The 72,089-nt window shown below is 37.7% G+C and overlaps 1 protein-coding gene across 1 annotated transcript; it reads left to right on the top strand.

Moving 5' to 3' along the window:
• Window positions 1–26,237: 26,237 nt before the first annotated feature.
• ACRALDRAFT_2016335 (uncharacterized protein) lies at window positions 26,238–36,499 on the top strand (the record flags this gene model as incomplete). Its single annotated transcript, XM_071019838.1, has 3 exons — window positions 26,238–26,246; window positions 30,669–30,881; window positions 36,485–36,499. The coding sequence occupies 3 exons, from the start codon at window positions 26,238–26,240 to the stop codon at window positions 36,497–36,499; spliced, it is 237 nt and encodes a 78-aa protein (XP_070880262.1).
• Between the last annotated feature and the right edge of the window lie 35,590 nt (window positions 36,500–72,089).

The raw sequence follows: 72,089 nt of genomic DNA, 5'->3' as shown, positions 1-72,089 counted from the left end.
ACCTATACCCCCTATACCCCCTAACCCGATCTAACTAGATAAAGGGATCCTAGAATATCTTAATCCCGGGCTATATTAGGAGTTCCTAGATAAGGATAAGTTAGGGAACGTTATTCCCGAGCATTATTAAGAGTTTTTAGACGTTTTCGATATTATAAAGGCCGGCTATCTACCCGCCTACTAGCGATAGGATTATATAATCGAAATAAAGGAAGGTAAGTTACCCTTATTTAGCCCTATTCACCCCCTAGCTAAATAATAGCTAACCGTCCTATAAGACTATGTTAAGGAGGCTATAGCTAAACAGTAGATTTACTTATCGATAAGCTTTATAGGCGCCCTAATCCTATTTATACTAAAGAAGGGTAGATAGCTACGCCTATATACAGACTATTAAGGTCTTAATAAGGTTACCCGTAAAGACTATACCCCGCTCCCCCTAATACACGAAATCCTTAACCACTTTATATCCTCCACGGTTTATACTAAGTTAGATCTTAAAGACGCCTACTATCGCTTAAGAATTTAAGAAGGGGATAAGTAGAAAACAGCTTTCCGAACTAAGTACGGACACTTTAAGTACTTAGTAATACCCTTTAGTCTATATAATACCCCAGCTAGTTTCTAGCATTATATTAATAAAGCCTTAAAGGGTCTTATTAATACTATCTATATTATATACCTAGATAATATCCTAATCTATAATAAGGACCTTAATACCCACCGCGTATATATAAAGGAGATCCTTATACGCCTAAGGGAATAGTCCTTATCCGTAAACCCCTAGAAGTGCGTGTTTAAGATATAAGAGGTCGAGTTCTTAGGCTTTATATATAGCCCTAAAGGTGTCTTTATAGACCCTAAGAGGGTTAAGGCTATTAAGGATTAGGAGGAACCTAGTTCTATTAAAAAGATTCAGGTTTTCCTGGGTTTTACCGGTTTTTACTAACGTTTTATCGAAGGCTACTCTAAGGTCGCTACCCCTCTTATAGACCTATTAAGGTTAGGGGGCAGACTAGGTATATTCCAGTCAGGGAATATAAAAAGGGCCGCTTTTAAGAAGTTACGATTATTATTTTAGTCGGTACCTATACGATAGCATTTTAACCTAACCTTACCTATTCGTATAGAACTAACGCGTCTAACTTTATACTAGGCGCTATAATCAGCTAGTATAAGGACTAAACCTAGTAACCCGTGGCATTCCTATCTAGGAAGCTAAGAGGACCTAAACTAAATTATCCGATACTACACACCTAGTTAATAGCGATTATCGAAGCGTTCTGGTAATAGCGCCACTATTTAGCGTATAGTTAGACCCTAGTAAAGGTGCTAACTAACTATTTAAACCACCGGTATCTACTAAATAAGCCTTAAATTAAACCTTAATACGCCCGTTAGCTAGAGGAGCCATTAAGCTTTAATTTTAAGATTTATTATTATCCGGGCATTTATAACCTCGTAGATAGGCTTTTATAGAAGCCGTAGCTTACTATAGATTAGGCGGATCTTAAAGCGGAGTGGTAGAAGCCTGTTAAGGGATTTACTAAGAAGTTTGTTATTAGCCTTATAAGGGCCTAAGGTATACTTAAGCCCTCGGGTCTACCTAGCCTAAAGGATAAGATTATCTTAGCCTAGAAGGACGATCCCTTTTATATATCCTTAGTATCGAAGGATAACTTAGCGGACCTATAGTCCTATAATAGTCAGGGTGCGGTCTACTTTAGGGACTATCTCTTTATACCGAACTAGTTAGGTTTACGTGATAAGGTTCTTTAGGTATTTCATAAGGCGCCTATTATAGGCCACCCTAGGTTAGGTCGGACTACTAAGAGGATTTCTAAGTTCTACTACTAGGAGTACCTCTTATAAGATATTAAGAAGTTCGTGCCTATATATATTATCTATTAGAGGACTAAGCTATATTAGTATAAGCCCTTTAGGTACCTAGCACCTCTGCCTATACCCGAATAGCTATTTTAAGGGAACTTAATAAACTTCGTGATAGGCCTACCCCCTATACCTTTATAAGGAAAGAAAAGGGACTCTATCCTGGTCATAGTATATCGATACACTAAGTACGCAATCTATATCCCCTATAACAGCTCTTTAATAGCTAAAGGTCTCGCTAATATCCTATAGGTATATACTTTTAGTATCTATAGCCTACCTAATAGTATTATTTCAGACTAAGGCCCCGTTCGACAATTTCAACAACTTATGAAAGAATTTCAATAACTTTATACAAGGTACATCGTAGCCAAGACGCTAATTTAACGCCGGTCCTTTTCCACGATATACCCCTTTTATATAGAAATACGTAGAAATACAGAAGTACGTATTTTATATACAGAAACCACCACCTTTACCTAGTATAGAACATCGTGACTACTCCTATATACATCGATAGCAGGCCTAGGTTCTGTATTTCACGTAGAGGTGGTCGCGGAAAGGTCCTGGTTAATTTATAGGAAACATAGTTATAACTAGGTACCTTACGAATCTTAATTATTATTATAGCTACGAATCTCAATTATTATCATACCTACGAATCTCAATTATTATCATAGCTACGAATCTTGATTATTATCATAGCTACGAATCTTAATTATTATCGTGGCTACGAATCGCTTTAAATTATAACGTTAGCTTCGTAAAAGAGCGCTGCTAAAAAGTTATTAAAGATCTTTAATAACTTATTCGCGGCTTGGCGTGGTACTTCGAAAACAGGGGTGTGACAGGGGTATGGCAGAGGTTAGCATAAAAAATGCGATTATTACGAAAATATCATATAAAAGGGGGCCCTTATACATCGGTGGGTCAGGAGTTTTGCATTTTTTAGTCATATTGACGTTTTTCAATAAGTTGTTGAAATTATTGAACGGGGCCTAAGGGTCCCTATTCACTAATAAGTTCTAGACTACCCTATACGGCCTCCTAAGCGTTAAGCGGCGGTTATTAACCGCGTTCCACTCCTAGACGGATAGCTAAACGGAACGATAAAACCAGAACTTAAAGCATTTCCTACGGGTATTCGGTGCCCTATAACAGGACGACTAGGTTAACTAGCTACCCCTAGCCTAGTTTCTTTATAATACCGTATAGTATTTAGCTATCCGGTAAACCCCTTCTATTACGCTAATAGGTTTTAACCTACACAGACTATATAATATATAGATACGTAAGTCGGGTAAGGTTCGCGCCGCTATAGCCGAGTAAAGGGTAAAGCACCTTATATCGAATTATAGGGCTATAAAGGTCCTTATTAGGAAAAGTCTAAACTATATATAAACGGTACTATAACGCCGGCTAGGCGGCCTAGCTCTTTAAAATTAGCGACTATATACTATTATCCTTAAAGAATATTAAATAGCGTCGCCTTAATAAGAAACTATTAGATAAGTTCCTTAGCCCCTATAAGATTACCTCTATAATAGGCTAGTATAGGCTCGCCTATAAGCTATAGCTCCTAGAGACGTTTTCCTGATCCTACTCCTCGAACCATAGAAGTCTTAGGACGGTAGGTCGCCTATACCCGTAGACGTTAAGGTCGAACTATAAGAGTCGGATAAATACGAGATAGAGGAAGTCCTGGCTTATCGCTATAACGGGAATAGGCGCGAATAGCTTATTAAGTAGGCCGGGTATAAATATAAATATAATACTTAAGAACTATAGAGATACCTCCCCGATACGCTTATTAAGGAATATTATATGCGGAAGAGTGAAACTAGTTAATAGTATCGCCGGTGCCCCGTAGGGACTTTTCTTATTTAGGTCTAGGGAAGAAAAATAAAAAAAATAGAAAAAAAGAAAAAGAAAATTGAAAGAAAAAACTAACGCCCCCCTACCCCCTTAACTCCCCCTAGCCTAGCCCTAACGACCACTATAAGTAATCCTTATTTACTTTTTATAGCCAGGTTTTTTATAAAGACCGACTAACTTCGAATTTTATTTAACTAACTAGCCTTGACAGCGGGTAATAATAGCTATATAGCGCTCTATACGAATAGGAGTATCGCGCCTTTTACCCTTAGCCTCCTCTTCCTCCTCTTAGCGATAACACGCCACGGGGTCGAACCCCTTATTATCCCGGGCGTATTTTTTTATAGCCTTAAGGGCCCGACGTAACTTAGTTTAGACCCGGAAGGCACGGCGATTATATATATTAGCAGTGCTCTTTATAAAGATACTAGGCTGACTTATAAACGTCTAGTCGTCTAGACTATTACCGCCCCGTGCAGCCACTATTAATATCTTTTATAGCTTTTTAGCTACCCGCTCCGCCTATAACGAAACCTATATATCTAGTTAGTAACCTTAGGAGCGGTTAAAGTAAAAGGGACTATAGCTATATAAATATACTAACTCGTAGTCGCGGCTATTATTATTATAGTAGTAATAGTATTTGTTAGACACCTTACTACTATAGCAGGGCCGTATAGTAATAGGACCGGTAGCGCTATCGCCACGTAGCACTAGGGAACCTAGTATACGGGCGCACCGCCTATAAGGAGCACGTAGCTTTAGGCCTGACCAAACTAAAATAACGGGATATACCGATATTTCGACGCCGCCGCTATCGCTAAAGTCTAAGGGTCTATCGCTAGACCCGGTTATAGATAGAGAAAACTCCGACAATAACGACCTATCGGAGTTAGCTTTCTTATTATTAAAAATAATGGCTTTATCGGCAACTGTCACGCATTTGTGCCCAAATGCCCTGATAGCCTGTTAGGTATATTCGCAGAGCCACGTCACACACTGCTCCGAATACGGCGGTACTTCTATTAGATGTATCATAGTGCTTTTTCCCCTCTTTTAGGTATATATTTAACATCATGGACTAGTACTCTTTTATAGTCTATAATAAACACAAGTCACACTTTGTACGATATTAGTGTCCTAACAGTTATAAGCCCGGCGCTTTAGTAATACGCCTCTATTCCGGTCGATCTAACAGTTATAGGCGTTATGGCCTCTCCCTCTTCTACCTCTTTTTAAAGCCCTCTTTTTAAAGCTCTTGATTAACTAGAGCCTTATTTTAAGTCCCTGCTCTGTTACGGATAGAGTCGTCCACTAGCCCGTCCGCCTACCCATTATCACCAACCCCTTTAACCGCCTCTATCTATTCCTCCATTTTCCTTCTCCTTCTCGTCCACGCCGTTATAATAACTTCGGTTATACTAACCTCTTCTAAGGACTAGCACTAGTAATATCTACGTATAATAGAAGTCGCTTTATCTAATAAGGTTATAAAGCTCGTGGATCCGGATCTTAACGATACGAAACGCCAGGAACGCCTCTAAAAGGTTAACCCTCCTACCGTAAGCAAAGACGAAGATAATTAGGATTAAAGATATAAGCTATGGCTCTTCGCCTATAACGAATATAAGCAGGAAGAAGCCGTGATTAAGGCGGTACTAGATTATATCACCACCACTATAGACCGGAGCCTCGCGGAGTCCTTCGCCGGTAAAAACGACCTAAAAAAGATCCTACGAATCCTAAAGGCACGCCTTAAGCCCACTAACGCCGCCTAGAGATCACTTATTAAGCGCTGTTAGGACGATTATATATAATCTATTAGGAAGATGCCTTACTAACGCTGGCTTAACGACTTCCGTAAGTTATACGAAAAGGCAAAGACGTATTAGGTTCGCGCGATCGATTCGAAGATAGATTAACTTAACGGATTCTTTAACGCGATCGGATCGATTTCCCGGGAGTAGTCGGAAGCCCGGTTTTCTATGATATTAACGGAAGAAGACGAGGCCAAATTACCAGATATTAAGAGCGTTATTAACGAATATACCACCTGGTTATGTTATAGGTACCCCTTACGTTTAGATCGGAAGCCGGGATTGTTATCGTTCTATATAGCCACGTTCCTAGGAAAGGATAAAGAAGGTTAGTAACCGGATCGTTAATCGGATCGTTAAAAGGATTGTTAATAGGGTCAGGGTACTAAAAGGGAATTTATCTACGACTACCGTATAGCCCGGAAGACCCGAAGCTACTATAAGCTAATTTAGACCTGCCCGAATATTAACCCGGCCCGAAGAGGGAAGAACTTTAAGCTATCTAAGGAAACGGAAGAACGTTATAACCGGATTATCGCTAGCTAGGATAACGATCGCCGAAAAAGGTTCCAGAGTAACCTTAAAAAGGACGCCGAAAGTAAGGGAAATAAGGGTTAACAGAAGTCACCCTCGAAAAACCCTTCTAAGGATTCATCTAATTTCGTGGCCACCAGGGGCGCTGCTTCGGACTCGGATTCGGATAATAGAACCGGATCGTATAGCATATACAGCTTTTTATCAACCGGAGCCGCTAATAGACCCCTTAAAAACAAGCTATTAGTTAATTCCGGCACTATAAGGCATATCACTAATAAGCGCCACCTTCTAGAAGACTACCGGCCCGCGGACAAGTATATAACGTTTAATACCGGCGGAGGAGAGTCGGATCCGGTTACCGGATTCGGAACTATAAGGCTGGAAGTTAAAGATCGGGATCGTTAGCCGTATACGCTGATTTTAAAGGATATAGCGTATATCGAGGGATATCCTATAACCCTTATATTAGCCCTCTAATTACTTCTAACAGGATCGCTTATTACCGGTAGATAGGCGTTAGAAATTAAGCAAAAAGGCAGGACCGTTACCCTGCCTTTAAAGAACGTGAGAGGTTAGTTTACCCTTTAACCCACGGAATAATAACAAAGCTTTTTTAATAGCTCGAGAGCCCCGATTATAAGCATCGCCGACGCTTATTTATAGTATAAGCGGCTAGGCCACGTAAGCGCCGAAGCCCTTAAATATATCACGACCGCCTGTATAGGCGGTACCGTCTCTAGAGGGGACGATTTTCCCCTTATAATAAAGTATAAGAGCTGCTCTGGTAGTAAGGCCCGGAGACTAATATTATGGCGCACTCCTCACCACCGGCCTATACGCCCTTAGTAGCGTGTAGATATCGATATCTTCTTTAATAACGAGTCCTTTAATAGCCTTATAAAGCTAATACTATACCACTACTCTTATACGCACTTTATCGTGGGGGACTTCCTAAAGGACCTTAAGTCAGCTTTTCTATCGGTGACGTCCTTTAAGCTACGTACGGTAAGGCAGTATCACTGCCCTATTATAGTGATACGCCTAGATAATAAACAAGCCCTATAAAGTAATCTTAATAACTAGGCTTACTAAAGAGGGATCCTAATTAAGAGGTCGTTACCTAATACGGCCGTATAGAACGCTGGAGCGGAACGCCACGGGGCCGTTATATACGCTATCGCCTAGGCCCTCGCTATCGCCTCCGGCTTCTAGTAGGATATATAGCCGGAGATCGTGGCCGCCGTGATATACCTATATAACCTGATTCCACGCCGTGACCTCGGGTAGAAGTCGCCGAAGGGTTATACAGATAAGTGGGTTAATAAGATAGGTATCGAACGTAATACTAGCACCCCTTTAATCGGTCACTTAAAAAGGTACGGTTACCGTGCCTATCCATTAACTACTAACTATTAATATAGGCGCCGGAAGAACAAGAAGCTCACGGAGAGGGCTTATATTAGTTATCTAATCGGTTACGAGAGCACTAATATTTATCGGATTTAGGTACTAAAGCTCGGAAGGGTCCTGCGCATAAGAGACGTTAGCTTTAACGAAAAGATTCTACATAAGGATCGCGATATGGATCCACTTATTCTAATAGAGCTTTTTAAAGAGCTTAATCTGCCTAACGACGCCGAAAAGGACGCCCTGGTATCCGTTAGCGTGATACCGATATACGATCAGTTTATAGTAATATAGCAGAATACGATGATAGAATCGTTCTAGGATATTAGAAGGCCGGAATAGCTTAAAGCAATTAAAAGAGCTGCAGCTATTAAAGCAGTTAAAGCAGTTAAACAGGTTAAAGAAAAAGAGGTTAAAGTAGCAGCTATTAAAGTAACAGAAAATTCGACTCCCTCGCCTAATTCTAGGGGGGTGGATAAGTCATAGCGATCGCAGCCGCCTAAAACGGCAGCTATAGTGGCTACCCGGGTTACACCTTCCACTATAGCAGCCACTGCCGCCCGAGCTTAGGGCTCTGCTATAACGCCGGCCACAATTACTGCTATAATTACCTCTAAAACCTCTCCTATAATAACCTCTCCTAAAGTAACGCCCTCTTCTTTAACGCCCTCTTCTTTTTCCCCTCCTATAACTACGCCTCTAGCTTCATGTCAATTAACATCTATAGCAGCTATTCCAGATATAGCTATAAGCTAATTACCACCTCCAGCTCCTATAACGTCGGCAGCAACCGCCGCTGCCTCTAACGACGATGACTCCGATAACGATAACTCGGATAATAATTCCTCCGATTCCGATGACTCTAACGATACTATTACGCCTACCGCCGGCACCACCATGGCCACAGGTTTGTTATCCCCTGATCAGTCAGTTCTAGAGGATAAAATAACGGCTGCTGCTATGGCTGCCGTAACGGCAGCCCCGGGGCCCTCCACCACTCCTACGGTAGCTGCTTAATAGCTGCCTTTACCGGCTACCCCTTTAACGCCGGCTAGTCCCCTATCTTCGGAGCCTTTAGCGCCGGCTGCTACGCCGGCAGCCTTTACTCGGCCGTAACGTAACCGCCGGCCACCGTAACGATACGCTGACTCTACCTTCCTTTATCTTAACCGCTTCGATATACTAAAGAAGCCGCTGCTACGCCGTGATATACCCGAAGAGCCCTTTAATTAGAGCCAGATAATACGGTCACTATATAGAACACAGTGGGTTATAGCCGCCTCTAAAGAGGTATAGGCTCTTGTTAAGATAGGCACGTTTAAAGCAGTAAAACAGTATACTGCCGTTCTAAGCCGCCCTTTAGATCTAATATAGGTATTTAAATATAAGGTTAATCTATCCGGCTACGTTACTAAATTCAAGGCACGCCTCTGTATTTATGGTAATTAATAGCCTTAAAATCACCTTAACGCCTACGCCTCCACCCTGGCCGGCAGGACCTTTAAAACGCTTATAGCTATTACTACGCACTTTGATTTAGAGACCCGTTAACTTAATGCCGTTAACGCGTTCATAAACGCCCGCCTTAACGAAGAGGTCTACGTTAGAGACCCGCCGGGATAGAATATCTTATAAGCCGCCGTATATATCACTAATAAGGCCGGATTAGAACCGTCTTTAAGCTTCCCACGCCCTTCGAACCGTGGGATCAACCGACTACGCCGGGCCCTATATAGGCTACGCCGATCGCCTAAGCTATAGCACCAGGAGCTCTCTTCTATTTTAGGCAAGTATAGCCTCACGCAGTTAAAGGAGGACGATTACGTCTTCCGAAGTAATAAGCTGCTTATATACTTCTACGTTAACGATATCGTACTATTATACCGTAAGGATCACGTTAACGACGCCGAAGACCTGATTAAGTAGCTGCAGGAACGCTTCTAGATCCGGGATTTAGGTCCTATTAAATGGTTCCTTAGTATCAGGGTTATAAGGGATTATAAACGCCGAAAGCTATGGTTATCACTTAATAAATATATTAACGAGAAGATAAAGGTATTGAATATCATGACTAGTAGACGGGTCACCACGCCGCTCGCGTTTCCGGACACGCTAGAACCGAACAGCTCTTAGGCTTTAGAAGACTCTATCCACCTATATCTATAAAAGGTTAGATCGATTAACTACGCCGCCTATTAAATAAGGCCGGATATCGTAAAGGCTAGTTCCAGATTAGCCGAATTCGCTACTAATCTATCCGGTCAGTATCACGAAGCCGCTAATAGGTGCCTTAAGTACCTCGACTTAATAAGGTCCCTCTGCCTATCCTTTAGGCCACGGGATTCCAAAGAAGCCCTAGCTAAATACGCCCTCTTTTATATAAGCGACGCCGCCTTTAGAGATAATCGTGAGACTCGGTATAGCTCCCAGGGTTATATAACCATGCTTTTTAGAGGTCCTATCGACTAGAAGGCGAATAAGTAAACGAGCGTTATCACCTCTAGCACTAAGGCAGAGCTTATGGCTTTAAGTGCCGCCGCCGGTAGTATATCGCGACGCTACGATTAATAAAGGACCTAACGTTAACCTTTAAAGTTAACCCTATTACTATCTATTACGATAATAATCAGACCCGTCAGCTATTAGAGAGCCCTTAGCCGTAGGTTACCTCTAAGTTAAAGTATCTGGATATGCAGGCCCTATAGATCCGGCAGATTATATAACGCCGGGAGATTGTGATTAATTAAATCGCCATTAATAAGATAGTCAGCTATAGGATAATAAAGGCGTTACCTCCGCAAAAGCACGCTACGTTCGTTAAGATACTTAGGATAGAAAAGAGCCCTGCCGGCTCCGGCTTAGTTTAAGCGGATCGATTACCACCGCCTTAACGGCGGTTTGAGTCGACTACCATTAACTTAACGGTGGTTTGGATTAGATTACGATCGCGACGATCGTCAGATTAACTATAATTATATAACAATTATCACGTTATTTTTAGGGTTAATTTAACCACTGTTTTAGGATTATAACAAGGCACGAGCTATTTAATAAGCCGTTGACCTTTGGATTAATATCTAGGCTTAAATACCCTAGATTTTAAGCTTTAATTCGATCAGAACCGTCAGGATTAATCCTGCGGCTCTAGGGGGGTATATTAGGCATTTATGCCTAAATGCCCCGATAGCCTATTAGGTATATTCGCAGAGCCACGTCACACACTGCTCCGATTACGGCGGTACTTCTATTAGATGTATCACAGTGCTTTTTCCCCTCTTTTAGGTATATATTTAACATCGTGGACTGGTACTCTTTCATAGTCTATAATAAACACAAGTCACACTTCGTACGATATTAGTGTCCTGATAGCACCACCGCTTATAATAACGTCCTAACTAGTATAGTTAAGGACGCCCTCTAGGTTACTAAGGGGCTTAAGAGTACCCTATAGCGAGTTATTATACCCTAAAAGGAGAGGGCCGGTCGATTTAGTAACCGGAGCAGCTATAATAGCCGGCTTCTTAACGGTCCTAACCGGTATAGCTTATTTAGCTAGAGTAGCCGCTATACCTAGCTACTTAATAGCTTTATCCTCCGAGGAGGAAAAGGATAATAAATCTAAGGACGAATCCGACGATAAGTCTAATAAAGAGTTAGACTACTACTACTGCTATTACTACTACTATTATTTAAGAGTAGCCGCTATAACCGCGCCCTTAGCCTTAGCCTAAGCCTTCTTAGCCGCCCGCCGTGCCTTCTTCCTAGTAGTCTTAGTTATCCTCTTATCGATAACCTTAGGTGCCACCTTAGTGGACTTAGTGCCGACCGTATCGGACTTTTTGTTAATATCTGCTATTAATAACTATTATATAGTTATAGGCAGAAGAATAAGGAGCATAAAGATATATATATCTTTATACTCACCTATATATATATTAATAATATTAATAAAGCATTTATAGCTTGATTATTAATATATAAGGTTAGTAATATGAAATACGAGAAGAGAAGAAATCTATTGCGTAAGGTAGAAAGCTTATATTAAGTCTACTGCGTAATACAGTATCCTTCTCCTCTTTATTCCTTCGTCTATATATATCTGCTTCTTCCCTCTCTCTCTTTCTCTCTTTCTCCTTTCTAAGCTAGTAACTATATTCTTAATATATATACTAAAGTTACCTATAATAACTAGTATATCTTATTGGATTATCTCGAAATCATTCACAGGTTATGAGCCCGGGAAGCTCTCCTTTCTTCCGCTCCTCTCGACGATAATCCTCTCTTAAAGCTTCTCTCGAAGAGGATTCTTTTCCCGGATAGCTTCCTGCTTTTCTAGCTAAGTTACTCTTCCAGCCACTCTTCCAGCTACTCTTCTAGCTACTCGACGATTCCTAGGTTCAAGGAAGAACCGAAGGCGTTTCCCTTTTTCCTAGAACTTCCTATGACTCGGCCTCTCCTTTTCAGGACTTCCTGGAACTCCCGGCTTTCCTAGAACTTCCTAGGGCCCAGGCTCTCTTTTCAGGACTTCCTAGAACTCGCTGGCTTTCCCAGAACTTCCTAGGACCAGTCAGGACTTTATTTCTCTTCGGGGAATTTTCTAGGAATTTTCCTAGATTTTCTAGGATTTCTTCTAGAATTCCTCTCGTTTACTAGAATTCCCGGCCTTCCAGGGTTCCCCCTGCCTTCAGGGAATTCCCCTTTTCCCGGGGATATTCACTATCTTCGAGATTTCCCTTCTTTTCGAGCAAAAAGCTTATTTTCGTACCAGAAAACTTAAATCCGTTCGGATTTACCACCGCGGTTCGGCCCGCTTTTTCTAACCAATAATACCTCTTTCCGACCGATAAAGGTTCCGCCCGTTATCTCCTGCCTTTTAGCACCTCTTCCCGACCGACAGAGGTTATCCTTTTCCTTTACTTTTGGCCATAAACGATCGATTCGAACGACCGATATAAAATAAGGAAAAAGAAATAAAGCAAAAATAAGACCAGGGATTAAACGGGTAAAAAGAGCTATAAGTATACCGTTACGCCACTCACGTTATATCTTCCTACGTGGCTATTTAAAGTGGCTTACAAAAGTGGTTTAAATACTTAGCTATGGTTAAGTAGAAGTCTTTACTTAGATATTATCTATAATAACCAACCGTTTTACAAACCGTTTTCAGTTCCGGATCCAGTATCTATTACTCTATTCATAGAGTATATAAGAGGTCTTCCTTCTCCTAAATCTATTAGGAAATAATAAGGAATAACGAAGATATAAAAGAGCTTTCTTATCTCTTAGAACTTCGTGGTTATTAAGATTATTTAAGACACTTCTCTCTATTAAAGAAAGCTTTTAAGGGAACTATAACTTTGAGTTATTTCCTTTATTATAAAAGCAAAAAGAAAAGTCTTAATACTTAAGGCATACTTCCCTTTATTAAGAAAAGCTTTTAAGAGAAATCATAACTTTAAGCTATTTTATTTATTATAAAAGCATAAGAAAATAAAGAAGAGTCTTTATACTATAGTAGATTATTATCTACGTTTATAGTAAAAGTCTTAAAGCTATAAACATAGCTAAACCTCTAAAAGATATTAAGTATAGGCTACTCTATTATTATAAAAGAGTAATATAAAGGTTAAGACCTTTATATTTCTTTATAAAACCTAGGAGCTAAGACTTATTCTTAACTGGATATCTTTCTGTATAAAGGTAAAGGAAATAATCGTGTAACTACACGAGCTCTTTAGTATATTATTCTAAGAGTACTAAGAGTACTCTTAATAGGTCTATGACTTTATATATCGATATTAATCGATAAGTGGCACTAAGTCCGGTTCTTACTATACTTCTTAATAAAAAGAAGTAGTTAACGATTAACACCTTTTTTTACTTCTTAATCTAAAGAAGTTATTAAAATAAATCCTTAAAATTCTTAAAAAAAAAAAAGAAAAAAGGATATAATAATAACTGTTTTAAAGCAAGATACCTCTGCTTTATGATATACGCGAAATAATACCCTAATACCTATTAGGTTAAGGGGGGTTAAGTTATAAACAGTTTAAAGGAAAAGTCCTTCAAAGGAGTATTAAGGCTTTAAGTCTCGCTCCTATTTTTCTTAATGAAGAAAAGAGGTAATAAAGACTTTATATCTTTAAGCCTCGCTCCTATTTTTTCTTAATAAAGAAAAGGGGTAATAAAGACTTTATAAATACCTCTTACTAAAAGAAGATAAATAAGGTTCTATATCTTTATCTAAAAAGAAATTTAATATCTAAAGGAGATAAAAAGATTATAAATCTCGTCTCTATAAATTCAGAGTATAATATGACTTTACTATCTTAAAAACTATAATATTTAGATAGTCCTGGTAATATTACCAGTGATTCTAATATTAGGATATTTATCCTATTTACTATACCTACCTAAAAAGCTATGGATATTACGGAAGAAATAGAAGAAGTAAAATCTTCTATTATTTATAATAAACTGCTTATAAAATCAGTTAATGAATTAAATAATACAAAGTATTATCTTCGTGGCCTTATAATATCAAACAGAGTTACTGCTTCGATAGTGAAGTTACTTTACTTCTATCTAAAAAGGCATTATTTATATCTGTTATATCCTATTAAGAGCACCAGGGAGTACTAGGCTTATAGTATCAGAATATCTATAAAGAGCATATAGCCTTAAAGAACTAAGAACATAGTCCTTTTTACAGGACTACTTAAATCTATTCCTTTCTATGGCTAAGAAGTCTTCCCACCTTTTATGAGGAACAAAAAGACTTAATAATAATATTGTTATTATATAACTCTTTAGATATATACTATATTTATATCTATAACGGTTTCATTAAGCCTTATAACTATCTACGTTAAAAGTCGAAGATTTCTATATCCTAAAAGGAACAAAGCAAAGAACGCATCGAAGATCTAGGATTTATATATCCATAAATGGATCTTATTCTACCTTTAAAAAAAATAAAGGTCTAGGACTTATATATCCAATAATAGACCGGGTAGAAAAGCTTTTATTTAAAGAATTTATGTTCCTAAAGCATAAAAGGTTAGGTTATTTAACCTAAGGCCTTAGCAGAAGCAATTCGGGGCAGCGAAGTACTCTCTTCACTAAGAGGTCTTATTATAGACGTTCTACCTATAAAAGTCCCTTATACGCATAAACCATATAGCTTAAGTTATAAGCTATAGTTAGTATAGTTATAAAGGTTAAGACCTAGCTTTCTATACAGGTTTTAAAATACCTTTAGGATAAAAGCTACTAAGCTTATCCTCTTAATTTAATCATAGCACAATAAAAGTGCTATTTAAATTAAAAAACCTGATATTTCGAAGGAAAAGATTTTACTAGTCCATAATAGATTATATTATACGGACCTTAATCTTAGAAAATCAGAACTACGATTCTTACGTGGTCTATAAACAGGCTTATATAACTATACGGAGTTCGGTTTCTATAAGAAATAATAACGAACTTAAAAGTGTATATATATATATAATAATCGGTTTATATTTTATTATATAAATAACCGAAAGTCTTAAATACAGCGCGAGGAGTCCAATTAAATTATTCTAAATTAGGAATAACAGACTATAACTTCCCCTCAAAAGCGATCCTGCAAAAGAGAATTCCTCTATCCGAAGAAAAAACAAATAACATTAAAAGTTATTCAAAGGGCTACGACCTATAGCGGCATTAGGGCTCTAACTAAGACTTAGTCTCTTATTAAAAGACCCGCCGTATTAATAGAATCGTTAAAATTCCTCTATATATTTGAATATAAGAGGTAAAAGGGCATTTCTAAATTCTAGAAACCCTCCAGTTAATCCAGGAGTGGTGCTTCTATCTTTTTTCAAAAAAGGGAAGCTATAAGGACTTTATCTCTGAGTCCTAAGATCAGATTACGATCTAAAAGTAAGGCCTTACTATATTAATCAGAAGATACCCTTTAAGGAAGTCTTTAGCAGTTTATTATAGAGTATTTACTCTTAACTATAAATTATTTACGAACCAGCTATCTAAAGCAAAGCATATAAAAGCCCGAATAAATTATAAAGGATAGAGGCTATAGAAGCTGAGATTTGAAGAAAAATCCGGAACACCTCGTATATTATATATATATACAATCTCCTAAAGAGGATATAACGCAGCCTATACACCTAAAGGGGGGTGGTAGGTCTAAAAGATATATTAAATGCGTTTATACCAGAACGCCAATATAAAGGCCCGGTGGGTTATATATGGTTTTGAAAACGGGCACTTTAATGCCTTAAAACTATAATGAATCACCTATAAAGCATAAAGCTATAGGTTAACCTATATTCTTAGAGTTTATCTCGGTTGGATACTATACAGCTATAATCTACTATAAACTCAAACAGCGAGTATACGCAAAGCAGCTAAAGCCATTATTACAGGCTAAGAAATAAGGCATTATTGGGGCTATAAAAGCTTATATCACTGGCATTAACTCCTAATAGAATTTCTCATATTCTAGGGAGTATAATATCGCCTAAAGTGAAGCTGCCCAAAATCTTATAAATCCTGCTATAAAAAGACTTAGGTAATAAGTTATATACTTATTAAAGGTTCTATCCCTATTTCTTTACGGGGAGTTTCAAAAGACCAGTTCAGGCTATTAAACTACTTTTAATTCCGAAAGGAAGGTATAAGCCTATACTACCTAAAAGTTATAGTAGTATATAACTGAAGTCTTTAACGGCATATACCCCTATTACTACTCAAGGAATACTTTATTCCTTTTATAAAAGGAAGTATATAAGGCCGATATAAAACATAGTAATAAGCCATAGGTGCCTTACTTTACCTAGTACTATAAAATAGACTAGTATCAGTCTATACGGTATCTATATACTAGGTATTAAAGTAACCCGTTAAAAGACCATTTTATGGCTTTAAAAGAAGGGCTAAGGCAAAATCCTATCCTGATACAGTCTATATAAGACGTATATATATATTCGGTTACTGCCCAAGAGTTCTTAATATCTATACTTAAGAGGATCTTGTTTTAGATTCCGGTATAGAAAAGCTAATTAAGCCTTTATTATCTTATAGGATCACGTGGGGGCTAACAGATTTACTCAATCCCTAAAAATCATAAAGATATTAACAGATAATCCAATCGCTGTTAGTATTTATACCATAATAGGAATATAATAACCGTATCTTTAATACGGTATTATTATTATAACCAGGGCTGTTAACTATATAACATAAGACCATAACTGGTACATGAGTATTTCCAACTAAACTCGCAGAGTTACAAGCTTTTATTAATGACTTATATCATTAAATCAAAAAGGCTAGTAAATCAGGGGGGTAGTGGGTTTTTCACCTTTCTAGGTTTTCCCACTATATGGGTTTCAACCTTTTTCCTATGATAAAAGGCTTAGTGGGTTTTTCACTATATTGCTGTCCCACATTTTAACCTAGAAGGTTTTTACCCAAAATTATAGGGTTTTTACCTAGGTATAAGGATTTTTAAACTTTTTGCCTATCTTAAAAAGTCCTAGGATCTCTTATTTAGATTATAAGAGATCTGCCTCGGAAGTAGGTTTTTTACCTATATAGGGTTTCCCTATAGGTTTTCCTACTATTATACTTATGGTATTTTCTCCCTATTATAAGGATTTTTGCCTAAGTTAAAGAATTATCCGCCTTTTAAGGCGATTTTCTTAAATCAAAGAGGGGTTTTTAAAATACTTTTTTGCCCTATAGTATGCATGAAATGCTACGGACTTATTCTTTGTATAAAAGAAAGAAAGTCGAAAAGAAGAGCCCTAATACCTTTTTAAGCAGCTATTAATTTAGTAATAAATGCTATCTAAGCTAGATTGTCTAGCTTACGAGGGGGTGTTAATATCTGCTTTTAATAACTATTATATAGTTATCGACAGAAGAATAAGAAGCATAAAGATATATATATCTTTATACTAATCTATATATATATTAATAATATTAATAAAGCATTTATAGCTTGATTATTAATATATAAGGTTAGTAATATGAAATGCCAGAAGAGAAGAAGTCTATTGCGTAATGCAACGCAGTCTACTACGTAATAGTAAACTATTGCGTAAGGTAGAAAGCTTATATTAAGTCTACTGCGTAATACAGTATCCTTCTCCTCTTTATTCCTTCGTCTATATATATCTGCTTCTTCCCTCTCTCTCTCTTCCTCTCTTTCTTCTTTCTAAGCTAGTAACTATATTCTTAATATATATACTAAAGTTACCTATAATAACTAATATACCTTATTGGATTATCTCGAAATCATTCACCCTTTTTACCGGTCTTACCGGACTTCTTAGAGGACTTACCGGCCGCGCCGGACTTTTTATGCTTATTAGCCAAAGCTAGGGGCGCTATTATATAATAGTAGTCTGCTCTAATACTATAAGTTAGCTTAAGGTCTACGCGAAGGGGATATAATACCTATATAATAGTAATAGTAATAGTAATAATAATAATAATAATCTACTATAATATTAGCCGACCCCTAAACCGCCCGCGATCCTATACACGACTAAAATAATATATAGAACCGCGTAAGAGATAACATATACCCTAATAAGGAGTTTGTAGGATAAGTTAATACTCTTAATATAAACAGAGATAGATAACTTACTATTAATAGCGATACTATTATTATTATTATAGATAGGCAAATAAGAAAGGGTAAGGAAGAGGAAAAATAATAAGATAAGTTAGGTAGATAAAAAAGTCCTATATCAGAATAGCCGTATAACCTAATATAGGCCCTTCTTATACTATTCCTTCCCCTTTCACCCAGATACGACTACCTATCACGGGATTCTACGATACGGTTATTTAGTTAATAAAGGACGCGCCTAGGGTGCTATTATAATATATGCGTCTACGAATAGGCTTTATTATTATTAATATTATAATGGATATTACGCCTTATTATTACCAGGCCTTAAGCTAGATAAGCCGCGAGAGGGCGACGAAGGAAGTAAGGCCAGTTCTTTTAATATTTAGGACAGTGTTATAACAAGCCTTATTATAGGAGTATCCTTTATATAGGCTTTTCCGGTCGCCTTAATAATAGTAGCAGTATAAGAGGAGTAGATACAAGGACCCTTAGAGAATTATAAAAGCAAAAAGGGCTACGATTCACTGCCTATAAGTACTATCACTACCGACCCGATATCTACTTTTAGACTTACGGTTCATTCTAACTAAAGTCTTTATTAGATAGGGCCCTAGTTAGAGCATTCAGGGCTTTATTATAGTATAGTCGTAGTAAGGAAAGGTGGATAAAGGAGTCCTAGGGGAGTTATGCTTTATCTAAAGATAACTAGGCCTCGCGATTTATAAAGACTACGGTTATACTATATAAGATAAGCGGGATTAATTGAAAGGAGGTTAGGTCGAAAGGATTAGTCTAGTTTAGTTCGGAAGGCTAAGAAGGGAGTTAGTAGCCCCGATAAGTGGAGTTAGGGCCGGCCTGCCTATCCCCGGGTCGGGATAGGTTAATAGACGGGCCGGACTAATAACGGTCACCGGCTCCCGTAGACAAGAGCCTTAGAAGGAGGGGCGTGATGTCAGAGACATTCCATTTAAGGGATTCGGGTGGAACTTAGAGGCGTTAAGGAATCTGTTAAGAGCCCGGAACCGGCCCTAAGGTTAACCCTAGGGATATTTAGGACCGACTTATATTTTATGATTATTAAGCTAGCGTAAGACCTATAGTCTTAGAGCCTTAGGTTATTATAAATAGATCCTAGGGAGGATAGTTACTAGTCCTTTAGTAGGGTGTTTCCCGTTAAGTCCTGAGTTAAAGGGGCTTAACGAATAATCTTATAATTATTCCCCCCTAAGGTTAGCTTCTTAACCTATTCTTATTATAATCTTAACGACTCTCTTCACTCCTCACCTAAAACCTATAATACCTAGGTAGTTTTATAACGGAGGCGAAGAAAGTCTATTTTACTGCTAGTTATCTTAAGAAGAGTACGAAGTCCTATTGGCGTGCCTACTAAAGGAAGACCTATAGTTCTTTAATAGAAGTAATATAGGCTAAGGTAAAGGCCTTTTTAACTAAGTAATTAGTCGATAATAAGACTCGCGAGCTATTAGTTACGGAATAGATCCTTTTAGAATAAACCTTTTAATAACCCGGTTAGACCTATAATTAATTTCTCGATAAGTTAGATTCGTTATTTAATAAGGTATTTATCCCCCTTTCAGATAAATAGCGTATATAGTTTATTATAACTAAGCTAAGTAGACCTCTACGCGACTAAATTATGACTACAATTTTACCTAAGACCTTTTAGGAGTTAAACATCGCGGCTTATTAAGCTAAGGTTATATTAATATATAAAGGCGAACTGTTCGATTAGGATCACAGCTATTACTTATGTGTATTCTGTAATAAGAGTTATAAAAGGAAGCGCGGAACCGGTAGTAAACCCTTATTATCCTAAGCTAATGGTTCCCGCGAAGATATACCTATGTCTCCTGCTATTATAGCCGCGGCTACTACCCCTATTTAATAGCGGGATAACCTTAGTATAACCTCGGGACCCTTAGGCCCTCGGAAATATTATAAATATAAAGAGGAGGGCTATATTCGATCTTTTTACCCTCCCTTACGGAATAGGCGGGCTAGCTAAAGTTTTACCTCGGCTAGTAACCCTAATCAGGAGGCTATAGGCCCTAGTCGACCCATTATAAGTTAGGTATAGGCCCTACCCTAAGCCTTATTCGGTTAAGCCTAGGATAATATATTATTAGAGTCGTCCCCTCCCCTTAGTCTTGTAAGGGTAAAGCTTAATATACGAATAAATAATAGATAGGACTATCGAGTTATAATTTTAGATAGCGCCGCCAATTTTAATATTATTAATAAACGCGTAGTGTCCCCTAGTAAAGTAATTACCGGACTCCCTAAGGAGGTTAGGTGGTAAAATAAGGAATATATAACCTAGATACTCGGATCGAATTTACTTATAGTTCGAATTATAGATAATTAGAATTATACGCGGATATAGTATATAGAGTTATATGTTATAGATTTAAATAAAGATAGGTCAGGGGTTACCTCGGGATCCCCTAGTTAACTAAGTATAACTTAATAGTTAACTAGGCAGAAGAGAGTTAGATATTTTAGATTTAGAAGGAAAAGTCGAAGTTTATAGGTTTATAGGAGGAGTTAAAGAGGGCTACGAATAGGGCAAAAGTGACTATCAGGCTCATTAGGGCCTAGGTGGCGCGGGTTAGCCGTGTCTAAGCGTATATCTTAGAGGATACGATTATACCTACTCCCTTACCTAAACTATTACCCGAACCCCCGGAGGACCCTTTACCTACGAGTCGAGAAGATTTATTTATAGCTATACCAGAGTAATATTATAAGTTCTTAGATATATTTAATATAAAGAAGGCCGGTAAATTACCCGGATATTATTAATAGGACTACGGGATTAAGTTAGAGGAAGGGAAGACGCCCCCGTTTAGGCCGATTTATCCGTTAGCGGAGGAGGAGTTAATAGTGTTATAGGAGTACCTTTAGGGCGCCCTGGCTAAAGGTTAGATTTATTATTCTACTAGCCTATAAGTGCTCTTATCCTTTTTATACCGAAGAAAGGTAGGAAGGTACGATTATGTATAGATTACCGGGGTTAAATAAGGTTACTTATAAAGACCGTAAACCGCTCCTATTAATATATAAGATTATAAACCGGCCTTTATCGTCGAAGGGTTTTACTAAGCGAGACCTTAAGGACGCCTCTTATCGACTTTATATACGGTCCGGCGATAAGTAGAACATAGCTTTTAGGACCCGCTATAATTACTTTAAGTATATAATTAAACTTTTTTAGGCTTATTAATACTCTAACTAGCTTTTAACGCTATATTAACTAGGCTTTAAGTGGGTTAGTCGATATAATTTATATAGCTTATTTAAACGATGTCTTAATTTATAATAAGGACCTTAAGATTTATTACGTATACGTTAAGAAGGTTTTAGGGAGGTTAAGGGAGTAGGTATTATACGCGAATCCCGAAAAACGTATATTCAAGACTTAAAAGGTGGAATTCCTAGGGTTTATTGTTAAAGTAGATAGGGTTCGTATACATTTATCTAGGGTTAAAGCTATCCGTAATTAACGAGAGCCGAACTCGGTAAAGATTATCTAAGTTTTCCTGGGTTTTACTGGTTTCTATTAGCGTTTTATTAAGAATTATCTAAAGATTACGGCGCCGCTCTTAGACTTAACGAAGAAGTATAGAGTAAAGGGGTGTTTATATTATCTATAAGGGAGAAGGGGGCTTTTAACGAGTTATATTAGAAGTTCTGGGAGGCTCCGGTTCTATAGTATTTTGATCCTAAATTACCTATTCGAGTAGAGCCGGACGCTTCGGGGTTTACTATAGGAGTAGTAATTAGTTAATATATAAATCGGGTATAATACCCTATTATGTTCTTTTTAAGGAAGTATAGGAGTATAGAGTTAAACTATCCGACTCTAGATATAGAGCTAATAGCTATTATTAAGGTATTCTGTTCTTAAAGATATTACCTAGCCTATAACTAAACCCCCGTAGAAGTTCTAACGGACTACCTTAGTTATCGGTACCTAATAGATAAGCCGAAGATTAAGCTATAGTATACGCGATAGCTAAAGGAGCTATTAGTATTCAGTTTTAAGATTAAGTATTAGCTAGGGGGTTAGAATCTAGCTTATAGTCTATCGCGGAAGCCGTAGTATACTTTTAGTTAGGCGGACCTAGACGCGGAGCGTTAAAAGCCTATTAAGAGGTTTACCCGTAAATTTGTTTTAAGGGTAGTAAAGAAAGTGGGCGGAGCACCTAGGGTTTCCGAGGACTTATTACTAAGTTTAAAGGAAGAGGTAGCCGATACCTAAAAGGATAATCCCTTTTATATCTCCTTATCTAAGAAGGACTGGTTATCCGACCCGTGGTTAAGGGATAAGGAGGGCCTAATCTTTTTTAGAGGTCACCTTTTTATCCTGAATATATAGGGTTAAGGAAGAAGATCCTATAGGCTTTCTATAATAAACTCACCGCTAGATATTATAGTTCCGGCAGAATAATTAAAAGGATTTCTGACTTATTCTATTAGGAGTATATATTCTAGGATACAAAAGAAGTTCGTGCTTATTTATAGGGCTTACTAAAGGACTAAGGGGAGGTAGTATAAGCCCTATAGCCTATTAGCTAGTCTTCCAGTTCCGTTTTATCCGTTCTAAGAGATATTAATCGATTTTATTCCGGGTCTTCCTCCTATTGATTAGGGTAAAAAGAAAAAGGATACGATTCTTATAACAGTTTACCGTTATATAAAGCATTCCCTTTATATGTTTTATAGTAGTGTATTAACCGCTAAAGGTTTAGCTAATATTCTATAGTTAAGAGTTTTTAATATTAACGGGTTACTAGATAGTATTATTTCGGATTAGGGTTCTTTATTTATAAGTAAATTTTAAAGGACCTTATATAGTCTTTTAGGTATTTATTATAGGATATCCACTATATTCTATCCCTAGACCGATAAGTAGACTAAGCGTTAGAATTAGAGTATTAAGTATTACCTTTATAGCTATTACTCGCGGGAGTAGACCGACTAAGTGGATAGGCTATCCCTTATATATTTTACTTATAATACCGCGTAGTACTCGGTAATTAAATAAACGCCCTCCGTGGCGTTAATAGGCTATAACCCTTATAGCCCCGATAATATCCGGTTACCTAAGTCGTTAAAAGTTAGGGCGGTATCCGCTAAATAACGGGTAAAGCACCCAATCACTAACCGTTAAGTAATAAAGACTTTTATTCGGAGGGCTTACGAGTCCTATAAAGGGTTCTATAATATTGGACGGACTTAATGGCGGTTTAAGGTAAGGGACTACGTCTTAGTCTCCTCGAAAGACATTAAACAGAAACGGCCTAATAAGAAAGTCTCGGATAAGTACCTTAGGCCGTACCGTATCACCTTAGTTATTATATATTATAGTCTCGCTTATAAGCTAGACCTCCCGGGGTTAATAAAGATTTATAATATTTTCCTGATTTCTTTATTAAAGCCTTAGCGGTCTCGCGATAGTTAGCCCCCTGAGCTAATAAAAGTGGATATAGAGGTATAGGAGTCGGAAGAGTACGAGGTAGAAGAGATCTTAGCTTATCGGTTGAATAGGGAGAGGAGGTAGGACTTAGTTAAGTGGGCGGATTACGGGTATAAGGATAATACCTAGGAATTAGGGCGTTATATCCCGGAGGGTCTCCTTTAAGAATATTATAATTAGTAAGAGGAGAGGGCTCGAAAAGTATAGAAACTATTATAACCCTATAGGGTCCTTTATTATTATTAAGTTATTATACTATAACCCCGGAGGGTCCCGTTATTATCTTTATTAATTTAGTATATTATATCCTAAACGCTAAAATAAAAAATAAAAAAAAGTAGTAATTATACTATATATATATAATACCCGCCCGCGTTAGATTATTAGATCCACTTCTTACTATATACCTCTAGACTAACGAGATAGTCTTTATTATTACTGTTATTACCCTCACCCTTCGTATTATCTCCGACCTTTAGAAGATCGCGAATTTAACAAAGGGCTTTTATATATTTATAATCCTCCCGGGCTTAAATATCATACGTGGCGATTTAAGCATTTATAACCATGTTAGCGCGACAATATTTATACTAAGCTATATTAAACTCTCGGGAGTTATAGTACTGGTTATTATCGGGGGTATAACGTAGCTCTCTTTAGAGCTTATGAGCGGCACGCTAATAAAAAGAAGTTAATACGAGGACACGAAAGAAATATAGGAGGGATAATTATAAGTTTCTTATCAGTGAAACCTCTATACTTCACCGTTTTAATAAGCGCCTTTTATATATCGATAATAGTATAAGTAGCGAGAAGATTTATCTACGATTTAATTAGTACCCTGGGGCGGTCTATAGCGGACAGGGAGTATAACTATACCTCCTTATACTTCTTATTATTCTAATCCTCCTAATAGTAGTGGTATTTAAAGGATTATTAGCCTAAGTTACGACACGAATAAAAGATAATAGGGCCTTACCTATCTAAGATAATATTGAGGAACCCGGAGTAATACCGCTAGTAAGGAGGATTATAGAGGTCTCCCCCTATAATCGCCTCCTAGAGTAGGTAAAGGCCCGGGGGATTACTATTATTAGGAGGTGTAGTATTATTATCGCCCCCTTAGCCCCCAGACCTTTATCAGTAATATTAGTTATAGCACTTTTAACTAAATTTTTTACTGGTAATTCGATCAGTATATAGTCGATATATAACTGCCTTAGGACGGCCGGGGGAGTAGTAAGGTCCTCGCTAGCGCTTAGACGGAGAAGGCGAAGGTTATTACCGGAGAGTTAGTAGGATACTCGCCGCTAAGATAGAAGAAGCGCTATATATGTTATTATTATTATTTAGGCGTTTACCCGAGGTTGCTATTATAATAAGGGCTCCTTCGGCGACTAACTTAATATTTATAGCCCGATTATCAGCCTTACTAAGAGGCAGGGGGGTAGGGGCAGCGACCTCGTGGTTAGAGGGAGCAAAATATTATTTACCTTTACGGGTATAACGATTACTATGATAAGGAGAAGCTATCTACGCTTATAAAGTTAGCTGACGCGCGCTAGCAGCGAATTATTAACGATCACGGACCTATATTAATAAACTTTAACGTAAAAACAAAGTAATTTAACGGATAACGTAAAAGAAAAAATCGACTAAGATAAAAAGCGATTAAGAAAACACTAAAAAAATAAGTCGCCCCGCGGCGAGTTAGCACGATACTGGCCTATATATAGCCCGAAGGGAATAAGAAGACGTATAACTAAATAACGTTATAGGCTTATAGGAGGGAAAAAATAAATCTATATTACGAGCCTAGGGGATCTACGCTTATACTATAATTATAGGCATGGAAATTAATAGAAACCCCCGGAATCGTCTAAAACCGTAGTTTATAAAGAAAGAGGAAGGCATAATAGGGCTATTATTTAATACTCTAGCTAGGTATACTAAGGGGAACGAGGAACTAGTAAGGAGTATACCCAGGTTGCTATAAGCTCGGTATAACCTAAATGTATAAGCTATATGTAAGGAGATGTTATAGCTAACCGACTCTAAGGCACTCCTCCCCTACTTCCGTTTTAGGAACACCTATCGGCCCTCGGTTTACTAGGGCCGAGGAGGGGGAGGGAGCGGGGGTAATACTATAAGTTAACTCTATTTAATATAGTTCCGGTCTATAGCCAGAACCACTAATCCGTAGATAACTTCTACGCTTAGGCTATACCGCGCCCTTATAGGGAACTCGTATAAACCTAGAAAATCCTATAACCCTTTCTACCCTTTCCTTCTTTCTTCTTTAATTCTAGCTAATATAATTATTCGGCCTTACTTAGTGTGATTAACCTATAACTAGGCGCTTATACTAAAACCACGATCTATCCGCTAGTAGTCCTCCCTATTATACTATACTAAGTTAGTCGGGATAGTACTAGTCCCGGGGCCGACTCGGCTATTTATTTCCTAACATAGTAACCGTATTAAATCTCTTTAAGTCTATTATTATTATATACTCAGGCTATCCCTGACTCTAGTAAATTATATCTATAATAATAATTCTATTATGGATATTGTTGATATTATATATATAATAAGCAATAATTATAATAATTATAAGTATAATATCTAAGTCCAAATAACCAGTATATAGCTATAGCTATATAACTAGACGCCTACTTTATAACCAGCTTAACCTATGCTATAATACTATGCGTATTATACGTGTATATATACTTGGCTCACGATATATATTATATAAATATACTAGGTACCGTAAATACGATAACTTAGTTATTACGTAAGCTAATAACGTGGCGTGATAACCGTCGCGTAGGCTATTTACGTAACAGTCGCCACCCAATCTATCAGGGTCTTTTGACAGCCGCGGATCCAGGAAGAAATCCCAGAAGTTAACTCTTTACACATAATTAATAATAATACACAAGCTCGTATAATAAGCAGTAATCCTATAGTTCTACGAATTTAATAGCGTTTTGCTTGATTTTCCTCTCTTCCACGCGTATAGCCTACTACTCGTAGCCTAATTTACTAAAAGGCTATAAGCCCGGGTTAGTAAAGAAGGAAATCTACTCTTTTCCACCCTTTTATTCTATTCGAAATACTAAAAAAGACTCCCGCCTTTTTAGGCCACGTAAAATACTAAACAGACTCCTACCTGCCTTTTTAGGCTATCCCTTTATCCTCCCCCGGTCGTAGATCTTTATCTCCGACTGTATAAAATTCCTTCATCTCCCGAAAATAGCTAATCGAATCGAACCGTTCGTACCGATACCACGGTTTAAAGCTCTTTATTTTTCCTAATACGGTCGCTAAGATCTATACTAAGCTCTCCTTAATCGGGAAGAACCACACGATTAGAATGAGACTCTTTATTACGATCGGATATACTATTCCTTTATTTTATAAGGGACTTTTTAAAAAAGAAAAAGAATAACGAATACTTGGATTAAATATAAGAGTTATTATATATCCACGAATAATAGCTATACTAAATAGGCCACTTAACCTACCGCGCTGCCTATAATAATAGGATATCGTAATATAGTATATAAGCTTTTAGTAAAAGTTCCGACTATAGAAATCCTATTCTTCGCTTAGTATAAGTATCGCTTTTCTTTATACCGCGAGATCTCTAAATAGCTTTTCTGTTGGGGCCCACTGTTAGACCCACTTTTTAAAGCTAGGCTAATTAGAATTAAATCTTCATCTTAGTATTGTTTATATCTATTCTTTATGGATAACATAATAAAGAAAAAGTAATAAAGAAAATTATAAAAGTAAATCGTTAAATAACGTAGTTAATTCTAACTTAAATAAATAACTAAAAATATCGTTCTACTACTTAAAAATAGCTTAATAAAAGACTATTAAAGAACTCTTCATAGGGAAGCTTTAGAGTAGCATAGACTATTAAAACTAGACTATAGGAATATACGCTTACTTTGTTTATAAGGGAAAATATCTAGATAACGTTATAAAGCCCCTTCTAGTAAATCGTAGTATAAAACAGAAGGAGGTGTCTCTAAAGGCAGCTAAACATATACTTTCTGCTCTTTTAGATAGTCCCTTAACCCCAGTTTAAGGAATAAACGAAGCTTCTAAAGTATAGGATAAACTAAAGGATTTATATAAAGTAAAGGGATTCTAGGCCCATTATATCGTCCTAACTTCCTTTTTTAACCTCTTGCGTTTAGAATTCTTTAATCTTAAGGCGGATTTATATAAAATATAAAAGAGACTACTTACCTTAAATTAGAGAGGTATATCCTTTTCGAATAAGGTAGTCTTTGCCTGAATTCTTAATAGTCTTAATAAAAGGTACAAATGAATAATAGGGTAAATAACTTAAGCTCTCTATCACGATATAACTAGTTATACTCTGGATAAATTAATGGCGGAATCAATAGACGCTTTAAGAAAGGTCGATTACTCGTCGGATACCCGCCTTATATAAGGTTTAAGATTATACAAAAATAATAAAAACCCTAGAAAAAAACGAAGGGTTTATTCTATAAGAACTATAAGAAGCCTGGCCATATGCCAACTAAGTATTACTTTTTTTATCCTGAAAAAGCACCTAAGAACTAGGTAATAAAGGCTAATTCAAGATTAAGGAAAAATACCTAAAATAGGGCAAATAAATCCTAATCCTCTCGAAAGGATAAGGAAAAGAAAAGAGGAGGAAAGACGAGTCTCACTTGAAGAGAGAAGCGTATAATAAACCTTATACCAAAGGCAAAGGAATAGCATGCCTTAGATATATCTTTAGAAGAAGAAAATAACGATAAGTCGGCTACGGTTAATATAATTTTAGATAAGCAGAATTAATCACAGGATTAGCCACAGGAAAAAGAAAAAGAATAGGAAGACAATAATAAAGATAAAGAGACCGGCGTTATTTTTAAAGACGTCCTCCCTCCTCCTTTTCCTTTTCTAAACCGTCAGAATCCTTTTATAAATAATCTAATAGATATAGATCAGGTATTTATTATCTTTTCTAAAGTTAACAATAAAGATACTAATAATACTAACCTTAATATAGATTAGTAAGTAGAAAAGATTTATAAACTATCAGCAGAAAAAAATATTATATTAGATCTGAATTTCTATATAAATAGCGGGGCTATAGCGTATATTATTAGAAATAAAAGACTCTTTTCTACTTATAATACTAGAAAAAGAACTATTTATTAGGGTTAGGTAAAAGAAATAGAGATATAAGGTGAAGGAGACTATATAATAAAATTCAGGGATACTAGAAAGCTTCTGCCTTTAAATAAGTGTCTTTATATACTGGAAATAGGCACGAATATCATTGGTCTCCTTTATCTTAATAGTAAAGCTCCCGGTCCTACTAGAAACAAAAAGCTCTTATTATTTAATAATAAAGAGCCCCTCTTTGTTTATATAACAGCTCTGCTTTATAACAGGCTATACTAGGCTATAGCACGGGCATTATCGTATAGGGGGGTTAAGTCTTAGAAAATAAATATTATAAGTACTAAAGAAAATATAAAGAAACTATTATAAAGAGGTTTTTATTTATTTATTATCTCTTACTCCGCTATCCTTATCCTACCTTAAGTAGCTAGGAGTCAGAATTCTAACTATACGGTCCTTCTCTAATACCCATAAAAAGGAAAACCGTAGTATAAGACTTAGGAAACTAGTATATAACTTAGATAAAAACCCCTATACTCTCCTCCTCTAGGATTACTCCCTTATACGGGTACCGCGGGGGCCCCGTTACTAACTCGCTATTAGTACGAAACTCGTGGGTTTTTATACTAAGAAGCCGATAGCGTTTTACCCGTAATAGCTTTAACGCTAACTACGTGCTTAATTAACAGCGCGCGTATAATTATCTCGGTTAGTTTTATACGCCTCTATATATCCTAGGGCTAACCCTACGGGCCTATTATAGGCGACTTATATATACGCTTCCTAGGGTTTAAAGCTCCTAAGCTTCCCTTACTCTTTAGATAGCTATAGGTAAAGCTAATATAGGCTATAAGCCTACGCAGAACGCTTACGTAATAGCGTAAAAGGCTACTTCCGTATCGTGGAAGAGACACCGCGTATTTTACCCACGCGCTTAGGGACAGCGCGATACCGTCTTCTCGTTTCCACGGTAAGGCGACTAAATCCCCCGTGGCACCTATTAACGACTAGCGAAGCCGGGCGGAAGGTGGGTCTAACAGGCCCCTTATTTAACCCTTATCGTATATGCTAAGGCAGATAAGCGCCCCCTAGAATAGAATCCAAGTAGCGTAAAAAAGGAAAAGGGGTTCCTCTTTTACGTGCGCCTCTAGCCGGATTCGAACCGACCCGGTCACCTTAACCGTATACTAGGTATACCACTATTATAAAGAGGTATTTTACTTAAAGAAGAGTCTTAAGACTTAACTAGAATAAAGAGGTTTTAAGAGTTTAAAGAATAGTTTTTAAAGAAACTAAATAAACAAAGAAATATAATAAAAGGGTTAGTTAAACCTTAATAAAGAAATAATATAATAAAGAAACTTTAACCTGTTTAACCTTAAAAAGAGCTTTATAAACAAAGCGACCGTAATAACCGTCGAAGGACTACTTATATGACTAAAACCATAAGCTATAGCATAACAGGATAGGTTATATTAACCCAGTTACCCTAAAAAGTCCCTATACTAATACTCTTTAAAAAGACTATAATATAAATAAGAAAGAGTTAACTGAAATATAGAGTTATAATGCCTAGAAAAGAAGTAAGTCTATTATACTTACGAATAAAGATTCAGTTAAGAAATATAAAGACTTTTCTTATTTAGAAAAGGTTTATATGGATCTTTACGGACCGATCGAACCTCTTTCTGATAATAAAAAGCGTTAGATTTTATTTATACTAGACCGTTCTACCCGGTTTCTATAGACATAACTGCTCTTAGATAAGTCTGAAACTACGGTTATAATAGGTATAAAAGAGTGGAAAGCTTAGGTAGAACATAATAATAATAATAATAATAATAATAATAATAATAATAATAATAATAATAATAATAATAATAATAATAATAATAATAATAATAATAATAATAATAATAATAATAATAATAATAATAATAATAATAATAATAATAATAATAATAATAATAATAATAATAATAATAATAATAATAATAATAATAATAATACTCTCGAGATTCCTACTGTCTTAACAGATAGTAAGAGTATAAAGAGCCTCGCCGAAAACCCTGAATTTTATAAACGAGTAAAGCATATCGACAGGCAGTATCACTACTACAGGCAATAGCTATATAATAATAATATAAAAATCGTATATATAAATACAAAACTTAATATAGCTGATATAATAACTTAGGGTTTAGCAAAAGAGACTTATAATACTCTTTGCGGTTATATAAACCTAGGTTATAAGGATAATACGTTACCTGAGTATGATTTGCCGCCTTATAATAATATTAAAGAATTAAAATACTAGGTTTAAATACTTAGTATTCTTAGTTCTTTATAAGGGGGTATAACTAGGTCTTTTACCTTCGGGTCTTCCTAGATATTAAAGGTTTTTCTGAATTTTCCTTTGCATAATAAACTATAATAATAACAAGGGTTTTTGAATTTGCCCTTGAATTAAAAAGAAGAGGTTTTTTAAATTTTTCCTCTATGCATGCTAGTCTTAGATAGACTAGCATTACTGCGCTATAATATAACCATAGCTATAACCTGACTACGCTGCACTTATTATATAAGAGTTAGCTTACGGGGGGGTGTTGATATTATACTCATAATAACTAATAATTATAATAATTATAAGTATAATATCTAAGTTAAAATAAATAGTATATAGTTATAGCTATATAACTAGACGTCTGCTTTATAGCCAGATTAACCTATACTATATTACTATACGTATTATACGAGTATATATACTTAGCTAATAATATATATTATATAAATATACTATGTATCGTAAATACGATATCTTGGTTATTACTTAAGCTAATAACGTGGCGTGATAAGCGTCGCGTAGGCTGTTAACGTAATAGTCGCCACTCAATCTTCCAGGGTCGTCTGCTGGCCCCGGTGACATGCACTAACTGTATATCTCTGGCCAGCCAGTACTATAGGACCTACGAGAGGATTTGAATAAGGTAACCTTAGGGTGTAGTAAATAATATCTAAAATAGGATGATTCTTTGAAGAGGAGGGCGAGGTTCCTGCTTTGTATATCTACTAGGGAACCTCGGACTATCTAAGGCTGGGCGCTATACTGGGTATAGTGCTAGGACCGGTCTAGCGCTCTACTGGTTTAGTGCTAGTATACGGCTAGCACTAATCCAGCGCTATACAGGTTTAGTGCCTAAATAGTCCTAGCACTAATCCGGAGTTATATAGTTTTAGGTCCTAGTATAGTGCCAGATAGTAATACGTAGTATATGCCCTAGGAGAGATAAAGCCCTGCGTCCCGCGGGCTTCCCCTTAGCGTATAGTCTATATTATCTAACTTATACTCGGTATAGCCGGTTATTATACTAGTAATAAGTTATAGGCGTTATTAGAAATCTTTATTTTGGCCGAGGCTATATATATAAAAAAAAAACTATAGTATATAATAGCGCCCTATAGCGCGATTCCTAACTCTAGTAGGCTCCGTCTATAGCGCTAATAACTGTACCTGGCTGCCCGTCCCTCTGTTATATAATTACCAACCCAGGACTTAGTGTAAATAAGATAAAGAAAGAAAACTTAAAAAGGAGCGGGCTATATTTCTCCGGTATTATCCTATTATAAAATCTCGATCTCGGGAGCCTTAGGCTTTATACTAGGTGATCCCTATTCCTTAATAGGTAGGTCGAGGATAGTCGCGGCGTTTTTAGGTTAGATACTATCTTAGTATTCCATAAGCTCGTTGCCGAGTAGGTCGTAGGACGCTACAAGCCCTTTACGGCGGTTATTTATATAGTGGCTATCGATAACTATAGTATAGTGGATAAGTTCTATAACTAGGTTGGCGTTACTAGTTAACCTGTTCGCTATTATTTCTTATTGACTAGCGTCTAATTGGCCGTTATCTTTTAGCTTAGCTACCTAAATAAGGGCTTTTATTCGCTATATTATAACGAGGAATAGTATATTAGCGGCCTGCTATACGTCGTTAGTTACCACGTGGTCCCTAATAATATCTATTATAAATTTAGCTATTAGTAACGGTGCGATGATAGTATATTACCGCTAGGCGACGCTAGCTCATTACTTCCTATTACTATCGAAGTTTATTTACTATGCGCGAGCGTTAGTATCCTTAAGACGGCCCGTGAAGGCCTTAGTGGCTTATATCTAAATACGCTCCTTACCCTATAGGGTGAATAGCAGGTATTTAGCCGCCGGGGCCGACCCTGTATCCTCCTAGGTACGCTTATTGGTGTTAGTGGTAGCTAGTATAACTAGTCTACTAGCCCTAGTTAGTGGGTTTCAGCTTATTTAGTTTAGGATATCCGTTACTAAATAAATAGCTAGCACGGGGCGTTCCCTAAGTGCTTATATATGGTTCTTAATAGCCGCCGCGTACTACTAGATATATTCTCGGTGCTTTTTAGTAGCTATAAGGAATAAATCTAGATTAATATTCTTATCGCTAAGCCCATTAATAGCGTTTATTAACGCGAGGCTAATACTATTAGTTTTATTGATTTTATTGATTATCTTAGCTAATAGATTAGCGCTATGAGGCGCGGGGCTTAGGCGGGTAGCTAGTGTGTTAGTAACGCGTATAGGTAAGCTAGTCTCGGTGACTATGATTCGACTAGCCTTATAGGCTGACCCGTGCAGGAATTAGCTATTAAGGCCGCGGGGGGTATTATATCTGACTATTATAAGGTATTACTTAAATAACTGGTTATACTACAGCTACTAGGCGATAGCTAGGTTATTATCTAATAAGAATTACGGCTATTGGTATTCTAGTATATTTTATTTAGCTTTAGCGGTAGTAACGCACTTATTAGTAATTAGTTCTGGTGCGAAAATAGTACGCTCTAGCCGCTTATTCTAAGGATTATTATAACCCCTCTTAGTTACCTAATAGCGGTAATACGCTATAATATTTTTATATTTAACGATCCACTACTTAAAAGCTAGGCCGGCTATAATAAAATAGTGAACGACTCTATTCTTATCTTTAAATATACTAATAGCTCTAAAGTATCTGTTAAATATTAACCCGGACCCGTCCCGTCTATTCTTACATTAATAAGTAAACTCCTCCCAGAGTTCTTAGTCTTTAGGATAGTGAATATCCGTGAAGTAAGTAACTATATAAAAAGTTATATTAGGGGGTATAGAGTTAGAACAATATCGTGTAACGGTTTATAAGGGAATTAACTAAGGGCGATAGTGTATTTATAATAGGGAATAGTGCTTAGAATAACGCCGGAACGTGATAAGTAAGATAGGACTTAATGGCGTTATACAACTCGTTAATAGTAAGGAATAATTAGATTATATAATATGCACTAACCGTATATATCTCTGGCCAGCCAGTACTATAGGACCTACGAGAGGATTTAAGTTAGGTAACCTTAGGGTGTAGTAAATAATATGTATATAGGATATATTCCTTAAAGGGGAGGGCGAGGTTTCCGCTCTATATAGCCACGGGGAAACCTCGGTCTATCTAGGACTTAGCTAGTGCTAGCACCAGTCTAGCGCTATACGGGCTTTAGTGCTAGTATAGGGCTATAGTGCTAGCATTAATCTAGCGCTATATAGGCTTTAGTGCTAGTATAGTGCTAGCACTAATCCAGCGCTATACGGGCTTTAGTGCCGGTATAGTACTAGCATTAGTCTAGCGCTATACGGGCTTTAGTGCCGGTATAGTGTTAGATAGTGGTGCGTAGCATATACCCCGGGAAGGATAAAGCCCTACGTCCCGCGGGCTTCTAACTATACTTTAAGTCTACGTAGTCTAGCTCGGACTTGGCTATGCCGATTATCATACTAGTAATATATCATAGATATAGGCACTCTCTTTCTTTATTATTTAAAAAAAAATTTACTATATAAGATAGCGCCATTATAACATAATTTCCTAACTCTATAGGTTCCGTGTATAGCACTAAGAAGTATATCCGGCCGGCTAGTCCTCCCGTCTTGGAATTACTAACTAAGGACGCGAAAGTAGATCGTAAATAATAAGATAAAAGGAAATAGAAATAAAGGGAGTGCTTAGGGCGATATTAGGGATAATAGGGAGCTTGGTTTATATTATCCTAAGCGGACTAAATAATAATACGGGTCTTATAAACGGCCTATACCAGGCAGGCGACCTTAACTTCTATAGGCCAGTACTTCTCTTCGGCGGCGTTAAGCCCTTTACTAATATAAAGCACTAATTGAATATCGGTTTTCTTAAAGGTTCCTTTAATAAGCTATTTAGTCTTATCGACTAGTTAAAAGAGTATAGCGGAGAACCCGTGCTCTTTAAAGGCGGCTAGCTAGATAAAGAGGATCTTAGTAGGGATATAATAGAATAGGTAAGTGTTTAAGGTAAGAGCGCCGGTAATATTATAGAACGTAGCTAACGCTTTAGTACTGGCCTTAAACGTCGTGTATTTAGTATACGCCTTATAGGCCTATCCCTTATCCTTCCTAATTTAACGAGCCTTAGCTAAAAGGGTTATTTTCCGTTACTAAAGGGGAGCGATTTAATAGGTGAATCGGGGAATAAGATAGCGGAGCCACCCTATTATCCCGATCTAATATTCTAAGGACTAAAAAGAAGTCGGAGGGCGAATCTTTTATAGCGCCTTAGTATATTTTTTAGTATTAGAGAGCCGGAGGGCGTTAACCCTAAATCCTAGTAGTTAGACTAACGGGTATTTAATAAAGGACTTATCAGGAGAGATACTAATCCTCTTTATACTAAACAGGGAGAGTACTATATTTAAGTGCTTAGTATAGTTATCCTTAGTATCCGATATAATAACGATATTATTAATAAAGGCGGAGATAAAGTCCTAGTATAGGTAAATGAGCTAGTCTATATAGTATTAGATATACACGGGCGAGTTATAGAAGCCTATTAGGGCGACCTTTAGTTATTCCTATCCCTATTAGAAAATAATAATAAACCGCTTATAGTGCGGTTCGTATATAAGGAATTAGTAGAAGAAAGCCTGGGCGTTAATAACGGAGATAAACTTCTTCCCTTAGAGTCGCTTAATAACCTGATCCTAAGGCGGTATCGGGTACGTATCTAGGATAATAACCTTATTTAAGGCGCGAAGGTCGATTACTATACGGCCTTTACGTTTACCTTTTACGTCTCGCTATATAATAAAAACCGGAGCGCTAAAGGGCGTTAATACTAATATCTATTCTATACGGTCCTAGTTATAGAGTCTATTTAGGGTTTAGTCTAGGAAGGCTTAGTCCTCGCGGCTAAGTGGGTATAGCTCCTAGCTAATCCTCTAGGTATACTACCCGTTAATTAGGGGAACACGTATATAATCCTTTTTATCTATATTAATAACGCCTTAGTCCGTCTAAACCTTAGGGTAGTTACCGATAATTCTAGTAAAGCGCCGTATAAAGCGGGGTCCGTGGTTATAAATAGTCACGCCTTCTAGAGTCGCTATAGTTAGGGTATCTAGGCTCTTAGCCATTCTAAGCTTCCTATTAATAGGTAAATACCCTTTAAAGATATCGCCTTATCCTTACGGACTTAGGGACTTCTTAGTGGCCTTTAGCCGTTTTATTAGAATATCGCGGGTATCGTCCTGCTTTATATTGAAGTATCCGTCCGCGTAGAAGGGATCTATATACCCTAGCTTACTACCCCGGGAAATAAATAATAGCCGGTTACTAGTATTATGGATTAGAATAGATATCCCTTCGCTAAGGATATAGCTTAGTAAACCCTTAATATCCGGTTAGAATTCTATAGAGTCTAAGGTTATATTCCGTTCCTTAAATAGGATAAATCCGTACTAATACGGCGGAATAGTAATCTTCTTAGCGGTTTTTAATCGGCGTCTAACTAATAAATATTTAGTAAAGATACACGCCGGGATAATAAGACCTTTATAGGACCTAATCTGGATAGCGTCCCGCGAGTTAAGGATATCGACTTTATTCGGATAGTTAAATTCCTATCCGAGGAGTAAACCGGCTTCTAGCTTAGGGACCACCTAAGCCTTTATATATAGCTATCCGACTCGGGGCTAGCCGTCTCCTATACCTTATACTAGCAGGGTAAATAACGCTTATCCGATAATATCCGAAGTACCTACGCTATAAAGCGTAGATCTCTTAGACGTATTAATTTCCGTGTCGGGGAGGTAAAGGAGAAGGTATTAGCTTACGATATATCGCGAGGCACCTAAATTAATATAAGCTTTAAAGGGAGCGCTATCTAGGGTTACTCGGACTTAGACCCTTACGTATATATAACCGCACGGGCCGGCTACGGGGTCTATTACTTCCTATAAAGCGCCTTTAATTGGCGGGGAGTCCTAACCGCCCTATTCCTTTATTAGGAATAGGTAGGAATAGGACTTTATATAGCGGAGGGCCTTATTATTAGATCTTATTAGCTATCTATACCTAGTATATTATTATTATACCTAATAAAGATTATAGTACTTAGGTATAAATCCGGGTTTATCGGCGACCTAGTATAGTTAATTACTGCCTTTATCGGTCTTAGCTTTTTTGTTTATAAAGTCCTCGGAACTATTAGACTCCTCCTTAAAATAGTATAGGTCCTTTAGTTCCTTATTATTCTTATATCCTTTATCAGAGACCTTATCGTCTATAGCGGTATTTACTAGATCCCTGGATCGTTCCCGGCGAAAGTTCCGGTTACTACGCGCTAGTTATTTAGACGTATTATTAGCTAAGAGCTATTAGCCGTGTTCGTTTATATAGCGGTTTAGCGTTCTTAGGGCTAATAGGGCGCGGTTATTCCGGCGGAATTATCCTAGTCCTAGTAAGCGATATTCCGGGAATAATAAACGATAATCCGGCGCTAAGGAATATTATTCGGGCTATAGCGAGTAGTATAAAGCCGGGCTACCGCGTTAACCCGGGTACCGGGGAAAGGGCGAATATACCTAGGAGGATTAGTTCGATATCGATATCCGTTTAATCCGTGACAGGGTTTATCGGGTAATAAGTATTTTCTAGGCTTTATTAATATAATTCCGGTATTATCCTAGTATTATACTAGCTAGGCTATTTATAAAGTTAGTTACTATAGTTTCCGGTCCGGGACAGGGAATGGTATTTACTAGGTTAGTGCCTAAACGGTCCTATATAAAAGCTAAATACTTACTTTTAGATTCGTTAGCCGCTTTTACTAATCGGATTACTTTATCTATAAAAATATAGATATTATAGCGGGTAACTATATCGTCTAAGGTATATCGCTCGCGTCTTAGCTTATACTCGGCTTCCTCTTAAGGTAGTCGGAACCTTTCCTATAAGGCGGTGTTTTATTCCGTAACGGTTACTATTATAGTAAGGTATAAATATCGTCCCTTATTAAGGCTTATAAACTATACGGATACCTCGCCTAATAGATAATAGGCTAGTCCGCGGCGAAGGGACTCGTAATACTAGGCACTTAGGCCGGTATACTAGTTTATTATATCGGTAAAGCGGAAAACGTCTATATAGATTAGTTTAGTTCCTTTAGTCTTAAGATCTTAGTCGGCGGCGAAGTATAAGGGAGGCTTAAAATAACCTAGGTTATCGGCCTTAAATCGGTATATCCGATTATCGCGTTGGCTAAGAATAGTAAGTAAATCCGACTATTATACGTATAGGTATAGTTCCGGGTAGTTAGCGTCCGGTATATTCCCTAAGGGAGGGCCTATACCGGGAGGGCCTTATCCGGGGGGACTATTACCCGGAGGGGCTGCCCGGTACTATTAGCGTTCCGGATTTCTACTATTCCCGGTTCCGATATCCTTTATCTAGTCGCGAGGGTAATATATAATATCGGAGGGCATAGGGCTTATATAATCGTCGCGGTGGCTTATAGTATCGGCTTAATAACTTTCCTAGTTAGAGAATAGTATACGGTTATTAGGCGTTAGGGTATAGTCGGGCGTTCCTTTAAAAGGTTTAGCGTACTTTAAAGAAGGGCTTTCTGCTATATCTTCGGGGATACTTCCGACTAGCTATTCGACTATACTTATAACGGAGCGGATTAAAAGCGATTCCGATCTCTTAACCTTAATCTTTAGTTTTATTAGCGGAAAATCGTGGCTAGCGGTAAAAGGGGCTAACTCCTTTCCCTTTACTATTCTACGGGGTATAACCATAGACTTATAAAGGTTAATATACTCGGGCTCCTTCTTTAGCTAATTATAGAATACCTTTATAAAAGACTCATGATAAGTAACCCACTTAGTAGGATAGGTTAGCTAAGGAGGCAGGATAGCTTTAGAGACTCTTGCTCTAGAGGTTATAGTATAGCTAGCTTTATTAGTGCTAGGGAGGTTCCCTGCTCGCTTAGCTATAAAGAGGAGTAGCTAATATTTAGGCGTAAAAATCTTTTCGGCTATATCTGGATAGGCGTTTATTAATACGGCAAGGGGATATACGCCTTTTAGATCCCTTAGTATAGGGGGAGAGTCTAAAAGAACGGGGTAAGGAGCGTCGGTTATTATTAAGCGGGTTCTATAATAATACTATTTAGTGTTTAATAAGTCGTTTTAGATATAGGCCCGTCGGATAACTAGTACTCGTAGACTCTTATACTTATCGCTTACTCGCCTAGTCCTAATAAAGGGGACGCCCTTTACTTAGTGTACTACGGGTAACCGGTACCGCTTTAGCTACGTGTCCGCTTAGGGCGCTATATATAGCTATTTAACTAAATAGGGGCTTAATACGTAGACCTCTACGTATTACGCTAAAGGGCTAGTGAATATAGTAATAGGCATATATATAAGCCGTTCCTTATCGGCGCTATTAGGCTATAGCTCGATAATCGCTATTTATTACCTAGTCCTATTTAAGGGGAGGCCTTTTATTAACGACGGATAGTTATTTACCCTAGGATTATGTAACTAAAATAGTCTATATAATCGTTTAATAGGATCGGTATACGAACCTTACTAAGATCGAATAATCTTATTTTAGTTACTACTATTTAATATATACTAACCGTATATATCTCTGGCTAGCTAGTACTATAGGACCTATAAGAGGATTTAAGTTAGGTAACCTTAGGGTGTAGTAAATAATATATAAATAGGATATATTCCTTAAAGGGGAGGGCGAGGTTTCCGCTCTATATAGCCACAGGGAAACCTCGGTCTATCTAGGACTTAGCTAGTACTAGCACTAGTCCAGCGCTATACGGACTTTAGCGCTAGTATAGTACTAGCGCTAATCCAGCGCTATACAGGCTTTAGTGCTAGTATAGTGCTAGCACTAATCTAGCGCTATACAGGCTGTAGAGCCGGTATAGTGCTAGCACTAGTCCAGTACTATACGAGCTTTAGTGCCGGTATAGTGTCGGATAGTAGTGCGTAGCATTATAAAGGATTATAATAGGAATTATAATAGGGGAGTATTAAGCGGATTAGTGGTTAAGATAATTATTATCATCGCCTAATTCTAAGTAAAGGATAATAGAAATAGTAAAGCTATAGGCGTTTAGGCTAGTTATACTAATTTACGTATAGGCTAGGGCTATACGGCCGGTAAGGCTTCTTCTCTTACTAGTTCGAGATTAGATAGTGTTATTTTTACTATATTAGTTCTAAAGGGGTTTCCGTTGTTAAGGGGGGCGGTACTTTAGCTCTAGCCTGGCTCTGCCGCGAGGCTAAATAGGTCCCTTTAGTTCTTTAGAGCTTGCCTGGCTTAGGTCTTTTAACCTTTTTTACTGTTTTTAATACTAAACAAAGCACCTCTAAAGCTCTTTAACATTCTGCTAATTCCTTAACTAAATCCGGAGCTTCTATTATATTTACCCGCATCTAGACGTTCTACTAGTCCGGCTAGTCCTTTTATCGAATAAGGTACTTAGTACGTGGCCTGCCTTTTCCTTTACGAGTAATCCGTTTATCTAGGATAGCTTTAATCTTATAGTGCTTATATAGGTCCCGCTATTACTCTTAATCCTTATCCTATACGTCGACGGGTCCTATAGCGTTTAGTATCTCGGCGAACCTAACTATTTAGAGTTAAGTAATATTACTAACAGGGTGTATATTAAGAGTCTTAGGCAGATCTAATCGGTACGCTAATAGCGATACTTATTTAAGAACCTTAAAGGGGCCTATCCGTTAAGCAATAATCTTATAGCTACCCTTACCTAGGAGCGAGTATCCGCGGCTAAGGCGGATATATACGCGGTTACCGGGCCGGAACCGAATATTACGCCGTTTCTTATTATATAGGCGCTTTATATATATCTAAGCTATTACTATAATAAGTTTTTTATCCTTTTAGAATATCTTATATACGAACTTAGGGTTAACGTCGCGGATTAGGTTAAGCGGACCGTTTATTTTAGTACCGTATAGTATCTTATTTAGTATATAGCTAATCGTCTTATTAAAGGCGTTATTTAGGTTATACTATAAAGGTATAATCACCCTTAGCTATAAGGCGTTGAGGTTATCCACTAGGTATATACGTATCCTAATCTTAACGGTTTAGTTCTTCCCCTCGGAAATACTATCGGTTTAGGGATACCAGGCCGTTAAGAACTTTAGCTTAATTCCGGCTACTTTCTATAAAGTTATCTAGAAGTCTAATAAGAACTTAGGGTTATAATCTAAGATGATAGCGCGGGAGATACTCTAATTACCTATCTAAAGAGCTTAAAAGAGTATAGACGCCTAGTCCTTTACGGTATAGGTGCTATAGCCAGGGATAAGCAGGGAGGCCTTTAAGAACTTATCTATAACGGTTAGGAGGGTATCGAATAAAGGGAAGCCTTCGCGCTACTAAGGTATCCCTATAAAGGGCACTTCGGGTAGTCTAATAATAAAGTCTATAGCGATAGTATAGAGAGGGATTAGGGGTGTTAGGATAGGCTATATCTCGCTAAGGGGAGCTTACCGATCCGTTTAGTAGGTACGATATATCTTATATTAAGCGATATATAAGGTAACCCCCTTACGGAGTTATACGATTACGAAACGGCTAACTAGATTATATTATATCCGTTTAGCCCCGAAATAATACTAGTTATTATAAGCGGCTTAGAGGAATTCCTTATATAAGGAGAAGGGAATATAAAGACGTTTTCTTTTATTTAAATCTACCTAGTATAGGAGACTATTATTTACCTCGAAAAGGATCTTAACTAATAAGTTATAGTTAGTAGTTTAGGTAAGGATAACTGCCTACTTCGAATTATTAGCGTATCCTTCGATAATCCTTTATTATATATTATCCTTTATATAGATTTCGCTAATATAGTATATAGCCTAGTCTTCCTAAATCCGGTCTAATTCCCCTAGGCCTTTAGCCAGGGGGCTATCGGTGGTAGGCAGCTAAGATAAAGCGTCGGCTATTATATTAGTCATACCGGGGATATATCGATAATCTAACTAGAATAAGCTAAGAAAGTCGGAGGAGAGGGTAAGCTTTATATTCAATTTTATCTTATCGGTGCTAGATAGGATAATCGACTTTATAATACCGATAATAGCGGCGTGATTTATAAGGACTATAGTCGGGTTATAATAAACGGACTAAATAATAGTACTGGTCTTATAAATAGCCTATACTGGATAGGCGACCTCGAGTTCTATAGGCTAGTACTTCTCTTTGGCGGCGTTAAGCCCCTTATTAGTATAGAGTACTAGTCGAATATCGGTTTTCTTAAAGGTTCCTTTAGTAACCTATTTAGTCTTATTACTTAATTAAAAGAGTATAGCAGAGAACCCGTGCTTATTAGACGCGTCTAGCTAGATAAAGAGGATTTTAGTAGGGATATAGTAAAATAAGTAAGTATCCGAGGTAAAAGCGCTAGTAATATTTTAGAATATAGCTAACTCTTTAGTAGTGGCCTTAAATATTATACGTTTAGTATACGCTTTACGGGCCTATCCTTTATCTTTCCCGATCTAATAAGCCTTAGCGAGAAGGGTCGTTTTCCGTTATTAGAGGGGAGCGATTTAATAGGAGAATTAAAGCGAAGCCACCCTAGTATCCTAATCTAATATTCGAAAGACTAAAAAGAAGTCGGAGAGCGAATCTTTTATAGAGCCTTAGTATATTCTTTAGTATTTAATAGCCCGAGCGCGTTAACCTTAAATCCTAGTAGTTAGACGAACGGGTATTTAATAAAGGACTTATTAGAAGAGATACTAATCCTTTATTTACTAAATAGGGCGAGCACCGTATTTAAGTGCTTAGTATAATTATCCTCGGTATCTAATATAAGAATAATATTATCGATAAAGGCGGAGATAAAGTCCTACTATAGGCGAAGGAGCTAGTCTATATAGCGTTAGATATACGCGGGCGAGTTACGGAAGCCTATTAGGGCGACCTTTAGTTATTCCTATCCCCGTTAAGAAATAATAATAAACCGCTCGCGGTACGGTTCGTATATAGGGAACTAGTAAAAGAAGGCCCGGGCGTCGATAATAGAGATAAACTTCTTCCCTCGGAGTCGCTTAATAACCTTATCCTAGAGCGGTATCGGGTATATATCTAGGATAATAACCTTATTTAAGGTATAAAGGTCGACTACTATACGGCCTTTATATTTACTTTTTACCTCTTACTATATAATAAAAACCGGAGCGCTAAAGGGTATTAGCGCTAATATCTATTTTATACTATCCTAGTTATAGAGTCCGTCTAGGGTCTGGTCTAAAAAGGCTTAGTTTTTACGACTAAGCGGATATAGCTTTTAGCTAATCCTTTAAGTATACTGCCCGTTAATTAGGGGAACAAGTATATAGTCCTTTTTATTTATATTAATAACGCCTTAGTCCGTCTAAACCATAGGATAATTACCGATAATCCTAGTAAAGCGTTATATAAAGCAGGGTCCGTGGTTATAGATAGCCACGCCTTCTAGAGTCGTTTTAGTTAGGGTATCTAGGCTCTTAGCGATTCCGAGCTTCCCGCTAATAGGTAAATGCCTCTTAAAGATATCGCCTTATCTTTCCGGACTTAGGGACTTTTTAGTAGCCTTTAGTTATTTTATTAGAATATCACGGGTATCGTCCTGCTTTATATTAAAATATTTATCCGCGTAAAAGGGACCTGTATACCCTAGCTTACTACCCGGGGAAATTAATAGCGGCCGGTTATTAGCGTTATAGATTAGGACGGATATCCTTTTATTAAGGATATAGTTTAGTAAACCCTTAATATTCGGTTAGAATTCTATAGAGTCTAAGGTTATATTTTATTCCCTAAATAGGACGAATCTATACTAATATAATAGAATAGTAACCTTCTTAGCGGCTTTTAATTAGTGCCTAACTAATAAACGTTTAGTAAAGATACGCGCCGGGACGATAAGACCTTTATAGGACCTAATCTAAATAGTATCCCGCGAGTTAAGGATATAATCTTATTCGGATAGTTAAATTCCTGTCTAAGGAGTAAACCGGCTTTTAGCTTAGGGACCCCCTAAGCCTTTATATATAGCTATCCGACTTAAGGCTAGCTATTTACCGTGCCTTATACTAATAGGGTAAATAAAGCCTATCTAATAGTATCCGAGGTACCTATGCCACGAAGCGTAGATCTTTTAGACGTATCGACTTCCGTGTTAAGGAGGTAAGGGAGAAGGTGCTAGCTTATAATATACTATAAGGCACCTAAATTAATATAAGCTTCGAAGGGAGCGCTATCTAGGGTTACTCGGACTTAGACCCTTATGTATATATAACCGTATAGGCCGGCTACGGGGTCTATTACTTCCTATAAAGCGCCTTCGATAAGCGGAGAGTCGTAACCGCCTTATTCCTTTATTAGGAATAGGTAGGAATAGGACTTCTTATAACAGAGGGCCTTATTATTAGATCTTATAAGCTATCTATACCTAGTATATTATTATCGTACCTAGTAAAGATCACGGTACTTAGGTATAACTCCGCGTTTATTAGCGACTTAGTATAGTTAATTATTACCTTTATCGGTCTAAGCTTTATTATCTACGAGATCCTTAGAATTATTAGACTCCTCCTCGAAATAGTATGGGTCCTCTAGTTCTTTATTATTCCTATATCCTTTATCGGAGACCTTATTATCGATAATAATATTCACGGGGTCCCAGGGTCGCTCTTAATAAAAGTTCCTGTTTCCGTGTATTAGTTAATCGGACGCGTTATTAGCTAAGAGCCGTTAGCCCCGTTTATTTATATAACGGTTTAGCGTTCCTAAGGCTAATAGGGCGTGGTTATTTAGCGGAATTATACTAGTCCTGGTAAGCGATATTCCGGTAATACGAAATAATAATCCGGCGCTAGGGAATATTATTTAGGCTACGGCGATTAGCGTGGAGCCAGGCTACTATATCGATCCGGGTACCGGGGAAGGGCGAATATACCTAGGAGGGCTAGTTTAATATTAATATCTATTCGATCCGTGGTAAGGTTTATCGGGTAATAAATACCTTCTAGGCTCTATTAATATAGTTCCGGTATTATCCTAGTATTATACTAGCCAGGCTATTTATAAAGTTAGTCGCCGTGGTTTCCGGTCCGGGATAAGGAATAGTATTAACTAGGTTAGCGTTTAAGCGAGTGTATAGTTTGCAAGGGCCTCGGGCTAGTTCGCAGGGGCCTCGAAAAAGTACCCACTTTAAGTTTGCAAGGGCCTCGAACTCGAAATGCCAAGGAAAAGTGACTTAGGTACATCATTACAAAAATCTTACACATGTATCTATCGTAGCAATACAGTATATTATAATATTACATTTAAAATATACATAACATATGCCTAGCATATGCCCTTATCTTTAATTATATAAATCTATTAATATATCCTTAGTATAATATATAGTATATACCTAGTATATATTCTATGCTTTAAATATAGATATCTATTAATATATCTTAAGTATAAATATATAGCATATGCCTAGCATATGGCCTACCCTTAAAGTATATAAATCTAGTAATATATCTTAAGTGTTATTATATAGCATATGCCTAGTATATGTTCTACACTTAAAGCACATAAATCCATTAATATATATTATTATTATATGGCATATGCCTAGCATATGCCCTACCCTTAAAGTATATAAATCTAGTAATATATCTTAAGTGTTATTATATAGCATATGCCTAGCATATGCCCTACCCTTAAAGTATATAAATCCAATATATTTTAAGTATTATTATATAGTATATGCCTAGCATATGCCCTACTCTTAAAGTATATAAATCTAGTAATATATTTTAAGTATTATTATATAACACATGCCTACTATATGCCTGGTATATTTTAGATATTTTATATAAAAAATGCTTTATATCGGGACAGTATATAAATATATATAACACTGTGTATTTATACTGTATACATCACGTAGTTTGCCTATGCGGAGCATATGCCGTTCGAGGCCCCTGCAAACTTTAAAGTGGATACCGTTCGAGGCCCATGCAAACTCGCCCGAGGCCCCTGCAAACTGGTTCCTCGTTTAAGCGGTCTAATATAAGAGATAAATACTTACCTTTAGGCTTATTAGCCGCCTTTACTAATCGAATTACCGTATCTACGAAGATATGGATATTATAGCGGGTAACTATATTATCTAGGGTATATCGCTCGTATCTTAGCTTATACTTAGCTTCCTTTTAAGGTAGTTAGAACCTTTTTTATAAGGCGGTCTTTTATTCCGTAACGGTTACTATTATAATAAGGTATAAACGTTATCCCTTATTAAGGCTTATAAACTATACTAAGGCCTCGCCTAATTAATAGCGGGCTAGTCCGTAAATAAAGGACTTACGGTGCTAGGCATTTAGGCTTATATACTAGTCTATTACGTTAATACAGCGGAAGATATTTATATAGATTAGTTTAGTTCCTTTAGTCTTAAGATCCTAGTCGGTAGTAAAGTATAAGGGAGGCTTAAAATAGCCTAAGTCGTCGGCCTTAAATCGGTGCCTCTAATTATTATACTAGCCGAGGATAGCCAGTAAATCCGACTATTATATATATAAGTATAGTTCCGGGTAATAGATATCCGGTATATTCCTTAGGGGAGGACCTACGCCGGGAGGGCCGTATCCGGGGGTACTATTACCTAAAGGGGCTACCCGGTGCTATTAGTGTTCCGGATTCCTACTATTACCGGTTCCGAGATCCTCTAGCTAATCACGAGGGTTATATATAATATCGGAGGGTATAGGGCTTATATAATTTTCGCGGTGACTTATAGTATCGGCTTATTAACTTTCCTAGTCGGAGAATAGTATATAGTTATTAGGTGTTAGGGTATAGTCGGGTATTCCTTTAAAACGTTTAGCGTATTTTAGAGAAGGGCTTTCCCTTATATCTTCGGGGAAGCTTCTAACCGGCTATTCGACTATACTTACGGGGCGGATTAGAAGCGATTCCGATCCCTTAACCTTAATCTTTAGTTTTACCGGCGGAGAATCGTGGCTAGCGGTAAAGGGGGCTAGCTTTTTTCCTTTAGCTATGCTACTAGGTGTAACTATAGACTTATAAAGGTTAATATACTCGGGCTTTTCTTTAGCTAATTATAGAATACCTTTATAAAAGACTTGTAATAAGTAACCTATTTTGCGGGATAGGTTAGCTAAGGAGGCAGGATAGCCTTAGAGACTCTTTATTTAGAAGTTATAGTATAGCTAGCTCTACTAGTGCTAGGGAGGTTCCCTGCTCGCTTAGCTATAATAAGGAGTAGCCGATATTCTGGTAAAAGAACGTTTTCGGCTATATCTAGATAAGCGTTCGTTATCGCGGCGAGAGGATATACGCCTTTTAGATCCCTTAGTATTAGGGGAGAGTCTAGGAGAACAGGGTAAGGAGCGTCGGTTATTATTAAGCGGGTTCCACGACAATACTTTTCAGTATTCGATAGGTTATTTTAGATATAGGCCTATTAGATAACTAGCACTTATAGACTCTTATATTTATCGCTTACTCGCCTAGTCCTAATAAAGGGGAGGCGCTTTACTTAGTAGATTATAGGTAACCGGTATCACTTTAGCTATATATCCGCTTAGGGCGTTATATATAGCTATTTAACTAAATAGGGGGTTAGTATATAGACCTCTACGTATTATCCTAGAGGGCTAGTAAATATAGTAAGGGGCGTATAGGTAAGCAGTTCCTTATCGGCGTTATTAGGCTATAGCTTAATAGTCGCTGCTTATCGCCTGCCCCTATTTAAGGGGAGGCACTTTATTCACGACGGATAGTTACTTAGCCTAGGATCGTGTAACTAGAATAGTCTCCACGGTTATTTAATAGGATCGGTACGCGAACTTTACTAAGATTAAATTATCTTATTTGAGTTATTATTATTTAATATACACTAACCGTATATATCTCTAGCTAGCTAGTATTATAGGTCTTAGAAGAGGATTTATGCTACGCACTACTATCCGGCACTATACCAGGACCCAAAACTATATAGCTCTAGATTAGTGCTAGCACTATACGGGTACTAAACCCGTATAGCGCTAGATTAGTGCTAACCCTATACTAGCACTAAACCAGTATAGCGCTAGACCGGTGCTCGTACTATCCTAGCACTATACCCAGTATAGCGCCTAGCCTTAGATAGCCCGAGGTTCCCCTATAGATATATATAACGGGAACCTCGCCCTCCCCTTTAGAGAATTATCCTATTTATATATTATTTTATTATACCCTAAGGTTACCTAACTTAAATCCTCTTATAGGTCCTATAATACTAGCTAGCTAGAGATATATACGGTTAGTATATATTAAATAGTAGTAACTAAAATAAGATTATTCGATCTTAGTAAGGTTCGCGTACCGATCCTATTAAATGACCGTGTAGACTATTCTAGTTATATAATCCTAGGGTAAGTAACTATCCGTCGTTAATAAAGTGCCTCCCCTTAAATAGGACTAGGCGACGAGCAGCGATTATCGAGCTATAGCCTAATAGCGCCGATAAGGAACTGCTTACCCACGTACCCCTTACTACGTTTACTAGCCCTTTAGCGTGATATATAGAGGTCTATGTACTAAACCCCTATTTAGTTAAATAGCTATATATAGCGCCCTAAGCGGATACGTAGCTAAAGCGTTACCGGTTACTTATTATCCACTAAGTAAAGCGCCTCCCCTTTATTAGGACTAGGCGAGTAAGCGATAAGTATAAGAGTCTACGAGTACTAGTTATCCGATAGGCCCGTATCTAAAACGACCTATTAAATACTAAATAGTATTATTATAGAACCCGCTTAATAATAACCGACGCCCCTTACCCTATTCTCCTAGACTCTTACCCTATACTAAGGGATCTAAAAGGCGTATATCCCCTCGCCGTAATAGCGAACGCCTATCCAGATATAGACGAAAAGGTTCTTACGTCTAAATATCGGCTATTCCTTTTTATAGCCGAGTAAGTAGGGAACCTCCCTGGCACTAGTAAAGCTAGCTATGCCACGACCTTTAGAGGAAGAGTCTCTAAAGCTATCCTGCCTCCTTAGCTAGCCTATCCTACTAAGTGGGTTACTTATCACGACACTTTTATAAAGGTATTTTATAATTAGCTAAAAAAGGAGCCCGAGTATATTAGCCTTTATAAGTCTATAGTCGTACCCCGTAATAGCGTAGCTAATGGAAAAAAGCTAGCCCCCTTTACCGCAGGCTATAATTCTCCGCTAGTAGAACTAAAGATTAAGGTTAGGGATCAGAATGGCTTCTAATCCGCCCCGCTATAAATATAGTTAAACGGCTAGTTAAAAGTTTCCCTAAAGATATATCGGAAAGCCCTTCTCTAAAGTACGCTAAACCTTCTAAAGGAATACCCGACGATACCCTAATACCTAATAACCGTATACTATTCTCTGACTAGGAAAGTTATTAAGCCGATACTATAAGCCACCGCGATAATCGTATAAGCTCCACGCCCTTTAATATTATATATTACCCTCGCGACTAAATAGAGGATATCGGAACCGGGAATAGTGGAAATCCGGAACGCTAATAGTACCGGGTAGCCCCCCCGGGTAATAGCCACCCTAGATAAGGCCCTCCTATTATAGGCCCTCCGCTAAGGAATACGCCGGATATTAAATACCCGGAACTATACCTATATATATAATAGTTAGATTTACTCGCTATCCTTAGCTAGTATAATAATCGAACGCACTAATTTAAGGCCGATAACCTAGGTTACTTTAAGCCTCCCTTATACTTCGCTACCGACTAGGATCTTAAGACTAAAGGAACTAAACTAATTTATAGAAACGTTTTCCGTTTTACTAATATAATAGACTAATACGCCGGCCTAAGTGCCTAGCACCGCGAGTCCCTTCCCCGTAGACTAGCCAGCTATCTATTAGGCGAGGCTTCTATATAGTTTATAAGCCTTAATAAGGGACGACGTTTATACCTTACTACCATAATAACCGTTACGGAATGGAAGACCGCCTTATAAGAAAGGTTCCGACTGCCTTAAAAGGAAGCCGAGTATAAGCTAAGATATAAGCGATATACCCTAGACGATATAGTTACCCGCTGTGATATCCGTGTCTTTATAGATAAGGTAATCCGATTAGTAAAGGCGGCCGATAACCCTAAAGGTAAGTATTTAGCTCTTATATATAACCGCTTAGATGCTAACCTAGTAAACACTATTCCCTATCCCGGACCGGAAACTATAGCGACCGACTTTATAAATAGCCTAGCTAGTATAATACCGGGATAATACCGAAATTATACTAATAAAGCCTAAAAGGTATTTATTACCCGATAAACCCTATTATAGATCGAACCGATATCGATATTGAACTAATCCTCTTAGGTTTATTCGCGTTTTCCCTAGTACCCGGATTAACGCGGTAGCCCGGCTCCACGCCGCTCGCCGTAGCCTAAATAACGCCCCTTAGCGCCAGACCGTTATTTATTATTACTAGAACGTCGCTTACTAGGACTAGGACTAGGATAATTCCGCCGGAATAACCACGCCCTGCTAGTCCTAGGGACGCTAAACCGCTAAATAAATAAACGCGGCTAACGGCTCTTAGCTAATAATATATCCAATTAACTAGCGCGTAGTAACCGGAACTTTTACCGGGAATGATCCCGGGACCCTATAAACACTGCTATTAACGATATAGTCTCCGATAAGGGATATAAGAATAATAAGGAACTAAAGGATCTATACTATTTCGAGGAGGAGTCTAATAGTTCCGAGGACCTTATAAATAATAAAGCCGAGACCGATAAAGGCAGTAATTAACTATACTAGGTCGCCGATAAACCTGGATTTATACCTAAATACCGTAATCTCTACTAGGTATAACGATAATATACTAGGTATAGATAGCTAATAAGATCTAATAATAAGGCCCTTCGCTATAAGAAATCCTGTTTTTACCTATTCTTAATAGAGGAATAAGGCGGTTAGGACTCCCCGCTAATTAAAGGCGCTCCTTAGGAAGTAATAGACCCTATAGCCGGCCCGTACGGTTATATATATATAAGGGTCTAAGTCTAAGTAACCCTAGATAACGCTCCTTTTAAAGCTTACGTTAATTTAGGTGCCTCGCGATATATCGTAAGCTAGTACCTCCTCCTTTACCTCCTTAACACGGAAGTCGATACGTTTAAAAGATCTACGCTTCGCGGCGTGGGTACTTTAGATACTACCGGATAAGCGTCGTTTACCCTATTAGTATAAGGCACGGTAAATAGCTAGCCCCGAGTCGGACAGCTATACGTAAAAGCTTAGGTGGTTCCTAGGCTAAAAGCCGGCCTGCTCCTTAGGCAGGAATTTAACTATCCGAATAAGGTCGATATCCTTAACTCGCGGGACGCTATCTAGATTAGGTCCTATAAAGCTCTTATTATCCCGGCACGTGTCTTCGCTAATTATTCGCTAGTTAGACGCCGATTAAAAGCCGCTAAGAAAGTTATTATTTTACCGTATTAGTATATATTCGTCCTATTTAAGGAACGGAACGTAACCTTAGACTCTATAGAATTCTAACCGGATATCAAGGGTTTACTAAACTATATCCTTAGGGAAAGGATATCCGTTTTAATCTATAATACTAATAGCCGGGCGCTATTTATTTCCCGGGGTAATAAGGTAGGGTATATAGATCCCTTCTATACTAACGGATATTTTAATATAAAGTAAGATAAAGCCTATGATATTCTAATAAAACGACTAAAGGCCGCTAAGAAGTCCCTAAGTCTAGAAGGATAAAGCGATATCTTTAAAGGGTATTTACTTATTAGCTAGAAGCTCGGAATCGCTAAGAGCCTTGATACCCTGATTAAAGCGACTCTAAAAGGCGTAACTATTTATAACCACGGACCCCGCTTTATATAGCGTTTTACTAGGATTATCGGTAACTACCCTAAGGTTTAGACGGACTAAGGCGTTATCGATATAGATAAGAAGGACTATATACGCGTTCCCCTAATCGACGGGTAGAATACCTAAAGGATTAGCTAGAAGCTATACCCGCTTAGGTATAAGGACCGAGCCTTTATAGACTAGACCCTGGACGGACTCCACGACCAGGACTATATAGAATAGACGTTAGCACTAACGCCCTTTAATACTCCGGTTTTTATTATATAGCGAGAGGTAAAAGGTAAACGTAAAGGCTATATAGTAGTCGACCTTCGTGCCCTAAATAAGGTTATTATCCTAGATATATACCCGATACCGCTCTAGGATAAGGTTATTAAGCGACTCCGAGGGAAGAAGTTTATCTCTATTATCGACGCCTAGGCCTTCTTTTACTAGTTCCCTATATACGAACCGTACCGCGAGCGGTTTATTATTATTTCTTAACGGGGATAGGAATAACTAAAGGTCGCCCTAATAGGGTTCCGTAACTCGCCCGCGTATATCTAACGCTATATAGACTAGCTCCTTCGCCTATAGTAGGACTTTATCTCCGCCTTTATCGATAATATCGTTATTATATTGGATACCGAGGACGATTATACTAAGCACCTAAATATAATACTCTCTGTGTTTAGTAAAAAAAGGATCAGTATCTTTCCTAATAAGTCCTTTATTAGATATCTATTAGTCTAACTACTAGGATTTAAGGTCGACGCCCTCGGGCTATCGAATACTAAAGAATATACTAAGGCTTTATAAAAGATTCGCCCTCTAACTTCTTTTTAGTCCTTAGAATATTAGATCGGGATAATAGGGTGGCTTCGTTATCTTATTCCCCGATTCTGTTATCGAATTACTCCCTTATAGTAATAGAAGACGACCCTTCTTACCGAGGCTTATTAGATCGGGAAAGATAAGGGATAGGCCTATAAGGCGTATACTAGACGTATAATATTCGAGGCTATTATTAAAGAGTTAGCTACGTTCTATAATATTACCGGCGCTCTTACCTTAGACGCTTACTTATTCTATTATATTCCTACTAAAATCCTTTTTATTTAGCTAAACACTTTTAAAATGCACGGGTTCTCCGTTATACTCTTTTAGTTAGTTAATAAGACTAAATAGCTTACTAAAGGAACCTTTAAGAAGACCAAAATTTAACTAGTACTCTATATTAGTAAGGGGCTTAACGCCGCCAAAGAGAAGTACTAGGCCACGGAACTTAAGGTCGCCTGCCTAGTATAGGCTATTTATAAGACCCGTATTATTATTTAGTCCGCTTATTATAACCCGACTATAGTCCTTATAGACCACGCCGCTACTATTAGCATTATAAAGTTAACTATCCTATCTAGCACCGATAAGACTAGGTTAAATATAAAGCTTACCCTCTTCTCTGAGTATCTTAGCTAATTCTAGTTAGATTATCGATATATCCCCGGTAAGACGAATATAATAGCCAACGCTTAATCTTAGCTACCTATTACCGACGGCCCCCCGGCTAAAGGCCTAGGCGAATTAGACCGGATTTAGGAAGACTAGGCTATATACCACGTTAGCGAAATCTAAATAAAGGACGATATACGAAAAAGGATTATCGAAGGATACGCTAACGATTTAAAGTACGCACCTATCCTTACCTAAACCACTAACCATAACTTATTAGTTAAGATCCCTTTTAAGGTAGATAATAGTCCTTTATACTAAATGGATTTAAATAGGAGAAAATATCTTTATATCCCCTTCGCCCTATATAAGGAATTCCTATAGGCAGCCTATAATAACTAGTATTATTTCGGAGCTAAACGGATATAGTATGATTTAGTTAGCCGCTTCGTAATCTTATAATTCCGTATGGAGGTTAACTTATATATCGCTTAATATAAGATATATCGCACCTATTAAACGGATCGGTAGGCTCCCCTTAGCGAGATATAGCCTATCCTAACGCCCCTAATCCCCTTCTATACTATCGCTATAAACTTTATTATCGGGCTACCCGAAGTGCCCTCTATAGGGATACCTTAGTAGCGCGAAGGCTTCCCTTTATTCGATACCCTCCTAACTATCACGGATAAGTTCTTAAAGGCCTCCCTCCTTATCCCCGGCTATAGCACCTATACCGCGGAGGACTAGGCGTCCGTGCTTTTTTAAGCCCTTTAGATAGGTAACTAGGGTATCCCCCGCACTATTATCTCGGATTATAACACTAAGTTCTTATTAGACTTTTAGATAACTCTATAAATAGTAGCCGGAACTAAGCTAAAGTTCTTAACGGCCTAGCACCCCTAAACCGATAGTATTTCTAAAAGGAAGAACTAAACCGTTAAGGTCGGGATACGTATATACCTAGCGGATAACCTAAACGCCCTATAGCCGAAGGTGATTATACCTTTATAGTTTAATCTAAATAACGCCTTTAATAAAACGCTCGGCTATATACTAAATAAGATACTATACGGTACTAAAACGAATAGTCTGCTCGACCTAATCGGTAACGTTAACCCTAAGTTCGTATATAAGATATTCTAAAAGGATACGAAACTTATTATCGTAATAGTATAGATATATATAAAGCGCCTATACGATAAGAAATAGCGTAATATTCGGTTTAAGCCCGGTGACCGTGTATATATCCGCCTTAGACACGGGTACTCGCTCCTAGGTAAGGCCAGCTATAAGCTTAGCGCCTAACGGATAGGCGCCTTTAAGGTCCTTAAGCAGGTATCGCTGTTAGCGTATAGATTAGATCTGCCTAGAACTCTTAATATATACTCTATTATTAGTATTACTTAGCTTTAAATAGTTAAGTTCACGGAGATACCTAAGATAAGAGGACCCGTCGATATATAAGACGGAGACCGAGAGTAATAGCGGGACCTATATAAGCACTATAAGATTAAAGCTATACTGGATAAACGGATTACTCGTAAAAGAAAAGGTAAGCCACGTACCGAGTACCTTATTTAATAAAAGGACTAGCCGGACCAGTAGAACATCTAAATACCGGAAGACGTAATAAAAGCTCCGGATTTAGTAGAGGAATTCGAAGAACGTTAAAGAGCTTTAGAGATGCTTCGTTTAGTATTAAAGGGAGTAAAAGAAGTTAAAAGACTAAAGCCCGGCGAGCTTTAAAGAACTAAAGGGACCTATTTAGCCTTGCGGCGAAGCAGGCTAAAGCCAAAAAACCGTCCCCCTTAACTATAGAAACTCCTTTAGAAGGCATGACCGATATAGTAAGAATAACACTATCTAATCTCGAACTAATAAGAATAGAAGCCCTACCGGCTATATAGCCCCGGCGTATACGTAAATTAGTATAGCTAGCTCGAAAATAAAAGATTTCCTTAGCCGCCTATAGCTTTACTATTTCCCTTTATTCTTTACCTATAGTTAAGCGATTATAATAATCACCTTAACTATAGGCTTATTTAATAATTTTCTTATAATAGTCCCTATCACCTCCTATATAGCACTATTCCCTTATAATTATCTATCTATCGAGTCCTATCGCCCTTATCGTATTCCGTCGTATAAGTATTATTCCCCGTTATAAGCCCACTATTACCCTGGCTGCTCTTTATATACTTCTATGCCCCCTAATATAACCTTCTATATAGTTACGTATCTAACGGATATCCATCGATCGAAAGATTAGGAGCTCCGTGAGGAGTTTACCCGGTGGTTTAGGAATAGCCGGGACGGATTAGACTTAACCTTCGAAGGATACTTTAGGGTTATTATACTATTCGGTAATAAAAACGGTATCGATTACTATTTTACTATAGCCGGACTAGCATTTACATAGTGGGTCATAGAATATAAGGCTATTACTAAACGCTACCGCCGTTAATCGACTAAGCTAGGATACGACGACCCCTAGAATAGAAAGTTAGAGCGCACTATATTCGCTCTAGAGTTAATCGCTAATAAGTGTATTAGCGCCGCTAAAGCCAAAGAAATTACTTTAGAGTACCTATAGCTATAATTCCTATTAGATAATAACTAAGCTATTACCTAGTGGCCCTAGTATACGTAGACGTTTAAGTAATACCTTATAATAGCGCGATATAATACCCCCCGCGGCCTAGATAGGCAGTTTCTATACGGATCAGCCCGCCGGGCTGGTAGAGTGATAGTGATAGAGATAGGCTCCTCTATACGTGTAAATAATACGCTAATCGCTCACTAAAGCCCGACCCTACACGGTGCTAACCTATCCACCGTAATAATTAATAAGATTAACGAGACTAATAGTATTAGCCTTACGTTAACCGATATAGTCGATAAGCGTAGCGAAGGTAATATTAACGTGGACGTATTTATTACCGCAACTAAAGAGTATCGTGAATATATCTAATAGTATACTATAGTTATTAAGGACTATATATAAACGCTTAAGGAGCGCCTAGCGCTAGCTATTTGCTCGGTTATTAATATCCTGGCTTAGACTAGCCTATAACTATCCCCGGCTAGGGCCAGCACTAATACGCCGATTAGCACTAACGCCTCTAGGAAGAGGATACACGACGGATTAGGCCCTACGGGGCTAGGTAGGAAGTTATTCTTTACTAGGCACGGGGAGGATAAGATCTAGGTATAAACGGCTAAGAGCTTCGCCGCTAGGCTTAAAGACGTAAATACTCAAGCCTAACGCATAGATCTCGAGATCCTTAACTTAATACTAGCTATTATTATATAGCGCTAGTATGCCGTTATCGTGCCGCTACTAACTACTAAATTCATAATATAGTTTATTAAGGACCACGTTATATAGCACGACGTGTAGTAAGTAGCCGACCTGCCCTTCTTAGTCGTAGTATAGCGTATAGAACTATACACGCTAATAGCTAGATTAAAGGGTAATAGGCAATTAGACGCTACTAAGTAAGAAACTATATCTAATCGTCTAACTAATAACGATTAATTAGTCACGGACCTTATTTACTACACCGCCGCTATTTATAACCACTACTAAAAGAATAGCCGCTAAGGGATCCTGGCGTCGTATAATCTAGTGGATAATAAGCTATAGACGCGCCTAGATAAGATCTCGCCCAAGGGCGCCGCTATAATCCTAGGACTGCCTATACAGGACTAGGGCTTACCTTGTATAGAGCCGGACGCCCCGGAAGTTAAGATACTATAATAAAGCGAGATAATAAGGATACTCGCCGCTTTCACTTAGTTATTTTCTTTTGCTTTTATTAAGTCCCAGGTTAGTAAATATATAACGGGGGGATAGGCGACTAGACGTAATTACTAGCGTTATAGACAGAGCCTAACGGAGTTAGGGATATACGCTATAAAGTGCTATTCTATACTATAGTTTTTCCTTTTTATTAGTTTAGCACCGGCCAGGAATAAAGATTATAACCACGTCTACTATTTATTACCAGTATAATAATCGGCTACGCCGAGTCTAAGTCGGACGTCGTAGACCTTAAGAGACGGGGAAGCCCGCGGGACGCAGGGCTTTATCTCTCCCGGGGTATATACTACGCACTATTATCCGGCACTATACCAGGACCTAAAACCATATAGCTCTAGATTAGTGCTAGCACTATACAGGCACTAAACCCGTATAGCGCTGGATTAGTGCTAGCCCTATACTAGCACTAAACCAGTATAGCGCTAGACCGGTTCTAGCACCGTCCTAGTATTATACCTAGTATAGCGCCTAGCCTTAGATAGCCCGAGGTTCCCCTATAGATATATATAGCCGGAATCTCGCCCTCTCCTTTAAAGAATTATCCTATTTATATATCATTTTATTACACCCTAAGGTTACCTAACTTAAATCCTCTTATAGGTCCTATAATACTGGCTAGCCAGAGATATATACGGTTAGTGTATATTAATTTAAATAAGGTAACCTTAGGGTATAGTAAATAATATATAAAATAGGATAATTCTCTAAAGAAGAGGGCGAGGTTCCTGCTCTATATATCTATAGGGGAACCTTAGACTATTCAAGGCTAGGCGCTATACTGGGTATAGTGCTAGGACGGTGCTAGCACCAGTCTAACGCTATACTAGTTTAGTGCTAGTATAGGGCTAACACTAATCCAGCGCTATACGAATTTAGTGCCCGTATAATACCAGCACTAATCCGGAGTTATATAGTTTTAGGTCCTAGTATAGTACTAGATAGTAGTGCATAGCACCCGGATCCAGGAAGAAATCCTATAAGTCAGCTCTTTATATATAATATCACACGTTCGCGCAACAAGCAGTAATCCTATAGATCTACGAATATAATAGCTATTTACTTGATTTTCCTCTCTTCCGCGCATATAGCCTACTACTCGTAGCCCAATTTATTAAAAAATACATCGTTAAAATCTTACCGGGGCCTTTATAAGTCTAAACGGTATCATAAGGTATTTAAAGTGCCCGTATTTTATCTAAAACGCCGTCTTCTATTCTTCACCCCCCCGGATACAGAGCCGGTGGTAGGTATCCTTAAGGGTAAGCTTAGTATAATAATTAGCGGTTAACAGCCTATCTAGAATCTTATAAATTAGTGAGAGTAGAGTACGGTCCTTAACTGTTACCTTATTAAGCCTGTCGTAGTGAACGTAGAGCCGTAGCTTTCCGCCCTTTTTCGAGATAAACCGGATAGGGGCTCCTACTAGACTACTTAATAGTCTAACCTAACCTTTTATAAGCGTATCCTTAATATATTATCGGAGTACTTCGAGTTCTTATATCGCGAGAGGATAGATAGGCCTAAATAGTGGTATTTTCCCCTCCTTTATATTAACACCGTGGTCCTAGTATTAGTAAGCTGGTAGTCGGCTCGCGTCCTTGATATTAAACACGTTAGTAAAGTCCTTATATTAGTTGGGTAGGGTAAAGGGGGCCTCGGGATAATCTTTATCCGCTTCTTTATCTCGTAGTTCCTTTTCTATCGCGTCCGGGTACTATTATAGGCTTATCTAGCCTATCCGAAGGGTAACCTCTTTAGGTAACTCTAGTATTAACACCTACTACGTGTCTTTCCTCGCCTTTCTTATATTCTTTCGTAAAGTGACTAACTCTAGGTTACCTCGTATAAGAGGGTAAGTCTAAGTCTTTCGGACCTAATGAATATTAGGGTTAACTTATCCTAACCAGGATAAGCCTAGGATAATCTTAGGGCTAGACGGGTTAAGGTCTATAATATAGAACTCGTCTTATTAGATCTTTATCTGGCCCTAATAGTTTTTTATCTTAATAATTCTTAATATTATTCCGTAGGTTATTATCATTATACCAATAAATAACTATCCTACCTTTAATCGGGGTCTAGTAACGACCTAATCTAGGCCTATAAGGGACCGATCCGCTATATTACTATTAGCGCCGCTATCTAGATATACTAGAGTTATAACCTAACCCCCGCCTTTACGGATACTAATATAGGCCTCCACGGGGTTAATAAGGGTCTTTTCGTCCTTAGGCAGGGAAGGTTCCTATCGGTCTTCGGCTATAACACGGCCTAACGCTAGCCTTATCCCGGCTATAGGCTAATTATTTAGGTTCTGCCTCGGGTCTTATCGCTTAACACGAGGGTTATTATAGGTGCTCGCGTAATAGCCTCGCTATTAGTAGTTATTATAAATAATATTCTTAATAGGTGGATAGGGGGAAGAAGAAAATATCTTACTATATCCGGGTACTAAGTTAGGAGAACCCTAGGACTATACTATAGTCTAGGACTAAGTAGCCGGAGTCGCTATTTAATCTTAGTATCCCTATCGATTACCTTAGTCGTTACGCTAGTTATATTAGCTATATCGTGATTATAGCCTATCCTTAAAGCGACTCTTTAAGGTTACGCTAAGGCCTCCGCCTTTCGGTATGACAGGGTAAGTTCTTTATATACCCATAGAACTCCCTAGGCGATAATATAGCCGCGGGTTACTAGGCAGACTCTGGTTAGGACTATCTAAATACGCTAGAACTAGGGTAGTTCCTTTAGTGGTTCGGACTCTAGAGTCTCCGATTTCCGAATAAATTATTAAAAGGTCTTATTATATTTCTAGGAGGACTCCTGCTCGGATATAATCTAAGTAGTGACCTCCCTAAGCCGGGTATCCCGGTTATCCACCTATTAACCGAGCCAGGCCTTAAGTACTAGCTATAAGACCCGCGCGGACTAACCGTTATACTTATAGCGGACTTTATTCCGCTAACGTTCCTTAAGATAATAGGGTAAGCAGGATATAATAAAGTAGTTCTTAGTAGCATTAGTTAGAAAGCTATAAGGGTCGATTATAAACCGTTCCTTTATCTCCTAAATAAAGGTCCAGTACTTAGCCTAGGATATTCCGTCCTACTTCGGAAAAGGATAGTTAACCTTATCCTAATTAATCTAGATACCGGGACCTCTTATAGCCGCGTACTAATTAATACGGACCGGAACCGCTTATCCACTAGCGAAACGTTTAACTGCTATATCCCCTAAGTCCTGTTACTAGTCCTAATTAAGACCGAATTAGTGCTTGGCTAGTTCCTCGAGCTCTAGCTAGCGCTAGAGTCTACGCTCCCTATCTTCTTCTAGGTAGCGTAGGCGTTCTTCTAGTTACTAGTATATCGGCTATTCTTTTAGGACCTGCTTATAAAGAGGCCTAAGAGGAGGTGGCTTATAGACTAAAGAGGCCAAGGAAGTTAAAGGAGTAGGCGTTAAATAAATAATAATTAGACGCCTTTCTATAGGTAATCTATAATTAGCTTAAACGGGATTAGATTCCTATTAGAGTTCGGATATACCGGGTTCTATTATAGGCGCGGGTTCTTACTCCTAACCCGGGGGTGCCTTAGTAGTAGGCATATATAGACTAGTATCCGGATAGGCTTATTCCGGCTACTCGGTAGTATCGAGTATCTATTAATCGTTAATTAGGTAGGTATATGAAGGGGGTAATTGCGAAGAGTAAAGAGATAATCAGGATAAAGGCACTTAGTGGTTAGGACGTGATCGTACTTAAGTTAGAAGGTAGGGGGTGCCGAAGAGTTAACTTAATCGCTAGCCTCCTTATCCTAAGGGCGGCTATTTATCCTTTCTTATACACGTACTAGCTAGCTTTAGTCTCGTGCGAGAGTCTATTCTGCCCGATTAATCATCCTCTATTAGGTTATAATAATAACCTAACTCATGCCCCGGTGCTAACTATATTATAGCCAGCGTCGAGTCAGGTCCCGGACCGGATACTCCGTAGTCGTCTATAATTCGTACCGGTCCAGAACCTTATCTTAACTCGTAACTATCCGGTACTTAGGTACCGGAGGTCCGGCACCTGATATACAGGCTATAGCTATATAATAGTTATATTAAAATAATATATATTAATATAAGTTTAATATAGCTAATATAATAACTATAGGTTTAGTAAAAGAGACTTATAATACTCTTTATAGTTATATAAACCTAGGTTATAAGGACGATACGTTGCCTAAGTATAATTTAGCGCCTTATAATAATATTAAAGAATTAAAATACTAGGTTTTAATACTTAGTGTTATAAGTCTTTATATAGGGATATAACTAGGTTTCTTACCTTCGGGTTTTCCTAGATATTAAAGGTTTTTCTAACCTTTCCTTTAAATAATACACCATAATAATAATAAGGGTATTTAAACTTTTCCTTTAATTTAAAAGAAGAGGTTTTTTATATTCTTTCCTCTATATATCCCAGTCTTAGATAGACTAGGAGTACTACGCTATAATATTACTATAACCTGACTAAGCTACACTTATTATACAAGAGTCAGCTTACGGGGGGAAGGGGGGGGTTAATATTTTATATATAGTAAGTAATAATTATAATAATACTAAGTATAATATCTAAGTTACAATAAACAGTATATAGTCATAGCTATATAACTAAACGTCTACTTTATTACCAGCTTAAACTATACTATAATTATTTATTATTATTTATTCTTATTCTGTTTATTGCTTAGCCAATACTAGGCTAGCCTTCCTAGGCAATAGCCCCTTTTAGATTTTAGAAGGGGGGAAAACCTCTTCGGATAAAACCTCCTGCCCCCTTATAATAATAAGATTCGTTCTATATACGCAGCCGCCGCAAAGACGCTATATAGCCGCTGTATTAACACTATGCGTATTACAAAGCCGCTAATATATAAGCACTATACTCGTTCGTCTTAGTCCCTATTATCGTTTTATTTATTCATTACTAAGATAGACCCTTAGTAATTAATTCTATCCTAAGCTAGTAACCCTATTCTTAAGATTTAACGTATCCTGGACCCACGTTTAAGCTTTTTATATTATCTATAGACGGCCTTATACGTAATATAATATACAGTTCCTAGCTCCTATGGTTTATATAGGTCCTGCTAAGATATTTTTACGCGCTTCCGGAGCGCGGTACCGTCTCTATATATACGTAATGGGCGACTAATCCGCTACGGCCCTATTAACGGTAGGGCTTACCTGCCCTAGTTATAGATATAGGCGTGTTAGCCTTAGCGGCAGAGCTACCGGCGCCGATGATTAACTAGCTACGAGCCGGGCAGTAGGGCTATCGCCCCCCCCGCCCCCCCCCCCCTATTTAACCCTTATCGTGCGTGCTAAGACAGACAAGGGCCACCCGCGAACAGGGCCAGGCAATGCGAAATATTTACGCGCGCCCCTAGCCGGATTCGAACCGACCCAAACCGCCTCGTGGTTATATACCAGGGCACTACTAGTGCGCTATAGGGGCCCTATACTATAATACTATACGTATTATATGTATATATATACTTAGTTTATAATATAAATATTATAAATATACTAGGTATCGACAATACGATATCTTAGTTATTACTTAAGCTAATAATATACCGTGATAACCGTCGCGTAGGCTATTAACGTAATAGTCGCCACCTAATCTTTTAGAGTCTTTTACTAGCCCCGGATCCAGGACGAAATCCGAGAAAGTCAGTCTTTTATATACATAGCTTTATACGCATAAGAAGCAGTAATCCTACGGATCTACGAATTCAATAACAGCTTTTATTTACTTAATCTTCCTTTTTTCTACTAGAATAACCTATTACTTATAGCCTAATTTATTAGAAATATATAACAAGATATAAAAATAGACGACGCCTATAAATAACCTTACCTATATAACTGTTAAGTAGTTATTGAGGTAGAGGGGTATATTATATAGGCTAGATAAAAATAATAATCTAATAAAAACAAAAATAGAATAGGTTATTCCGTTCCAGATGAGATATAAGTTCACTTTAATAGCATTATAGTGTGAGAGGTATAGAGAAGGGCTTGTCAATTCATGTCATAAGGCTCTGGATTTCCTACTAGTGCTAAGTACGGGAGCTTAAAGTCTTCTTGTGTAAGCTATAGAGGCCTCTCGTGAAGAGGGTCTAGAGGCTTATATGCTAACTACCTGGTGGTTATTCGTATTTAGAGAAGGCTTATCGTGTATTCAGAATACGAAAGCTAGCTTAGAGTATATAGAGGGGGTAGTAGCCTTTATAGTAACGCTACCTAGTTAATAAAGGTCCCTTGGTTACTTAGAGAGGAGATGATATAACTAATACTTTCTTATTAAGTAGCACTAAAGGTCTATAAGTAAGGACCTCTATGCCTATATCTTATTAAAAGCACTTAACGAATAATATTACTATAATACCCCATCCCTTAGTCTACTAGTAGGCCTCTTTTATAGTCTTATAATAGCTTCTATCGCTCCGTACTTAAAGCCTATAATATTTTATTCGTTCTCCCCTTCTACATGGGTATAATAACCGTCGGAGGCTATTAGCAGACTTCGATTAAGCACCTCGGCCTTTTTATCGCTTATCCTCCTAGTAGGATCCTTCCTTCGATTACGATATAGGCCCTTAATGCCGTCCCCCCCCCCTAGTCCTAAACCAGAACTAAAGAGCTCTGGACTTAATAACCCTCCCTCCGACTCTAGGGAATCTAATAATAACGCCGTTATAATGGCCTTATATCCTTTACGCCTTCATATATAGCCCCTGGACAGCCCTAGCCCCGCTATTATCGCCACTATTATGTCTTCGCACTATCTAACGGAACAGTTCTAGCCTATGCCTATTTATTATGCCTATTTATTATATTTAGGGAGAAACGTCGAGAGCGGTTCGCCCTCCCTAAGTTAAGTATTCTAATCTAATATTAAGAAATACTAAAGGGAAGGGAAAAGAGATTTCCCTACCCCTATATAACCCTAGGTCCCGGCCCTAGGTTCCGCTAGACTATTTAATCGGGTATTACGACCCCTAGTAAAAGGATACTTCCCTTAAAGAACTCACCGATAAATAACTGGAAGCTATTCTGCTATATATCTCTTATCGAAAAGCTTAAGAACGGTATTAAAGAAGACCACGTCGTTTATAATATAGAGAGGACCTAGATAAGGACTACCTATTACCCGACCGCTATAAATGCTACTATTATTAAGACCCCTTTTTATCGCCTGATTAAGGATATTTATTATCGCCGCAGCGCGAGCGTAATAATTAGACTAGAGTTAATTACCCCTAGCTGAAATAGGATAGTAAGTCCTATAACTAGTTCTAGACCTTTATAGAAGAGCTATAACAAAGGTTTAATCCGGATTATCGTTAATTTATTATTAAAAGGCAGAAAGTATATAATATTAGTAGGTGCCTACCACCTTTAATAAAGTCTAAGTAGTGTGCCTACTAATAACGAGTCTATAACCCTATAAAAAAGGGGAAGCCCGCTTAATAAATCGATATTCGTAACTTCCTCGCTAACTAGCCAATAGACCACAATACTTATAAAATATCTATTACGGAATAGCTGTTTTTAGATTAGACTATATAACGCCCTAACTAGTCCTATAGCTAGTTCCTTAATTAATTAAACTCTCTTTTTAACGGAGCCTTTTTAGAGTTCCCTGATAAATAGCGTATATAGTTTATTCTTATAAAGCTATAAAAGCTACTTTATAATTAGGGTACTCTTAGTAGCCTCCCCCGGGACTATAAGTATCTAACTATATTGGCTTATTAAGCTAAAGTTTATTTATTCTAATCGATAAAGGTCGACTCGCCTACCTTTAACCGCCCCTTAGCCTATTATCTAGCTTTCCGTTAAGGGCCAGCTAGTACTAATAGCTCGTAGTCCTCTTAGCCCTCTGCCTTTACCCCCGCCGCTTTATCCTACTCTACCCTAGCTTGTACCCTATCTACCTCTACTTCTACTCCGTCTTCTACTAATAGTCCTCCTACTATCCCGTTTACGGAGGGTTAATCCTAAGACTCCAATAAACGCTAGCCCCTCTTAGAAATCAAATACTATTATTATTATTAGTTCGGTTATTATAAGTCTATATACCCTAAGTTAGCTAATTCGACTTCTATTAATACCTTTAGTTCTAATACGCCAGGTAATAGTAACTATTAACTATATAATACTTATACTTCCCCTACCCGCTATATACCCCTACCTTAGTCTAATCCTAATAAATAGCCTATTAATTTAAAGAAATAAGTTATTAGTTAGGTTTAGGCTAATAATCTATTAGCCGCTACCTAGGATTAGTCTTTACCTAGCTCGCCGTCCCTAGAAACTAGGGCCCTTAAGACTAATCTCCTAGTATAGCTAGGTAGTAATTAGTAATATTACCTCGCATTTATAGATTATAGAGCTAGTATTAACCTTATTAACCGCCACGCCCTTCCTCTAGGTATTAACCTAACTAACCCCCTAGAACGTCTTAATTAGGGACTTTCCGAAATTAAAAAAGATACCTACGGTTCTATCACGTTATTTATAAAGGCCATAGACGAGTAGGGTCATACTGATATATGTCGTACCTTATATCGTATTACCGACCTTATTAAAGGTTTATAAGTTCTTTTAGGTATCCCTTAGTTAACGGGCTATAATCTATATATTAATTAGGTTAACCGTATCTAGAATTTCTATATCGACTAAGAAGACTTTAGATTAGGTATTAGTAAGAGAGGAGTAGTTTAAAGCTATAAAGAAATTAAAAAAGAAAGGACGCGCGCCCGCCCTATTATCCGTTTACTTAATCTAGGTATTATTAAAGCTAAAGAAAAAGCCCTTTATATAGGCAGTGTTATAGCTCCCGACCACGGATAAACTATTAATTCCGATTAGTCCCGCCCGAACCTCTCATTCCCTTAAAGGATATCGCCTCTATCCCTAACGCCCTTCCGAAGTTACCCGAGTCCTATTTACCTGAATAATACCGAGATTTTACTAACGTTTTTAATATTATTAAGGCTAGCCGCTTTCCGCTATACTATATATAGGATCACGCTATTAAATTAAAAGACGGTTAAACTCCACCGTTTAGTCCTATCTATACCCTTACCGAGGAAGAGTTAGAGACTTTACTATACTATATTGAAGACGCCTTAGCTAAAGGTTAGATTCGATACTCGACTAGTCCTACTAGTGCCCCCGTCCTTTTTATTCTAAAGAAAGGAGGTAAACTTTGTTTTTATAACGATTATAAAGGACTTAATAAGATTATTTATAAGAATCGTACCCCCCTCCTCTTAATTTCTAAGATTCTGAATCGCTTATCTAAAGCGAAGGTATATACTAAGTTAGATTTAAAAGATACCTATTATAGGCTACGTATAAAAGAAGGGGATAAGTGGAAAACTACTTTTTATACTAAGTATAGTTATTTTAAGTATTTACTTATACCTTTTAGACTTTATAATACCCCTATTAGTTTATAACGATATATTAAGAAGGCATTATATAGTCTTATTAATACTATTTATATTATTTATTTAAATAAGATTTTAATTTATAGTCTGGATAAGGATACCTACCGTGTATATATACGCGAGGTCCTTTAGCGGTAAAGAGATTAGTCTTTATATACGAATCTGGAAAAGCGTGTCTTTAAGTATTAGGAAATAAAATTCCTTAGTTTTATTTATAAGCCCGATAATATCTATACAGATCCTTAACGGGTATAAGCTATCCCCGAGTAGGAGGAGCTAAATTCTATTACTAAGATACAGGTCTTTATTAGTTTTATTATTTTTATTATCGCTTTATTAAGGGGTACTCTAAGATAACTGGGCTATTAACCGACCTATTAAAAGGGGGTAGCTAGCTAGGGGTATTTACCCTTTCTAATAAATAAACAGTATCTTTCGAAAACCTCCGAGATACATTCTAAGACGCTCCTATCCTAGGCTATTTCGATCCCTATCTTCCTATACGAATTAAGCTAGATACCTCTATCTTTATAATTAGCGTAGTTATTAGCTAACTAAAGGACTATACTTAGGCCCCTTATATTTTTTTCTTATAAGCTTCGAGGAGCTAAGTTAAACTATCTAATCCCGGATACTAAGCTTATAGCTATCTATAAAGTATTCTATTATTAATAATACTGTATAGCCTACGCTTAGACCCTAGTCGAAGTGCTTACTAACTATTTAAATTATCGTTACCTCTTAAATAAGCCTTATATTAAGGTATAGTATACCCGCTAGTTAAAGGAGTTAGCTGTTTATAATTTCGAGATTCGATACTATCCGGGCATCTAGAACCCTGCTAATAGACTATCCCGTAAACCCTAATATATCGCCGACCCCGCTAAAATCGATTAAGAAAGGCGCTATCCTATTAAAGACTTTACGAAGAAGTTTATTATTAGCCTTCTAAAGCTTATTAAAAGGCAGAAGCTTACCCTACTAAGTCTAAGGGATAAAGTTATTAAGGCCTAAAAAGACGACACCTTTTATTCCGCTAATAGTAACCTTCTTACTTAATAGACTCGGGACGCTAATGTTATAGTCTATTTTCGTGATCGTCTCTTTATCCCCGATAAGTCTAGTCTCCGAGAAGCAGTTATATAAGCTCTCTATAACGCCCTTACCGCTAGCCACTATAGCACCAGCAGAACTAATAAGCGTATTTCTAATACCTTCTTCTAGGAGTTTATATCCTAGGATATTAAGAAGTTTATCCCAAGTTATCCTGTCTATTAGCGCACTAAGTCTAGACAATATAAGCCCTACGGCCGTCTTACTAGTTTACTTATTCCTGACCGCCTTTTTTAAGAGTTATGGATTAATTTTATTACTAGCCTTCCCCCGGTTACCTACTAGGGCAAATAAAGAGATATAGTATTAGTTATTATTTATTATCTAACTAAGTATACCCTATATATCCCTTATAGTAGTGGGTTATTAGTCGATAGGCTTACTGAACTTTTATAGTTATATATCCTTAGTATTTTCGGTCTCCCTAATAGGATTATCTCCGATTAAGGTTCTCTTTTTATATATAAGTTTTAGACTACCCTTCATTATCGGCGAAGTATTTACTGCCGGTTATCCACCGCTTTTTATCTATAAACCGATAGCTAGACGCTATACTAGAATTAGAACTTGGAGCACTATCTTCGGTCCTATTATTACCTCTAATAAGGTAACTAGGTAGAAAAGTTATTACTCGCTTAGTTTATATATAATATAGCCTGGTATTCCGCTATTCGTTAGACCCCCGCCTTTACCCTAATAGGTTTTAACCCTTAAGGACCTAATAAGATTAAGTTACCTAAGTCTAGAGAAGTCCGAGCCACCTAGGCTAAATAGCACGCTAGCTACCTAATATAAAAACGTTAAGCTATATAAATCCTTATCCAGTATACGTAAAGGACTTATAAACGCTATTATAACGCCGGTCGTTCCTATTAGCACTTCTAAGTAGGTAACTACGTGTTACTTTCTTCGAAGAATATTAAGTAAGGCCGGCTAAGTTATAAAACTTGCGATAAATACCTTAGTCCCTTTAAAGTTATCGGCGTAATAGGTAACCACGGGTTAGCCTACCGGTTAGAACTCCCTTTATCTATAGAGATTAATAACGTCTTTCTTATCTCCCTTTTAGAACCTTAGGTCTCCCATAATAGCTACCCTCTACCTATCCCTATAGAAGTTAACTTTAAGCCTTAAGAGTTGGATAAGTATAAAGTCGAAAAGGTTCTTAGCCACCATTATAATGGTGAACACCGCGAGTATCCTATTAGGTGGGCGGACTACGGGTTCGAAGATTATACTTAAGAGCCTAAAAGCCACCTACCGGAATTCCTCCTGCAATAATACCATAGTTAGATATAACGTTAAGTTAGTTAGTTATTATAGTATAAGTTTACTATATTATAGCCCTTAGTCGTTAATTATAAGTATCCTTATACTCTAAATAAAAAAAAAACCCTAAAAGAAAACCCCTTATATCGTTCGTTATATCGCACTTATAGTGCCTATTACCCCCCTGCCCCCGTCCCTTACTCCCACTGCTTATCCTTAAGCCCGGCACGTTATACTAGGTACTTAGCACTATAGGCAATACATTAAGCGTAGTCGGCTATCTTATCCCGCTATTCTTACTTAGCTTAAGCCCTCTTCTCCGCCTCTTTAGCGGCCTTCTATTCCGCCCGGCGCCTCTTATTGGCTTTATTTTTAGCACCGTCTATATTCTTAACCTTAAACTTAGATAGCGTATTAAGTAGTTTAGTCTAGTTAGTTAAAGCTTTAACCTATTATATAGTTAGTATTAGCTATATACTATATTCTAACTTAGATATATCCGTTTATAGTCGGTTAAACCGTCGTCCTCGACGGCCTTTAGCAGGATTTTCTATAGCCCGGAGGCCGCCTAAGTAGCGGTGATTAAGAGCTATTTCTATTCTAGTTAGCAGCTACCTAGTATACGATTAGAGGGATAGACTTATAACTTGGTAATACTTAGAGTTCCTTAATTAATAACGCTTATATTTAAACAAAGCAGTATAACTAGCCCGGTATACTATAAACTTAATCTTAGCTTAGGTTTTATTATCTAACTTTAACTTTAACTATTAACGAGTATACCGTCTATCTAGTATTATAACCTCTAGGCCGTCCTTATTCTTATGTATAGTCCGAGGCTCGGGAGCCTTATTTTTAGCGTTATCGATATTATTTTAGGTGGTATTCTAGTAGCTACCCGCATTGTTATCCTTATCGCTAATAGTATTATTATTATTATTATTAGTTATAGCGGTATTACCGCCCGTAATATTATCTATATACTACTCTTTATTATAACCACTGTTAACGCCGCTTATTATAATATCGATATCGTTATATATACTCGATTAATTTACGCTATTACTAATATTATTATTACTTACCTCGTAGGTCTTTTTAATAGCCTTAGCTACCTTTCTTACCTTCTCCTTAGCTAGTTTATAAGCCCTCTTAGCGGTCTTATTCTTAATCTTAGTAATATTAGGTATAATAGCTTTTACGATATTAGTCAGGGTATAAGCGGCTAGTTATAGGTTAATCGCACTAAGTAAGGCCGAATAATTATATTAGCTAGAATTAAGGAAAGGAAGGGAAAAGGTCTATGGAGAAGTATAGGATTTACTAGGTTTATACGAATCCGCGGTAAGGGCAGCGCGAGATCCGAGCGTTAGATCTACGTGCTAATTAGCGGTTCCGGCCTTATACCGGAACTATACTTTTAAGGGGTTAACCCGTGATATTACCCCCCTCCCCCCCCCCCCCCCCCCGGGGGGCTATAATAACTAAGGGCCAAACCCGTTTTATCTAAACGCGTCGCGAGGGAGGCGTGTATCCTCCCTTATATCAGGCAGGTTCGGGTTACGCAGTATTCGCGGCGATTTCGCTTATAAGTCGCTAACGCTCCGCGTTACGCTAAGCGCCTACTCTTCATATTAAATAATGCCCGGTTACTCCTTCCTCTTTATTCGTAAACTACTATAATAAATAGCTCTATAGGCTTTTATTATATTCCGTAGTTCGATATTATAGTCTACGTATAGTTTCGCCCGGTTTTTCGTTTATAGTTAGTTCTTCTTCCTATAAGCCTATAATGTTATTTTAGTAGTAAGCTCCGACGCTAGTTTTATACTAAGAACCCGGTCACTCCTCGCTAACTCGCGGTATAGTCGTCTTATCCTTATAGTTTTTAGTTAATATAATAACTTATATTATTTTGTTTATTCTATTAACTATTATAAGTCTCCTAATAGGCCTCCGCGTCGATCTAGTAGGGTCGTAGCTAACGCTATACGCATAGATAGCCGCCCCCCGCCGTAGTGCCCGTAACGCCCGTAAGGGTAGTATTATTAAGCCTCCTATCCCCGGTAAAGTCGCGCCCCCCCCCCTTCCTATAGCAAGGAAAAAAGTTAATCGGTCAGGAGTATAGCCGAAGAGGCCCTCGCCTATATAGCGAATACCGGTAAGCGCCCGGCTAAAAAGGAGGTTTATAATAAGGCTTAATACTTCGCTATAAGGATTTTACTAACTCTCTAGTAGGGTATATCGCCTTATAAATAATAATATAGTCCCGTTTATCCCCCCGGCCGCCCCTATAAGGCCTTTTACCGTCTCTATACCGATTATATCGCTAGTATTAAAAAGAAATTTAACTAGATATACTATAACTAATCCGGGCCCGGCGCGGTCTATAGTAAGCCTAAATACTACGAATATACTATCGGATCCTATATATACCGCCCCGTAAATTCACTACGATTCGTAGGCTAGGACGTCGCGACTAACCTTCTTAGCTCCCCGCCGCCGCCGTTAAATTCGTTAAGCCTATAACTAACACGGGTTATACTATATACGATAATCCTAATAACGATAATATAAGTACTTCTAAGTCTTTTTCCGGTTCGCCGCTAACCCTGGCTTAACTCCGTAAGGCTTTCGAGTTAGCTTATAGTAATTACTATACCTCTCTATCTAAGGTAACTCCTACCGCCGCTCCCGCTCCCGCTATAGCCCCCGCCCCCACCACTGTTACCACCCCCGCTAATACCG

This window comes from Sodiomyces alcalophilus (assembly GCF_042370955.1).
Source record: "Sodiomyces alcalophilus JCM 7366 unplaced genomic scaffold ACRALscaffold_1, whole genome shotgun sequence".
Lineage (NCBI taxonomy): Eukaryota > Fungi > Ascomycota > Sordariomycetes > Glomerellales > Plectosphaerellaceae > Sodiomyces > Sodiomyces alcalophilus.
Note: the sequence above shows the minus strand (reverse complement) of the source record. Positions and strands in the feature narration are given on the sequence as shown.